Below are 52,412 nucleotides of genomic sequence, written 5' to 3'. Positions count from 1 at the left end.
CATGTACACAATCATTTCGATCTTCAAAGTACCAATTTATAGAGACCAAACATGGTATAGGTGAGGTTACACTGACCATTGGTTCTATCATAAAATACATGAAGAGTTCAGATGCAAAAGCCTCTAAGTGCCATCTGAAATTATCATCTAGAATGATCATTTTTATCAAGCTCGTACATTTAAGTTCAGTAATTTCACTTAAATGGCAATGAAACTTATCTATTAATTGTCATTTAAGTGAAATTACTGAACTTAAATATACGAGCTTGATAAAAATGATCATTCAAGAAGAAAATTTCAGATGGCACTTAGAGGCTTTTGCATCTGAACTCTTTACATATACTCAAAAAATGTATAGAATTAAAAGACACTACACAAGACAGTAAATCATTCACACAATGTTCTGGGATGCATGTTCATTCATAGATCAGTATGTCTATAAATTAATACAGGAAAATCTGTTCTGTGACCACATTTTTCAGAGCAATAAAATAATCGTATCTGATGGTCGCCCTGGCGACTGAGGCCTTTTCTGCTCTCTTGCCTCGTTTGGGGGAATATTTCATTCCTAAGAGTGGGCTTTAAAGCTTATTTGTTAAATGTAACAAATAGTTATGTGTCTGATTGTCTCAGTTGTTACAATATACTGGACCTGAACCATGACATATACTTACTGCTTGCTCCATTTCAGACCTGCCAACCTGTACGCATTTTGCGTAGCGGATACACATTTTGACCTCAAAGTACGCTGGTACGATTTTTCACTCTAAACTACGCAAAAACCTGGTGACGCCTCTGTGCACGCGCAGTCCTCAAATCAAGCAACAGCAAAATAAGCAGAGTTCGACCAATCATAGCGCTGAGTTCATTTCCCAAATAGCAAGCGGGGATGATTGACAGATGCGTAAGGCCTATCATTAAAAAGAGACTGAAAATCGACAGCAATAAAGAATCCCGCTCGATCCCCCTTCCACTCCCACGGCCCGCCGTCTGACTGATTTTAGAGGACCGTACACTAGTCACGGTACTTCAAAAGGTAAACGGCCTGAGGTGGATGTGGAAAGTTGAAATATTGAATTGAGTTATCTTAATCTGTATTTGATTATCACACAGGAGTGATCGCATGGATTATCTTAAAATACTCCGTCATTCATTAATGGTTACTCAGATAAGAGGAAGACATCATTCAGCCATGCAAATTGTAAAATACTCAAGTAATTCTGAACAATAAATCTAAATAAAATTGAAATCGCTATGGCTTAGTGATTATGAAAGTGCTGTGATTTGTGGATGACTGATAAGCGCAAGTCTGGAGAAACAGGCGTTTATTTATTCATTCTCAGTGTTGAAAAACGTAGCCTGCATGTGTTACATTATTGTGTTAATAATAACTAAAGTACCTATTTATGTTATATATTTATTTTGTATGAAAACTAGCGCGTTAGTTACTTATGGATTACAAAATAGGCTACCATTGTCTCAGTGCTGCGCGAGCTCTCTCTCACAAACACGGACGCGTGCACACAGAGAGAGAAGATAATTGTAAAATGAAAATTGATGGGCTAAGTTTAAATTTTGCTCTTGCTTGTGTTTTTTCTGTCAAAATGTCAGAACGCATTTTTTATTATACATTCGTGTTTTAAAAATTCGTTAAATTTCTTCAAGGTTGGCAGGTCTGCCATTTCTGTAAATCCGTTTTAATGAATGAATGACTCTTTACACAAGTTGCTCTGGTCTCCGTCAACAGCTGCTTGCACCACCTGCTGGTGAGGTCGACAAACAGCAGATGGAGATTATGAATCGGTAATCTACTGCTATTCCTATAGTTCCCGGATGTGAAATGTTACATTTTCTGTCAAATTTGAACCACTGAATTTGTGGAAGCGAATTTGTAAAACAAAATAAGATGGACCAAAAATTGTCTGTCGAACATTATTGTTTTTTTGTTTGTTTTTTAAACAGAATGAATATTTAGGTGAATATTTATTTGAAGCGTCTAGTTACTTTCAAAAGGATTTAGGCCTACTCTATTTTGATCGCTACCCTAGACATCAGTGTTTATTTGAACTATAATCTTGTATCCAAGTATATTATTCTAGATTATATCCAATAATTATTAATTGTTTAAGACAGAAATAGTGTTGAAATGAATAGTGTTTATATTTTGTATAGGCCTAAACAAGACACATTTATACTAAATATAAATAATAAATAATAATAGTAATAATAATAACCTTTATTTTCTATAGCGCCTTTAAATGTACATCTCAAAGCGCTGTACAGAAACAATTAAAACAACAAAGATACAGCACACAAAGAGACATAATACACTGTAAAATAAAAATAAAAGACAATAAATCAATTAAAAGCTAACATAAAAAAAATGAGTTTTAAGCTGTGATTTAAAAATACCAAAAGATTTAGCTTGGCTAATCTCAATCGGTAGAGAATTCCAAAGTTTTGGAGCTAATGAAGAAAAAGCCCTGTCTCCCATTAATCTTAAACGAGTTGAGGGAACAGTTAAAAGACCAGTTTCCGAAGAACGAAGATCACGTTTTGGAGTACATGGAGTTAAAAGCTCGGTCAAGTATTGAGGTGCCAAACCATGCAGTGCCTTGTAAGTAAGCATCAAAAATTTGAAGTCCACCCTAAACCTAATGGGAAGCCAGTGCAAAGACTCCAAAACGGGAGTAATATGGTCTCGTATATTAGTTCTAGTAAGGATTCTGGCAGCCGAATTTTGCAAAACCTGCATTCTGTTTAAGGTAGCTTTTGACACGCCAGCTAACAAGGCATTACAGTAATCGATACAGGAAAACACACAAGTGTTTATCAATCTCTCAGCAATGATAAACGACAGCATTGGACGCAATCTGGCAATATTTCTAAGATGGAAGAATGAAATTTTAACAGTATTCGTAACGTAGCTCAAACGTTAGATTGGCATCAAAATTACTCCTAGATTCCTCAATTTTGTTTAAAACTCCACATTTGAGCCATCAAGAGTTAGAGTGACCGGCTCTGCTTTGCGTAGTTGGTGGGGTGAACCAACAAGCATAATCTCAGTCTTTTCACTGTTAAGACAAATAAAATTATCTGTCATCCATTCCTTCATCTTAGAAATACACCCAGAAAGAAAATTAACAGGCACAATTTCATTAGGTCTAAAATGAATGTAGCTCTGGGTATCATCTGCATAGAAGTGAAATTTTAGACCAAGTGATCTCAAAAGCTGGCCAAGAGGATAAACATAAATATTAAAAAGAAGAGGGCCCAAAAAATTTACCCCTGGGGGATGCCAGACTGCACAACATTAACCTCAGATCTAAATCCACCCATGGCAACGAACTGCTTCCGATCAAAAAGGTAGGACTGTATTTGAAACCCCAAAAACAGTTTCAAGACGAGTAATTAAAATTGAGTGATCAACAGTGTCAAATAAATAAACTAGAATACTGTTAGAATATTTCATTGGAATATTTAATTAGACATGATGAACTAAATAGTCCACTAATATATATATATATATATATATATATATATATATATATATATATATATCTGAAATGCCATATAGGACTTGAATTGGTTAATCTGTTCATTAAGAAACTACAAAATGAAGTGATTCACTAGAATGAATCAGATTACACTACACATTTAAAGGGGTCATCGGATGCAAAATTCACTTTTATATGGTGTTTGCATATAAATGTGTCTTTGCAGTGTGTGGACACAACCACCATAGAATGAAAAAAATCCATTCACTCCATTTTTTTATTATTCTCAAAAAGCCTAAACACTCTCAATAATCGAGCCATTTGGATTTTCTGAGCAATATGATGTCATATTTACGCCCTCAGCCAGTTGTATACTGTCCACCAAGGCAGGTTGCCAAGGCAGCACTTTACGTGTCTTGTGTCGACACGCCCCACGGAAGAGAGGGGTGGGGTGAGCAGTTGCCCATTATCATTTAAAGAGACATGCACCGAAACGGGTCGCTGTGAATAGAGCTGTTTTTGAGGATGTAAAAAGGGTGTTGTTTTACACAACCATTGAGGAATTTTAACCAAAGTATGTTACAAACTTTACATGAAAACCCTAAAGAATTATACCAACTTGTGGAAAATGGGCATCCGATGACCCCTTTAAAGAGGGCCGTTTAAGACGAACCGATTCAATAGAACAAATCGGACTTACGTAAATGTAAAATTTATGTAAAAACATATATGTGTCCAACTGTAAGGTTCCATGGTGTAATGGTTAGCACTCAAAAATCAGAGGTGATGCGCAAATGCTGATGTGGCGGTGAAATTGGCACTCTCAAACCGAGTCGGAATCGGGGAAACATGGGCTTAAAAAGCAAAGGCTTCACTTGCTCCTTGCTATCGCGCTTAACTCTCTGCTGCTCGGTGGGGAAAGGTGAGCCACGCCGAGGTTCCATGGTGTAATGGTTAGCACTCTGGACTCTGAATCCAGCGAGCCAAGTTCAAATCTCGGTGGGACCTGCTTTGGCCAGGAATGTGCGAAGGGCCTCGTCCGAAAAAACTTTTCGGCAGCAGTGAGCCTCAAAAGCTTGAAGGGAGCTACACCACTTGGAGAATGCAGGCATCGATCCCGCTACCTCTCACTTGCGCCTACTGCTTCCTACCGATTGAGCCAAAGTAAGCCCACATGAGCCAATCGCGTTTCTCTGCTGTGGCTTACTTTTGACCAATCGCGTTTCTCTCCTGTGGCTTACTTTTGACCAATCGCGTTTCTCTCCTGTGGCTTACTTTTGACCAATCGCGTTGCTCTCATGTAGCTTAATTTTGACCAATTGCGTTGCTCTCCCGTGGCTTACTACTTTTGACCAATCGGCGGCCGCTATTATTGTCATCTTTGCAACAGGTAAGGCTATGTTGAATCGTTAATTATTTATTCGTATACAGTGTGTATTTTGGGAAAATAAAACATGCCAATATAGCTAGCTAGCATGTATAGCACACTTTTTCTTAAGTACCTGTGAACCTGTAACTTTTCCCATGATAAATACAGTAAAAAACATATCACTACTGTCAAGTTAATTAGCCGGGCGCTAATTAAGCTATATCCTCCTGAGACCAATTTTTCTTTTTTGTGTGTTAATTTAGTATTTTTTGTGTCATTACATTATTTTGAGCATAAGAACATTTTTTACAAAAACCTTTTTTTTTTTTAAATAATGTTTTATTCATATATATATGTTATACTATGTTCTCTGTAGAGGACACCAGGACTCATTTATTATTATGATTATTATTTTATTTAAAAAGACATGAATTTAATATGAATCAATGCTACTACAATTACTTAGCGACTCCAGGGCAGCAGTGAATGATTTGTAAATTAATTAAGCCCATTGTAAGTTAATTGAATGCTGAAAGGTTTTATAAATCCAGTGTTTAAATTATTAAATGATTTACAGTCATATAGGCAAAGCTAGTCAAGACAAGTTTATTTGTAGAGCACAATTTGTACACAAGGCAATTCAAAGTGATTCACAGTTGTATAAAATAACAATAATGCTGGTAAAATCAATTCATAAAACATATGATCATTAATTAATTACATTAAAACCAAATGGTGTAGTAAAATACTTTCAGTTGGAATATGACAGCTATGTAACGTTCTGTTTATGCCTGTGTCCTTTCAGATTATGTATGCATACCCGGTTTTCCGAAAAACCTCTGAGGGTCGACTCCTCATGGAGCCAACTGAGGAGGCCAATAGGAGTGAGATCGTGGTGGCAAGGAGGGCCAGGTGTAAGGAGGAGGTCCTGGCTGAGGCCACTGCCTTTGTGAGGCAGAATGGAGGGAATCCTGGAGACCAGTTCCTGGTTCTGGCTCACTGCAAGATCCAGTTTGGGAAACACCAGGGCAAGAGGTTCCTGTGGCTGCTGGAGAACTCAGAACCACCTGCTGCCACTCAGAACAGGCCACTGCTGGCTACCAATGTGAAGGCCCTGTTGGCGCGGGGGAAGCATTTATCTGCTTCACAGCTGGCACAAAAGATTTTGTCTCCAGCCAAACCCTGTAAGCAGTGGTGGACAGTAACGAAGTAAATGTAATTCGTTACTGTACTTAAGTAGCTTTTTTGCGTATCTGTACTTTACTGAAGTATTTAAATTTGGGAAGACTTTTACTTTAACTCCACTACATTTCAAAGTCAAATATCTTACTTTTTACTCTACTACATTTTCAAAATCAGTCGTTCCTTTTTATTTATGAGTGGATAAAAACTTAACTGGTCAAACGAGCCACCTATCACAGTAGCCTACAACGTGTGCGCTTTGTTTTGAACTTGCCTTGGTGGTATCTACTAACCGCGAACCAGAGCCGTTAAATATGAGAGTTGCGACCATAGACAGTATATAAGAGGTTGCGACACACACAAGGTTGTTCGACTTGAACCGGCGCTGCACAGACCGATCAGTTTATGACATCAAAGTATAGAGCGAAATCGCGAGAGCGATTGAAAAGCATACAGAGCCGTCTACTCTCTAATCTCTCTTGCGGTATTTTAATGTCATTCACCGATTGGTCTGTGCAGTGTGCCATTTCAAGTCGAACAAGCCTACTCTGATCTCGCCGCCGCGCGGTCACGTGATTCGTGTAGCTCTCAATAGTTCCAAACAATTTGTGTTGCCAATGATTTTAAGCGGGGCAGAGAGCAGCAGCTATTATTGCAGCAATTATCGGTAAATACTGACGCATAATGAACATTGCTTATTACCTTGACACTAAAATTACTTGCATATAATAGCTTTTTTTTTTCTGAGGAGTAGCAGAAACACTGAATTAATACGTTTTGGTGTTTAATTTTGTAGGGAAATTGGCTGCTCCCATAATGTAGTGTGTATATATATATTCAATGGCATTGTGCAGGTTTATGTGAATGTATCATAACATTAGGATGTTTATAATTATGACCATAGACGCTTGTGAAAAATATGTACAGTAAATACTGTAAATGTATTATACCTTATGGGATCAGTCCCCTTCCGTCCAAAATTAAACACACAAAAAATGTATTCAATTCAAATATATATATATATATATATATATATATATATAGACTAGTTAATGTCATTTTATTAATAGATTGATGTGCCAAGAGTGACGTAGTCTTCACGTAGACTGAGTTAAGCAAGAGTCTTGTGACAAAAATTATAATAGGACATTATAGCAATACAAAAATCATAGTACTTGGATACTTAAGTACATTTGAAGGCAAATACTTTTGTACTTTTACTCAAGTGAATGTTTAAAGGCAGCACTTCTACTTTTACTTGAGTAATATTTTACCTTGAGTATCTTTACTTTAACTCAAGTACATGGTATGTGTACTTCGTCCACCACTGCCTGTAAGTGATTTGCAAGCTTTAAAATCATTACAGTATATATTATGCAGTATATATGTCTAACGAAAATACGTGTTTTGTAAACAACAGCTGCAGGACCACGTTTCCCTCCTGCGTCCGAGTCCGCAGCCCGGAGACGGCTCTTTACATGTGGGGAGTATCACTTAACGCATACAAGTGTGTTGGTGACATGTGCTTAGTGTTTTATGTTATTTTACAGACTCTGCTGCTAGGGATTTTTTTTGAGGAGGAAGATGACGAGGAGATGGCAACTGTAGCCTCACAAGCTGAGGAGCAACTTCCTCAAGGTATGTAAATCTTGAACAATATTTTACAAACAATTCTGTGACAACAGTATTTTTTAAATGACATATCATATTCTTATATTTTACAACACAGGGGAATGGCACTTCTCAGGTGTCAATCTACATTCACTCTTTGAGTGAACATCTTCAAAGCAAAAAGAGAATTTAAAGGTGTATGTAAAAGGTTTTTATTTCATTTTTTATCATAATCACTGACTAAAGCTCATTCTTGTCATCTCACACGTCCCCCACTCCCCTTGGAATAAGTGGCTGTTGTAGTTGGAGGCGCGTTGTAGTTTGGGCTGATTTGCTTCACACTTGGCTGATCCTATCTCATTTTTCTTCTTGTATTTGTCCTAATGGTGCTTGGGTGAAAAACAGGATGATTTTCACTGCTTCCTTCCATCGTTTCATCATCATGTCGCCTGTCTACTAATCATACATGCTTTGCACTAAACCTTGTAATCGCAGTAGCTGTCCACCAGAGCTGAGAAAGTCATGCAGTGAAAGTCTAAAACAATAAGATAATTATGTTGTGTCTTTTTACGCTCCAGCCACTGCGGCCTCGAGAGGCCCTGCTCCTGCCCCGGCTCGTGCTCCTGCCCCGGCTCATGCTCCTGCCCCTGCTCCTCCAGCATTGTGGACCCCTGGCCAGGTGTCCCATCCGCCTGCAGAGCTTCCTGTCCACTGGAACGAGCAACTCCCATCTTTCCAGCAGGACTGGATCAGGAAGACTCTGTTCAGGGCCAACACAAAAACAGGGAAGCCTGAGCTGACGCCACATCCCAACTTCTGGTGGTACCCTCCCCAGCCCCCGACCGTCTTCACCCAGCCCCCTGCTCTGGGGCGCTGTAAAGGGGGGGTAAACGATGACGATTCTCGGGGCCCATGACTAAGAGGGGGCCCAGAGAAGCCCCCAATAAAATTGTGGTGCTAAAAAAAAATATTTGATAGTAAAAATTATTAACTTTAAATTATTCTATTTGCTGTTTCCTGGTGTCAAAAAAATGTATTTGTTTAGGAAGCACAAACGTCCGTGGGCCCCTCTCCCCCTCTCGATTATCATAAAATGGTTCAGTCCGCCCAAATTGTATCCAGGCAACACAAACAGCTTGACTTCACTTATAGCGCCGGCAGAATATCAACTTGACGGAAGAGGAAGTGAAAATGCCTCAAAAATCTTGAAGTCAAGAACGGAAAGAGAAAAAAATAAGAGAAGTGAAAGAGGCTCCGTCGACAGTATGTTACCCAATATTTTACAAGAAAAGGTGGGTTTGTAAGTAGGCCTAAATTGTTAGTGGACCGCCCGTGACAATGATCGTAGCCTACGGCACTTTTCTGTGCGTACGCACGCGTTGTACATGAGGCCCCAGGTCTCTACGGTAGCATTTTTCGACAAGTTAGCACGTTTCGATAGAGCAGGGTGCAGCGGGTGCACGGCTTTGCCTCACATGCAGCCGGTGTCGGCATCTTTGTACGAGGCTCCGCCCACTTTCAGCACCCTGCTGTGGTCCACGCTGTTGCACCTGTCTTGCAAGCAGTCTAACTTCATGAACTCTGATAAAAATCCTGAAAAAAGGTTTCAGTGCATCTCTTGAAGATGATGTGGAGTTGTATTACTACAATGTCCCCTATATTGTCAAATACAACATGATTCATCTCTGCCAACCATCTTCACATAATACTTTCACATTATCTGATCCAGACCGACTCGGCAAAACTCAATTTAAACAGCGCAAAATGACTGCCTGTGGACGTTATAGATAGAAATGATTATATTTCTGTTTTTATTCACACAATAAATATTTAAACTAGTTTTAATGAAAATTCATGTAGTTTTAGGAAAAGTCAGGGAGCAGCAAGGCTTTGTGATTTATTTAGACAAAGTTATTGACTATGCAAATTTCAAAACGGTCAAAATGACGCCTTGTTCGTTCTAGTGTTAAAGATAATTACCATAAGTTTAAATGTGGCGGTTAAAATGACTGCTGGTGGCCGTTCTAGTGTTAAAAGTGCATGATAAGGGAACTCAATTTTCTCCCCATGTTAGGTCAAGAAAACACTGGAAAAAATAACAATACACAGTTTAGAAATGTTGAGCAAGGACAAGAGATTAGAAATGATGTGGAAAGAGTAACTCAGACTCATCTATGTTATACCTTGGCCATTCTTTGATATAGTATATTATGCAAGTTCTGCTTAAATTATTAGAAATTTTATATGGCCATTTTGTTTTATGGTGGTGTTTTCTTGTTGAGATTTTTTTTTCACCACAGATTGTAATTCCTGTTTTTTAAATTGAAGAGTTTTATTTTGAAATTTCAGTATCAGTGTTGAAGCAAATAAATATAAATACATTTCATTGTATTAAGAGTGCTCAGTGTTTCCGTTACATTTCAACTGTCATGTTAAAAATATTAGGTTAGATTAGATTAACTTTATTGTCATTGCCAGTGTACAGTACAAATATACAAATATAAATATATGTGAATACACTACATGACACATGTACAGCTATGCACAGTGTAATAGCAATTTTTATCTCACTTGGAAAAACAGCATCACAGGTGTAAGACAACACTCAAAAAGGCAAAATTGTAATAAAGAAGAAAAGGCTTTATTCTTTGAGGAATCTTTTTCGCAACCGCAGCCACCCAGATGTGAAACAGAAAAGCCTCCTGGACTCAATGAAACATAGACATTTTATACAGGTTTCTGACATTCTTGACTCCTCCTTCCCCCCCTTGACTCCCCCCCCCTCCCCCCCCCCCTCCCCCTCCCCCTCCCCCAGAACACATGCTGTTCTTTGTCCCTGAGAAGTCAAAAGGCCTTCATCTACAATCTAAATGACCTCCTGCTTCCCTCAGGAGGGGGCCTGAGACCCTATTATTATACGACACCCTGTATTCCTTAACTAAAACTCTTTCTCGTGCCCCAGGTGGTTGTTCTCTTTCCTGGCCCATCTGGCATTATTGTGTTTGTTCTCTCATGTCCCCTTCAGCTGTAAGAGATCCTCACAGAAACATATGACTAAATGGTATTAACAGTTAGGAAAACGATGAAATTAAGTAATACTGAATTTTCCATAACAGTCTCCTCCTCTTTATCATTCTCTGATAAAATATACATATAAAAATTCAGCCTTGTTTTCTAATTTTAATTAGACCCATTATGCTATTAAATCTTCAGAATAGAATCAATTCAAGTTTTTTTTACATCACAGTTATACCCCTCATGTTTGACTTTCGTATACCTGGTCATTTTACTTGAATTCAGCAATATTCGACAATCTTGAAAAGATACAAAGAAATAAAAGTGCATAAAAATCTCTTATTTCAAATTCTGTCTTTTAACCCTTTTTACATATCATCATTCTTGAAATAAAAAAATTAAGAACAATAACGAAACCAGTAATCAATAAAAATAAAATAAAATAAAAATAGATAATAAAAGTTTTAGAAAATCTCTTTCATGTACCCAGAAAGGTAAAAAAATTATCACATCTCTGTGTAAATGTCATCGCTGTCATAATCATACTGCTCTCCACCAGTGGCCGGATACATAGTCAGTTTTATTGCTTGAACTGACGTCATCGTGCTACCTGTCCCTGCCCTGATCAGTCTCTGTACTGAACTGGAAATGCACGTCATGATACATGGTAAACAGAATAAAATTAACAGTCCCATTCCAACAATTGGCAAGACAACTTGAATTATTCGGTAGAACCACCCTGACCACAAAGACATCAGCCATCCCGCCCACTGATTATCAGTAGCCGGAGAGGGCTCCCTTACGGCTTCCCTCATGTGATCAATGATATTGGTTATGTTGTCACTGTAATCAGGAATGTTAAAACAACATGATACCCCCAACATTTTACAAACTCCACCCCTCTCTGCCGTGAGAATGTCAAGAACTAAACGGTTTTGAATAACTGATTCTCTCAATTGACGCATTTCCTCGCTTATTAATGTCAAAGCATTTCCTGTGCTATTGGCTATTGCTAATACTGTCCATGCTAACCCATTAATCTTGTTAATCGTTACCGCTGTACCCACCCCTAAGAAAATTGACCAACCTATATTTGCTCCCGGTGTTGTCCACGGATCAGTTAAAACATATCCTGCATAATTGTTTGGCAGAGCCCCAGGCAGGATCTTAACATCTCGTTTCTCCCTTTTACCTACTTTGTTTGGCAAATACACAGAAGTTCCAACATTCATTAAAGCTGGATAACAGCAACCTGACCAGTCTTTCTTAGGCAAACGGTGATAAGCTCTGTCGCCACAAACCCACACCGCCGCTGGTGAACTTTGGTGCGGTTTGTTGAAGGGGCATGTGAAGTTGACTTCTTTGTTGTTGATGACCGCTGTACAATTGTCCATTGTTCTGTCATGTACGTTGATTTTGATCCTGCAGTCAGACCATCCAGTTCTTAACAGTCTTGGTCTGTTGAAGCAGACGCAAACGTCACCCTGAGCATACGTTACCCTCAACGGTGGAATTGCTATGTTAGTGTTGTTGTATTGTTGTATATGATCACAGTCGTCCGCAGGCTGTTTCGTTGGTGTTCTTCCTTCTTCCAGGTCCACAACAGCTTTTAGCACATCAGTCATCTGTTGAGGAATAAGACACTTAGTTTCGTTGACTGTTGCTGTCGTCAGAGGGACAGCTTTCCAGGCATGAGACATTTGCAGACACACCCAGCAGCTTGTTTTTATCTCCAGTTCCTCTTTCTGCAGTATTGCTAGTGCGCAGGCTTTGTTCCCCTGGCATTTCATCATGGCTTTTTGCACTTCAGGATTTATCTGACCTCTGCTTGTGTCTTCGTCCCCCATCCAGGCCAGTTCTTCTTCAGAAGCCTGTTCGACCGTGGGTGACACAGGTGACAAGAAAGGTGTCGCCGTCGTTGCTGTTTGTGGTCTGGTTGCCTCGATTACCATAATGTCTATTGTCTCATACCAGTCAGTTTCAGTCAAGTCCAGGGCACAGTAATACCTGCCTTGGTCCGCACGTGTCGCATGTTTCAATTTTACTCTCATTCCATATCTGTTGTTACTCGTTTCGTCTTCAGTGTGTACCTGAAATCTTTCATCGTATTCCGTCCTGTAGTGATGAGCGTATGCTTTTACGTCGGTCCACCTACATGGGCTTTCGCAGAAGTAGAAATGTGCGTGCTCTTCTGCATGTCCATCGCACCCGAGACAGTTCTTTTGGAATGGGTTGCACTTGAAAGTCACACTTGATCCCTCCTCTATCGTGACGATGCTTCCGTGCAGTCCTCTCACCGGCTCCACTTCCGTGTATGTGTCTCTTTTATCACGTTGTCTGATGATGCTGTTCAGTACAGATGTTTCCGTCCAGTTGATGTGTTTTTCTGCGGGCCACGCTTTCAAGCCCTCAGTGGAACACAAATTTATTAAACAGATAGTCACTGATAAAATTAAAATGGATGTAGTCTTACAAGGTTCACACATTCCTGGCAGTCTGGATGGGTGCCATGGCTTTGAACGAATCATCTTGTACAATACTGCAACTGTGTTGTGTCAGAGAATACCTTTTGAAACGCTCAGAGTCTTATCAGTCTTTGTTGATATACAGTGTACCGCCTGACGCTGATCGTGCAATCGGAACTGTCTTCTTCTCCCAGCTCCCTCTCTGCAGCTTGTATTTCACTCCGCTCGTCGCTGTCTGCACATTGGTCTCACCACTTCTCCTGAGTGACTTTGCACCTGCGCTTAGCGTTCTGGTCTGTTTTTAACTTATTGTGGAGCTTGTCGTTGTCCTTGGGGCTCCTCCTCCTGTTGCTCTTCCGATATGGGTGGAACTCTCCTGCAGTGATTGGCATGCACCCACGTGGCTCGTTCTCCGACCTTCACCGCCGTATGCGTGATCAGCAAAACTTGGAATGGTCCTAGCCACCGTTTTGCCCTCCAGTTCTTTCTCCTGAGGTCGCGGATCACCACGTAATCACCTGGTCTGATTTTGTGCAGGAACGTCTCTGCTACTTGGCTCTTAGAGAGAGCTTCCTTTACCTGCACAGAAATGTTAGATAACAAACACGACATCTCTTTGCAGTAATTCAACATTTCATTCTCACACACATCTGTCGATGGAAGCCTCCTTTTTTCCCCTGTTATACCCATGAATGGTGGTCTACCAAAGAGGATTTCAAATGGGCTCAAATTTGTTTTGACTCTCTTTCTCATTCTCATGTACATTAACACAGTGGGAAGTGCATTCACCCATGAAAGTCCTGTTTCTTCACAGCATTTTGCCAATTTGTTCTTTACCGTCTGGTTTTCACGCTCAACAGCGCCCCCGCTGGCAGCGTGATAGGCACAGTGTGTTCTCATATCAATTCCTAAGAACTTGCCCACCTGTTTGATTGTCTCATTGACAAAATGTCTTCCGTTATCGGAGCTGATCTTTCTTGGGACGCCCCAACGGGGTACAATCTCGGTCAGCAGTGCCTTTGCAACTGCTGCTGCATCTTGTCTTGAGGTGGGAAAAACCTCAACCCATTTCGAAAACATATCCACCATTACCAAACAATATTTCTTTTTTCCGCACGGGGTTAGTTCAATGAAATCAATCATTAAATATTCAAATGGCCCCTCTGGGGCTGGCTGACTTGCCAGTGGTGTTTTAATGCCCCGTGCAACGTTATATGTGGTGCAAATCACACATCTTTTGCAAAAATTTTCAGCATATATTGTGAAACCTTTGGTAAACCACAATTCTTTCATTTGCATAATCATCCCCATTTTTGATACATGGTCCAACCCATGTAACAATTTAGCGTAATGTCGGAAAAAATGGCTGGGCAGACATGGCTTTCCATTGACAGATGTCCATACACCATCAATAATGCTGCAGCCTGACGCCTTCCATTTGTTTTTCTCAGCTCCTGTGGAAAAAGACTGCATGCTCTGGAAACAAGGAGAAATGTCATTGTTAGGGTTAATGTCAACTTGTGCGCAAGTAGCGCCACTGTTGTCAGCTTTCATCTGCTTTGCTGCCGCTGCTTTCGCAGCCATATCAGCTCTGGCGTTGCCTGTTGATATGGAAGTTTTATCATTAGTATGCGCTGCGCATTTACAGATTGCAATCTTGCCTGGTAGTAAAATAGCCTCTAAAAGGTCAGATACCAACGAAGCGTTCAGTATTGGTCGTCCGTCTGACTTCAAACATTTTCTGTGCTTCCACAAAGCACCAAAGTCATGTGTGACCCCAAAAGCATAACGCGAGTCTGTGTAAATCGTTACACACTTATCAGTCATCAATTTACATGCTTCAGTCAAAGCGACTAATTCAGCTGCCTGTGCAGAGTAATGACGTGGTAATTTGCCAGATTTTACCGTTTCAAATTCAGTCGTTACAGCATAGCCAACGTTATTTTGTCCCGTTTGTGGATCTTTCGACGCAGATCCATCCACAAACAGGACATTGTCACAGTTATCAAGTGGAACGTCCATCAAATCTGGACGCGGTGTGCACACCTGTTCAAGCGCTGATAGACAACAGTGATGTTCATCGCCATCCTGCTCTGTGGGCAGAAGGGTGGCGGCGTTCAAAGTTGTGCATCTTTTAACAGTGATATTCGGCATATCCAACAAAATTGTGTGATACCTCAGCCATCGAGCTGTAGATAAATGTGACGTTCTCTGCTCCTGCAAAATCAAAGACACCGAATGTGGGACTTCTAAAGTCAGATCAGCATAGCCTACAAACTCTTTTGAGGCCATAACAGCCAATTCAGCCGCTGCCACTGCCCTCAGACAGTGTGGCAATCCTGCGGCTACAGGGTCGAGTTTTGTTGAAAAATAGCCTACGGGTCTCAATCGGTCACCATGTGTTTGCAGGAGGACAGAAGTCATATAACCATTCTTTTCATCGACCATCTGTGTGAACCTACGGTCCACCACCGGGAGGCCCAGCGATGGGGCCGTACACAACTGTACTTTCATGTTATCAAATGCTGCTTCAGCCTCACTTGTCCAAACAAGTTTGTCACATGACTTCAGCCCTTTCCCTGTTGTGAGGGCTCGTAAAGGCTGTTCTAAAATGGCATAGTTGGGAATGAATGTACGACAGTAAGCACACATCCCCAAAAATGACAACAACTGCTTTTTTGTTACTGGCTTTGGCGCTTCTTTTATGCCCTGCACCCTCTTTTGTGACAGTGTTTTGCTGTTTTGTTTGATAACATGGCCCAGAAAAGTCACTTCCTGTTTCACAAACTGAAGCTTTGAAAGGCTGACCCTGTGCCCCCCCCTCTCAAGATGCTTGAGGAGAGTCACAGTGTCAGCCCTGCAAATAGACTCACTTTCTGAACAGATCAAAAGGTCATCAACATAAGAAAGTAATGCTGTTCCTTTTGTCACAGTCAGATTCTCAATACTTCTCCTCAGTGCCTCATTGAATAAAGTCGGACTTTCACAAAAACCCTGGCATAATCTCGTAAAAGTATAACCCCTTCCATTGAAATCAAACGCAAACCAAAACTGGCTTTTTTTATCGACCGGAACGCTAAAAAAAGCATTAGCCAAATCCACCACAGAAAAATACTTTGCATTTTCTGGAATTTGAGTTAGGATCGTATATGGATTGGGGACTCGGGGTGCGCGCGCAACGACAGATGAATTTACCGCTTGGAGGTCCTGGACAAAACGCCATTCAACAGGCTGATTACGATCTCGTATCTTTTTTACAGGAAAAATTGGAGTTCTGACCGGTGAATCATCACAAGGCCTAATTACGCCCTCTTTCAATAAGGCATCAAACACCGGTTTTATACCCTCTATTGCTTCACGTTTCAGGGGATATTGTGCCTTACATGGTCTGAAATCAGATTTTGGTGTGATTACAACTGGCTCACACCCTTTTATCAGCCCCACATCATATTTGTTTTTTGCCCATAAGTTTGGTGATATTTGTGCCAAAGAAATATCAATTTCTGAAGCAGAAATATTCCCCTTTTCCTGTGCGGTCACATTTTTCCCAATAGCAGTCACATTTCTCAGGACCTCAACCTCAAAGTCACAGTTTGATTTAAATGCCCCCACACTTTCACTCTCTGCTGTCTGTGAATCAACCTTTACCCAGTCTGTGGCTGATAAACATTCTTTCACAAAAAGCCCCACATCTCTCCACTGCTGGCTTATGGCCTTCGACACAGATAAGTGGCATGCAGTGTTCTCTGTCATAAGATAACACTCTTTCTGACTCTTATTTAATACTGCAGACAGTGCACAGATATTTTCTTTCCAGAAAATGTTGTCAAATTTCACACTTTCATTCTTCACAGAATTAAACCACATCTTTTCAAAGTCTAAATCTCGCTCTGTCACAACATGTGATGTACAATGCATTTTATCATTTGTCATAAACTCTGTGTTGACTGGGTTTGTTCGATTTTTAGCCAATTTCAAAATTTTCTCTGCCCAATCAGCATTTATTATCTGCCACTCATATGCCCATTTCGGCTCAAATTTAGAACATGTAATTTGTGGTGTTTCTTCAATGTTGATTCCATGTGAATTAGCACAGAGGGACAAATTTAATTTACACATTAAATCACGAGCCATTAGAGGTGCGGGACAGTGAGGAGACCACACGAACTCGTGGTTGAAAAAGCGACCGCTTTCTGTCTCGCACTCTAACGGCTCTGTTAACCGGTCAGAGATCAAATGGCCTGAAGCCGAGGTGCTTTCATACACTTTCCCGGTTAGCTTCGGAACACATGGTAAATCACGTGGTCGTAAAGTTGACTGGCAGGCTCCTGAATCGACCAAAAATTCAATAATTACCCCTTTGACTAGTAACGGATAAATTGGCATTTCAGAAAACCCCGTACTTTTGTACAATCTCATACGCTCGTCATTCACAACACTGCTCAAATCATCAGTCATAGCTTTGCTCAAAGTTTCATCAGGCACACAAAAGGATTTGCAAGCAGTTTCTTCATTGCAGATAGCAGAAAGTAAATCAGTGTATGTGTTTGTGTTTGCGTCGTGTGTGCATGTGTTAGTAAGAATATTTTCACTTCCCTTTGCTGTAGCCAGAGATCGGCCCAAAAAAACAGAACCCTTTCCGTCCCGCTCTCCAGTCCCCTCGTTTCAATCAGACTTCATGGCCGGACACTCGGAGCTCCAATGTCCTTTCTCCTTGCAAAATCTACATTTTGTACAGTCTCTGGTCACGTGGTCATTCGTTGCACAAATGTAACAGCTCCATCTTACCCCAGCAGCTCTTTCCTTCTGTCCTCTTCTATTAGCAGGGTTTGATCTGGAATATTCAGGCTTGTTGGGTTGTTGTGATTGTTGTTGTTGCATAACAACCATTGTGACGGGCTTTTTCTTCCCGCTCCTCTCTTCGACGTCTTTTTCGGCATGAATGGCATGTTGCAGCATTCTATTCAGACGACCGTCTTCCCAGCCTACATAGCTGGTTTTCGCTCCCCTCCTGATCTCGGGTTTTAGCCCTTGCAGGAAATAGCCCATCAGATGTTTCTCCCACGTGCTTGCCTTTGTTCCCCTGTCTTCTGGCTCAGTTAAACCACTGTACTTTGCAAATGTCTCAAAAAGTCTGAAATAATAGCTTCTCACCGTTTCGTCCTTTTCCTGGACACAGTACGTGATTTTCTCGGTGTCCACACGCGCAGGGAAAGCTTCTATGATGTGCTTTGAGAATTTTTCCACTTCGTTCTTGTACGGTTCGTTGCTGACATGGTCCCAGTTGGTGTGCACTCTCCTAACGTCTGCCTTTGTCAACTTGCCAGACACTTTGCCCCAGTTTGCAGCGCCCATTTTTACAGTTAGCAATCGTTTCAGTTCTTGTGTGGTGGGGCTGAATTCTTTACACACTGCGAGCAGTTCGCTGGCAAAGTTCTCGCCCGCGTCTCGCGGATCTGGCAAATGTGCCATTGCATCCTGCATGTCTGACATAGTCCATGCTCTGAAAACTAGCATTGGGCCGTCCGTGCCTGCAACTTCAACCATCGGAGCAGTCACATTCGACACTTTAACCTTTGCCGCTGTGAAACTGACCTTTTCTGGCTTGGCTTGTGATCTTGTCAACATTTGCTGTCCGTTTGGTCCCGGTCTTTCCTCATTCGGGGTGTACGGAACTATTTCTCCGGAAACTTCCCCCTCGTCTTCTTTGCTGCTTGTCGCGGCCCGTGCTGAGGAGTCTGTCTCCCCCTGCTGTACTGGCGGTGTTGGTAGTTGTGCTTGAAACTGTTCTGTTAGTCTTTTTGCCACTCGTTCTGCGGCTTCTGCCCCCGCTCGCGCTGCTCTTGCTTCTGCTTCTGCCTGCGCTGCTCTTTGGGCTGCTAATGTCAATTCAATTTGTGCTCTTGCTTCAGCGAGTTGTCTTTCTTGGTCTGCCATTCGTTGTTCCATTTGTTGTCTGTCCCGTTCCAGTTCTTGTGCGGTTCTCATGGGTGGTGGAGAGCGGTCCAGATCGAGGTCCAGTTTGAGAGCCGAGATCTCTGCCACGGGGTAGTGATTTGTGTTGTAGGCGGGCGGCGGAGCCGTCGCCCCCTCAGTCACATGTGGGGAAACACATACATTCGGTTCATTAGTAGTATTCTGTTCCAGTGGAACTGCTTTCACATATACAACATTCTCACCATTATATGCTAATTCTTTTTGTATTTGCTTTCGTTCTCGTCTGTCAGCTTCTTCCAACCAACACTTTATAGTCTGTTTACAGTCCTTGCACACATGTTTAACACACACACAGCAACCCTTCTGTTTTTTCTCGTTCTTTTCTATTGATTCTTTTACGACATTAAGTCTTATATTACTCAAGGTTCCCGCCTCGGGGAAATCGTGATATTTGATAAGTTTTTGTATGTCAATCATACATTTTCCACCATAATTATTTCTCATTTGACAGAAAATAGGTGTGTAAAAATGGTCTGATTTACTGTTAGATGACCCCATTTTTGGCTGAGTTCCTCTTTTCTGGATTTCACAATTCGACACGTGTCTTACAGAATCTGTCAAACGTCTTCGACAGACCCGATCTTTTACTCCGAGATCGGACGGACCTCTGCTTGTTTACGTTCCACTCAAAGTTTTCTCACGTGCGCTTATTCGCTTGACTCAATTCAATGTGGTAAAACTTCGAGTAGAGCACAATCACCCAGAAACTTCTTAATCCTGTTTTAAACTTTCTCTAAGGTTTACATAAATTTCGAATAGAACGTAATCATCTCAGCAGCTGTGATTTCTTTGAATCACCAGTGGATCCCCTGTCCACTAACGAGCTAAGTGAGGCAGAAACTGGTCTGCTTTGTCAGATCAATTTCTCCCCATAAAATGTGTGATTAACTGACCTCTCGCTCGTACCAAAAGGCAAAACTCAGCCAATATGGTTCACGTTCACTCACAATTATCAGATTACACTCAACTTCAATAAAACAATTTGCCGTGTCTTACCCAGATGCTTTTTTTTGTTTCTCCCGCAATCCGCGGATTCTTGTCCTGGTGGGAGCTTCCTTCACTGGCCCTGAATGCGGAATTGCTCTCTCTCTCGTAATCTGTTGAGTTTCTATCCCAAACTGTCGAGGTATGAGACGGCCGCCTGTTGCTGCCGAGGTTGTGCACTTTCCCGTCAAATCCGTTCTCAGGACCAGGAGACGAAGCGTCCGCACAGGATCCTAACTTCTGACACCAGCTGTAATAGCAATTTTTATCTCACTTGGAAAAACAGCATCACAGGTGTAAGACAACACTCAAAAAGGCAAAATTGTAATAAAGAAGAAAAGGCTTTATTCTTTGAGGAATCTTTTTCGCAACCGCAGCCACCCAGATGTGAAACAGAAAAGCCTCCTGGACTCAATGAAACATAGACATTTTATACAGGTTTCTGACATTCTTGACTCCTCCTTTCCCAGTTTCTGTAAATTTCCTTAAAGACATCTTATATCTCAAGCTGGTATGGACTGGTTCCCCCCCCCCTCCCCCCCTCCCCCCCCCCCCCCCCCCCAGAACACATGCTGTTCTTTGTCCCTGAGAAGTCAAAAGGCCTTCATCTACAATCTAAATGACCTCCTGCTTCCCTCAGGAGGGGGCCTGGGACCCTATTATTATACGACACCCTGTATTCCTTAACTAAAACTCTTTCTCGTGCCCCAGGTGGTTGTTCTCTTTCCTGGCCCATCTGGCATTATTGTGTTTGTTCTCTCATGTCCCCTTCAGCTGTAAGAGATCCTCACAGAAACATATGACTAAATGGTATTAACAGTTAGGAAAACGATGAAATTAAGTAATACTGAATTTTCCATAACACACAGTATATACATTATACAGTACTGAAGTAGTGCAGTATTACAGAGGACAAATTACGGGTGTGGACATGGGATGGAGTTCAATTGTCTGATTGACTTAAATATATGAGAATGATAGTCAAAATACCATAAAAGCGCATGATTTTATGTAAATTAATATGAAAAAAGTCTCAGCTGTGTTGGGGGCCCTGTCAAGATTCTTTTCATGGGGCCCAAAATCCTTAGCAGCGCCCCTGCCCCTGCTTCTCCTGATATCTTCTTCTGCCGCCCTCTGTTCCTCTGGATGCCGCTGAAGATGTGGTCCATTCCACTTGTCTGTGTCCAGCCAGCCTGCAATAACCACAAGCTGACAGCTTTATCGTCCTGGACATAGACGGGTGGTATGACATGGCCACAGAGTATCTGGAGTTCAAAGGGTGCAAGAAGAAGTATCCAGCCTGGTCTGAAGACATCCTGGGACAGCTCGACATGGGACACCGCAGAAAATTCCCCGCCATTCTGACATACAGGTAGAACACATTCATATTTAGAGCAATGCACTGTAATTTGTTTTACTGTATAAAATCAAATACATTGCTTTACTGACATTAACATTGAAATAACAAGATGTGGCACTGAACAGAATTATTTGACTGTCTGTAGGTACTCGTGTGACTACCGTGTAGTCATAATGATGCGGGAGAGGACCCAGGGCAACAGTGTCACGCAGCTTCACAAAAAGCTGCAGGAGCAGCACACCTCAGCGTGGTCACAGCGGACGCTGGAGTACCTCACTGTCTGTGAGCCCTTCACAGACTCCTCCATCATTGAGCCTCCAGTCTTTTCTGCGCCCCCGCCCCTCCCACCCATCCCCAAACCCAAGTGGCTGTTGTCTGTGTATGCCAGGGATGTCCTCTCGCGGCTACTTGAGGTGAAGGCCAAAATAACCTCGGTCTATGGCTCTGTCCTCAAGATAGACTCCACCAAAAAGGTATAAAAAGTCAAGGTTGAATAATAATAATTGTTATTATCTTAAATTTTTCTTACATTTGTTTATTCTACAGTTTTTTTTTACATAGGTCACCAAAAAACTGGCCGGCGCTGCTGCCAACACTGCTGGTTGGTGCACTAATGTAGGCAATGAGCACGGCCAGGTGTTGGTGTCAGTGCTCACAGCGGCAGAGGGGCATGGACTGTGGCCCATGGCGGCGGGTCTCATGAAGAGGTACAGGGAGGCGGGAGTGGCACCGCACGCCGTCGTGTATGTGGACAGAGACTGCTGCAGCCCACACGCACACGGATAGTCGCAGGTCAGAGCCATGTTCACAGAGTGGGATGAGCTCCAAGTGCGCCCTAGACATTTGCCACTTCATGCGGCGCTTTGCAGCAGGTGTCATCACGGAGGCTCATCAGCTCTACGGCACCTTCATGACTCGGCTTTTCAGGTGCATCTTTGAGGTGGATCCAGATGATGTCGCTGCTCTTCGGTTGGCCAAACAGGGGGAGCTACAGGCCAGAGGAGCTGGTCCAGTCTCAGAGAAGGCCCTGGATAAGCTGATCACCAGGAAGGAGTTGGCGCTGCACAGAGGAGTGGAGGAGACCACCAGGAGGATCAAGGCGCTCATTGAAGAGATGGACAGTGAGAAGGGGAGGGACACTCTGGGTGTACCACTGCTGGACCACGAGCACATCCAACATGTCTGGATAGACCAGCAGAGGCACATCGCCTGTATTCAGGACCCAGAGGGCTTCCCTCTGTACCAGAAGACAGACACAGTGAAGAAGGGTGGTGTGGAGCTCAGCTGCTATCGCTGTGCTCGTGGCTCCACCTCCTTGGAGTCTTTCCACCTCCATTTAAATCGCTTCATCCCAGGTAGGTTATAACTTTTATAGCCTGCTAAAGCTTAAAACTTTTATAACCTGTTCTGCCGTTCTGAATACATAGATTACATATATTTGACTTCATTTAACCTCTAGGGACCAGTGCCAGTGATGCGCATTTCCAGGCCTATCTCCTGGAAGGCCTGATGCGCTGGAACCAGGACCGGAAGGATGAAGCAGTGAGGGGAAAGACTGACCTGAGGACCTACAGCAGCGCTGAGAGGGAGGCAATGGACCGGCTCAGCCGCAAAGTGCTGAAGATGTCCCTGGATGAGCGCTACCAGCCTCCAGGGGCTTACACAGGTGAGAATTATTCATGTTAACTCAAACAAAAGATTATACATTATACAGGTGTATGAGTGTTTGAGTGTACATTTTTATATTTTATTTCAAATACTTATACTAGTTATTTGTACTTTGTTTAATTTAGGCTTAATTTGAGCCTTTATAGCCTAATTTCTTTGCTTTCTTTTGCTAAAGTGAATTTGCTTTATTTTGCATTTATGCTTATTATTTTCTTGTTTATTATTTTCATTTTTTGATCTGTTAAACTGCGTCAAGCCTACAAACGATCAAACTTTGAAAAGTTTGATTGTTTGTTTGTTTCAGTTTGTTATGGACAAATAGCCACTACAGCTATAATAATGTGAATGTGCTTTGTATGTGTGTTCTTTTGCAGGGGAGCTGCTGGGTATGGAGTATCTGTACAGTCAGTCTGGGAAATCCCTGACTGTTATGGATAACCCAGAAGAGAAGGATCGGCTGGTGGAGCAGATGGATGATGAGGTGGTGCAGGACGAAGGCTTCGTTGAGGAGGAACCTGAGGACCTCACAGTGCCAGTCCTCTATGACCCCATTGAGACTGTCCCAGTCCACAGCAGCAGCCCCCAGGCCTTCAACCCCTGTCCCTCTGCACCAGGACCATCCTCACTACAACCACCCACATCCAGCCAAGGACTGCAGCGCCCTGCTCAGCCTCCTCTGCAGTCTCCTCCTCTGTGCCCTGCCCAGCCTTCTCTGCAATCTCCTTCTCTGCGCCCTGCTCAGCCTCCTCTGCACTCTGCCCAGCTTCCTCTGCAGCGCCCTGCTCTGTCTCTTCTACACCCTCCTCAGCAGCGCCCTGCTCTGCCTCTTCTACACCCTCCTCTGCAGTCTCCTCCACAGCCTTCTGTCCAGCCAAGTGCTGCCTCTGCTCCTGCAACATCAACTGGGTCCAGTGTTGCAGACCAGGCTCCTGTAAGTAAGCTGCTCATTATTAGTTTCTATTTGCTTTTACACTCTCACATTTAACATGCTGTGTATTGTTATTGTAATACTTCCCTGCAGGCTCCTGTTCTTGGACCCGATGGCGTTGCGGGCTGGGATAAGGTGCAGGATCTGGCTGAGTACCTGGTGTCCCTCCGCCAGGCACTCTACCTGGACGAGCAGCAGGTCACAGAGGTCATCCGTCTGTGGACTGCTCTTCCTGATGGGGACAAGAGGAGGATCCACTATCAGCCCAGACACCAGCCCAAACTGACCCACGGACGCTTCAAGGCTCCGAAAAACACAGGAGTGACACCGGGTGTGGACAGTGTGAAGAGGTGCCTGATCGGTCATCCCGGGGGGCCGGCTCAGTGGCCCAGCACCAGTCGCTTAGTCGAGGCCATGTGCATCAAACTGTGTGCACTGCACAGGTCCCCAACTAAGAAAGATGGAGTCCGTCTTCCTCGTTGGACTAAGGTGCTCAACGATTACCACCACATCCGAGACCTGGTGCTGAACTGCCACACTCTGATGGAGGCCACGTCACTTTAGCTGTTTGTGCTGAATCAGAGGACTCTCACTCAGTGGTAAGCATGGTTTTACATTGACATTTGAAAGAAAGGGATAGCAGTTATTTATAATGAATACATTTTTTGATTGCAGGTTTAATCGAAGGGAGAACACCCAGGAAGTGACTGTCCTTACCCAGGGCCTTGCTGCAGAAGACCGCATCGCTGTGGCCAGCTCACAGCTTCCTGCTCCTCGGGAAAGGCTGGATGAGGCTCCCTCCACATCAGGGGCCCGGCACGAGTTTGTCCTTCCTCCTAACAGAGCGGGACAGGCTCCTAAGCTAAGGCCGGGCAAACGACCTGCCAGTGCTACAATTGTGCGGCCCATTACCCCAGCAGCTCCTACTCCTCCCCCAGTTCCTGTGCCACTGCCCCATTTCATTTTATTGAACCCTGTGCCCACGCTGATGGCAGCAGGTGCAGGTGGCCCTTCAGCTGCTCCTCTCCTGGCTCCAACTCCAGTGTTTCCTGACGCGCCAGAGGCTCCTGCTCCCACTGCCCCGGTGTCTGTGTCCCGCTTCACTCAGAGGAACAGGCGACGCAGGGCAGAAGAGGAGGCCAGTGGAGCCCACAAAAGGAAATATGTCCGTGAAGTGGTATATAACAAATGCTCTAAGTGTGGCAAGCCCAAATCTAAGGAGTTCGGCCACAGCCGCTTCGGCAGTGCCACGTTTTGCCCCAGTGTCTCTGGTGGCTGGTAGAACAGCGCCAGCAGAAAAAACCTGGACAGCCACCTCCATAATAATAATAATCTTGTAAATACTAGACCGTAAATATGTAAACATGTAAATAAATCTTGATACTTACCTCAGCTGCAACTAATTGATGTCAAAATGTAAATACTCGTACCTTTTTACCTACCTGGTCCTGTACAGCCATTAGTGTAAATAAATATGTGTAAGTAAACCTTTATACTTACCTCAGAAGCTACTGTAACCAATCTGTAAAAAGTCAAAATACTCTTACTTGTTTACTCTTCATCATCTATGCCAGTAAAGATCGTTTGTAAATACCTGTAAATACATATCTATGTGTAAATACAGTTAATGTTCTTATTTTTCCATCTTTCTGTTATGTCTTGTTTGTTTCATTTATATTACAGAATGTTCTATTATATTTCTACATTGTTAGTTGTTTATTGTTGTTTATTAATGTCTTGTACTTAGTTTTAGTAAATAAATACTGTTCACACTCTTATTCATTGGGGGCGCAAAGATTGGGAGCACTCTACCATTTGAGCTAATTCCGACTTAAATATTGGCATTTAAAGACATTCTGAACTCTATTGGAGTTAGACAACACGTAGAGCAGCCTTTCTCAAAGTGGGTGCCGCGGCACACTGGGGTGCCCCCTGACTGTGTCAGGGGTGCCGCCAAAAAATTACGTAGGTTAAAAAATAAATTTAAAAGATCGGACATTTCATATATAAATATATTTGAATTTACATAAATACATTCTTCTTTTTAACCCTTTCGCATGTACGCTCACACCGGTGTGATCAGTCTAGGCTGGTCCCTGGAGCACCGGTGTGATTAGAACGGTCAGTGCATGACGTGATCAACTGCTAAATTAAAATGTGCTTTCGCGCGTTGGCTGGAGCTGAGCCAGAGACAGGCGCGCTCAGCTGTCATATATCACAACTTTTCAGCGTTTTCATCCACATAATGTTTGTTTTAGGTTTAAGACATAAGTACTAAAAAAAACAATACATTTAGAGTTTGTAAAATACACACTGATGTCAAAGGAAGAGGCAATAATAATCCTTTCCATTATAATTAGTTGTATTCATATCAGATACACATTGTGTAAGTAACTTTAAAGTTTACTCTATTCTTCTCCCAGTTCACCTGCCACTTACTTTTATGTATTTCGGGAGAAGTGGATGAATTCACTTGTTGTAAATCCAACAGATCCGATTATCTGAACTGCGTCTGCGGCACAAACTAACATGGCGGCGCCCATCGCTCATACAGCTCAACTAACGCGATCGTTATAATTGTGTTCAAAAAACAAAACACTTCCACTTGCATATATTTGACAATCGGAATATCAGATATTTCATGCCATATCTAACAAATTTGTGAATATTTTGAATAAAAAAGGAAAAATGACATAAAAGCAGATCATCATTCATTCAGCTCTGTTGTTGCTGCGGTGTGTCACGTGACAAGCAATGACGCGTCACCATGGAAACCATAAAGTGACACAGTGACTTGAAAAACTCACGCTGGCGGGTCAGCCAGAATATTTTTAATTTACGTGTGAAAGGGTTAAACATATGATCGGATTAATACAATTGTAAATTCATTTTAGATAAAAATATATATAAAATTTACATTTGGGTTATGCAGTGTTTTTAAATTATATTTTACACTAGGGTGCCTTGATATTTTATGCACTTTTGAAAGGTGCCCTGACTGAAAAAAGTTTGAGAAAGGCTGACGTAGAGTTAGACAACACGTGTCAGGACCTACTCATTGTCGTAATCATACTCTAGATCTAATATTATCACACGGAATAAATTCTGCAGCAGAGCGATGACATCTCAGATCATTATTTAGTCTCGTGTAAATTACATTTAGCCAAGGCTGCAAAGCAGACTCTGTGTTACAAATATGTGAGACCTATCACTTCTGCCACTAAAGATAGCTTTATTAATAATCTTCCTAATCAGTTTCATCATCTCAGCATCCCGGATAGCTTAGAAGAACTCGATATTGCAACAGAAACTTATCTCTCTCTTTTTCAGCACTTTAGACACAGTTGCTCCGTTGCGCTTAAAGAAGATTAAAGAAAATAGTCCAACGCCGTGGTACAACGAGCACACTCAGGCCCTTAAGAGAGCAGCCAGAAAAATGGAGCGCAACTGGAAGAAAACAAAACTAGAGGTATTTTGCATTTCATGGTAAGAGAGTTTGATTGCATACAGAGAGGCCTTAAAAGCTGCTAGATCTGCTTATTTTTCAACCCTATTAGAAGAAAATAAACAAAACCCTAGGTGTTTATTTGAAACAGTGGCTAAACTAACGAAAAAGAAAGCTTCAAGCCCAGAAATTTCCAAGCAACACAGCAGTTATGACTTTATGAACTTCTTCACTTACAAGATTGATAATATCAGGGACAAAATTATAACTATGCAACCGTCTACTACAGTATCGCATCAGGGAGTGCATTGTAGTCTTCCTAAGTAAAAATTAAATTCATTTATTGTTATAGGAGAGGAAGAATTCGCTAAACTCATTAAGGTGAGACACTACAGGTGAATTTAACTAGCAGATATCACCATGAAACTTTCCCAGTTGATTACAGAATTTCAAGGACCAGTGGGAACCCTGTATACATAAAGATTAATCAGTATTTTGTCAAATGATGTGGGTATGTTCGAATGTACTTTTACAACAATTGTTTAGAACACGTAAAACTCCGTTATCACAACAATGAATTCAACAAATACAGTAACATCTATGATAACCAATTTAGTATTAAACCTTACTTTTCTTGCGGTTAATTCATTTGAATGAAATAAAAGCATGTCATTAAACGCAACATTTATAAAAATAGAACTTTACCTCATCCATGAACATGATTTTTCGATTCCCGTCTGACTGATTTACATCCACGGTGGAGTTGAAAACGACAGTTCCCATCATTCCACGCTCCTTCACATCGTCATCAAGCTACGCCGTTGTTGTTGTTTGGAATGTAGCGCCCTCTAACAGCAGAAAATATTGCATATTGTACCTTTAATAACTTTATAAACTATAATCACTTGCTTCCCGGTCGTACAGTATGTGAATCTAGTTCCGGCGGAAGAATGACCTCTGACCTAACCTATGATAGGATATAGGAGTAGCCTAAGGCTGCGTTCGAAACCGCATACTTCCCTACTATATAGTATGGTAAAAAGAGTAGGCGAGCGAAAAAGTATGTACGAGTCCTCTGTGTTCATAAAAGAGTAGGCGAGAATTACCTGGGTGACGTACTAATTATCGCGAGATTCGGACGTACGTATACTTATAGTGCTTTCGAATATGCCTACTTTCCTACTATATAGTAGGCAAAAACAGTATGTGAAGGAAGCAGTACGTTCGAAACGTCAGTATTCATAAAAGAGTAGGCGAGAAGTTCCCGGATGGCTTACTACTTCCGCCCGGATTTTTGAGTGCTCCACCATGGATACTTTTCTATCCCAGGAGGCCACGCGAGAGGATACGTCATAAAAGAAGAAGAAGAAGAAGAAGAAAAAGATACGTCATACTCAAACATGGCTGAACAAATGGAGAGTGTTTTCAAATGTGAGTATTAGCCTACAAACCAAATCGCATGTGTTGAATACTGTACAGTAAACTGTTGAATTGTTGAAGGTGTAAAGACGCTATATAATATGGTTCATTTGTGATTTTGCTGTAAATTACATTTTATTATCTATAGCTAACAGAGGAGCTCTAGTAAGGACACATACGTCTCCAAAGTGGATTTGCATACATTTTAAACTATACATCTTAAATAAATTACTAAATGTCTATTAAATATCTGGCAAGAAAATATTCTATAAGAATTGCAGATAACTACTACGTCTAATAAATATGAAATAGACGTCTGAGTGATGTATGTGTACTATTGTTTAGGAGAATATTTTTTTTTCATTAGACGAATGTTTAATACATTTAGATTAAGTAACTAAACATAAGTAATCTATTTCATTTGTCCATTAGTAGCCTACTGTTGAACAATTGTGGAACGTTTATGATGGATAAAAAGCTAGGTTACTTATCAGCAACAACCTCAACATGTAAATGTAGTATTGAGCTCATAAATCACAGAGGTAACGTGAATCTTGTCTGGATGTTACAGGGACAGATGAACACACACGCAAACTTATCCGGTGGAGAGTGGCTCATGAAGCACTCTTCACCGGAAAGCGTAATGCTGCCATCAAAGGCTTTGAGTGAGTATACAGAAATGATTAAAAATCTATTTAATTGTTCATTTGTAGTATATTTCAGTTATTGTATTTTCAAACAGAGATATTGCAGCACTATTTTAATTCTTGATTTCTCTGCATTTGCTGCAGATCCTTTGTGGTGGAGCAGGACCTACATGGTAAGGCGACAGCGGCATTTGTAAAAAAAAAATGGGAAAACCTTAAACAGAAATACAAAGTAAGATCATTTTGTCACTTCTAATACAGAATTTAAATATTGTGATGTTAAAATTAATGCTTTTGTATCATGCTTGTGCATTTTTGCAGGATCTGAAATGTCCGCAGACAGGAAGGGGCACTGAGGATGGAGAGACCACAGCAGCATCCTGGAAGTGGTACACTGCCATGGATGAGGCAATTGGGGGCAGACCCTCCATCACTCCTCCTGCCCTCGTTGCCTCATGTGGGCAGGATGTTGCTGTGGCATCTTCGTCCTCAGTGAGCCCAGAGCCCTCAAGAGCCCGGAAAAGGCCTAATGACGTGATGGCATTATTTCGGGAGATGGAGGAGAGAGAAGAGGAGAGAGAGCGGAAAGCTGCTGAGAGGGAGGAGAGGCTTTGGAGGGAAATGGAGGAGAAGGAGGAACGACGAGAACAAGAGAGAAGAGAGAGAGAAGAAAGACAAGAAAGAGAAGTAAGAGAAAGAGAGGAGAGATGGCACCGGGAGGCAATTGAGAAGGAGGAAAGGAGAGCACGAGAAGTTGCAGAAAGGGATGAACGATTTTTATTTGTCCTTGAAATCCTTGCTAAAAAATAAATTCTGTGGAAAAAAAAAACTTCTTATGGTCATTTACACATTTGGGTTAATGTGAATACAATTTATATATATATGTATATACACACAGTACTGTGCAACAACAACAAATGGTGGCCTAAGACTTTTGTACAATGTTATGTAAAACAAACTATTTCTAGGCAGTCACAGTACATTATAGACTTCTATAAATTTAGTCATACTTTTAGTTTGATAAAATTCATAAATTAAATATTTATGAAGTGATGAATCATTAGTGAATGTGTGGTGTAATGTAAAAAAAAAAAAAACACACTTTAAAACAACAGTTTTATTGGAATTTATTAAATGACTTCTAAATGCATTCAGAGCTCATGCAGGGATTTTCAAGGCAGGTCATGGAGGGTTCAGTTCCAACACACCTGTCTGTAATTTGTTATTAATTGGTTTAAATTGATTCAGGTGTGTATAATTAGGGTTGAAAGCTCTGAACTTGAGACGGTTTACACAAACTACCTTAAGTTTTGCATTAACTACCCACTGTAAAATAGTGACTAAAGGGGTTTGTGAACCCAAGCAAATAATTGAGTCATTATTTGCTCACCTTCATGTTGTTTGATCCCTTTGTTTTTTGTTTTGTTTTCCTGAACACAAAAGGTGATTTTGGTCAGGTTTGTACTGTTGGTTTAATACAACATCAGTCAATGGACTTTCAGAAGATTCAAAAACATTATCAAATAATGCCAAGAAGCTTCTGATAGTTGGCCTCCAGTGACTGATATTGTGTTAAACCAGCAGAACAAACATGACAAAAATCCCCTCTTGTGTTTAAACAATAAAAAAGAAAACAGAGTAATGTAACGGCATGAAAGCAAGCAAATAATGGCTGTATTTATATGTTGAGGTGAACTAACCCTTTTTCCCACTAAGTAGAAATTGTAGTAAATGTATGTATTTTGTAGTAATACCTTGAAGAAAATAAGCAGCTTTGAGCGTTTATGCCCGAGACTGTTTCTTTACAAAGATCCATCAAATTTATGCATTTGGCAGATGTTTTTATCCAAAGTGACTAAATGCATTTATTACAGGGACAATGACCCTCGACAAACCTGGAGTAAAGAGCCTTGCTGATCGACCAGCAATCTTCTGCTAACCAGTTCAGTGGTTTAGCCCACTCCACCACAAAGGTAGTAAAGCTCTAACAAATATTTGCATGTAATTGTTAACCTATAAAATGACATTTGACAAGAAACGGAATGCTGACAACATGAATTGAAAAAAAAAAATTACATTTTAATCTTCCTAAATATTTTAAAGGTAGTCATGCTCATGGAGAGCAGGCACAGGGATGTTTGGAGCAGACACCGCAGCAGCCAGATTGTTCCGCACATCATCTCCCACTCTTGCTGCAAGGTTGCGGGGCTCAGGGGGGCCGTCATCATGGTCATCCTCATCCTCTGGCTCAACAATATCTCCATTGACCAGAGCGAGATTGTGAAGCACAGCGCAGCACGCAACAACCTCAGGCACGAAGGCAGGGCTCACCTCCAAGGCCTTGAAGAAGATACAGCGCCAGCGTGTCTTCAGCATCCCAAAAGCTCTCTCCACGATGTTACGGGCACGGGAGTGCTTGCTGTTGAAGCGAGCCTGCACAGGGTTCTGTACAGGCTCTCTGTATGGCGTGATGAGGCAGATGGGTGCACTCAGGCAAGGATAGCCTCCATCTCCGAGGATGCATTTGCCTGCAGGTGGATAAAGGCCTTCAGCATACACAGGGCTGTTCCTCAGCACCCTGGCATCGTGCACAGACCCAGGATATCCCACAAAGACATCTAGGAATTTCCCCCGGTGATCAGTGATGGCCTGGAGTTGGATGGAGTGAAACAGCTTCCGGTTGAAATAACAGTGGGAGTTATTTGCTGGCGGTTTAATACGGATATGACAGCCGTCTATCGCACCAACTGCTGTGCTGAAAGCTGGTGATCCAGACAGCTGTGCAAATCCTGCTCCCACTGCCTCCAGGTCATCACCGGTTGGAAAGCAAATCACCCTCCTCAAAATTCCTATGATGGCCTTGCTTACTCTGTGCACAATGTCATGCACAGAGGTCTTGGGGATATCAAAGGCCTGCGACACCACCCTGTAAGATGCTGCATGGGCCAGCCAGTGCAGGAACACAAGCACCTCGATGTCCCTTTCCCATCCATGGTCAGATTCCTGTCTGACTGCACCAATCAGGGACCTGATGGATGGAAGAGACAGGCGAAGGTGGGCACGGTGGTCAGCTGCTTCATCAAAATAAAACTGCAGAATTGGAACAGCTCCATTGAGATGGCAGTATGATGTGGGGTTCACTGCCTGTAAAAACATGATAGTTTGTTAGAACAAAAAGCTTGAATAAAGCGATGTTTCATGTAGTATTGTTTCATGTAGTATTGAATCGTATATGTATTTATTTATTGTGATTATTTATTTTAGTCATTTACTTATTTTTATTCATGTTTCATATTGTTTTCAGTAAATAAAACAATTAATTTCATGCATTAATCATTGCTTGAATAAAAATGTATTATTCACATCAGCTGCATTTGTCTAGTGTGTATTCATGCATAGCTATGTCATATGACAATACAACAGTTTGCTTGTTTTACCAAAATAGATCATTTTTTATTAAGAAAATGGGTAACACTTTACAATAAGGTACATTAGTTAACATTAACTAATAGTGAACTGCACTCATACAGCATTCATTCATCTTTGTTAATGTTAATTTCAACATTTACTAATAATTTATTAAAATCTTGTTAACATGAGTTAATGCACTGTGAACTAAGATGAACAAACAATGAACAGCTTTATTTCTATTAACTAACATTAACAAATATTCATAAATACTGTAACAAATGTATTGCTATTTGTTCGTTCATGTTAGTTAATACATTAACTAGCCTAATGTTTAATAAATTAACCTTATTGTAAAGTGTTACCAGAAAATGTTATATAAATAAGTGTTGGTCAGCATTTGTCATTAGTATTGTGCATAAGTGTTGGGGTGGGCTAGTAATGCAATTCATTCTGGGGTAGTCTTCATTTTTTAAGTAGTAATACTTGCCTTGTTTGAATATAAAATCATCAACCTTCTCCAAAGGCGAGATCTTCGAGCAGCTGCCCGATGTCTCCTTTGTGCACAAATTATTCTTCTAACTATTGATGACATGCCAACCATTTCAGACCCTGAACCGTTCTGGACTGGTTAGGTGGTACTGATGCAATCAGATGTCGGTGGTGCACACCTGTCGCTCATAACTTTTAAATTGTTGCGCTTGTGATAACGTCATTGGTCACATGATAACGTCAACACGGCGGATGACGTCCGAACCGCATTCATACTCAACGAGATTTGGCTATTAAGTACCTACTCTTTTAGCGCTCGTTAAGTAAGTACTTATTGAAATTAAGTACCTACTCATTGAGTATGCGGTTTCGAACGCAGCCTAAGCTTAGGTGAGAATAGACACATATCTGGGTTCAAACAAATAGGGCTGGGCAACAACCTCAAGCTCCTTAAGGGTTTTGTTATCAATTACTTTATTTTTGTTTATTAACAAATTAAAACAAGACTATTTATTTGCACTTTTATTTTTTAATTACAATATCATATTTTTTTGCTCTCAAACATTATGTTTGATTGAATAAAAAACAGAGGTGTAAAGTCCAGGTTCAGAAAGTAAAAGTCCTCCTCAGTATTTTTTTCCAATCACCTGGATTTGCTAATTTGCTAACAGTTTTTCAGCCAGGAGATATAACTAATTAGTGAAATCAGCTGGCTGAGTTCATGGGTGGAATAAATACATGGCAGGACTTTTAGTTTCTGCCCCCCTGGACATTATACCTCTGATTAAAAAAAAGACACAAAAGTAATTCCATATGATATCAGGTATAAAAAAATGGGACTTTTATTTTGATCTGGCGATATGACCTCATAAAGCTGCGCTGCGCTCCCTGCATCAGTTGTGATTCTGATTAAGAAGGTTTGTGTTTAAAGCATTTTAGGTGTTTAAATCGATACAAAATGTTCAGTAAATGTATAGTTTTTACAGGAGATGGAAAGCAAATTATTTATCATTGAATATAACATTGTAATGCTTTATCTAACATTAATGAACGGGATTTTTTTTTTTGTCGGTCAAGTGTATCCACACATTAGTAACAGAAGACCCGTGCGTCTAATTTCTCTCCCTATATCGTGAATCAGTTTATCATAAACACGAATTCGGTCACTGGCAAGTTGTGATGGGTTTGCAAGTTGCAAACGGAGGTTTTGAAAATCCAAGTCATGAATTAGGAAAAGCGCTATCAAATATTTGTGAATTGAATTGAATTGAACCGAACTGAACCAAATGATTCAGTGATTCGAATCGCTCGATTCACCACACGTAGTCGCTGACGAGACATGCTGGTCAAAACAGTGTAAATGCAACGTGAACACAAACACTAACATGTGTAATGACAACTTTAACAAACAACTGCAAATGTTTTCATCAAAATGCAGTCTATTAAATATAATGAACGAAAAAAAACAAAAAAAAACAAATGTGAAGTTTTTATGCCTAATGAACCTTACATATAATTTGTGTTAATTTATTGGTTAGTGTAGGCTATCTTTGAATCATCTTTATGGTTAGATGGTTAAACTGGATGAGATTTTATGGATTTCAAATATTAGTAGTGCTAGTTTTGAGTGTTCTTGGCTATTCAGACCATGAACTCTCATTCTGACTGACTGTTACCAGTGCACTGAACTACTGAACTAGAGCTGATTGAGACACACACTAAGATTTAGTTTGGATTTATTTTTCTTTCTGTTAATTTTTTTTATTTTTTATCTCAATCACGACAGTGTGCCAAACCCACAGAAAAACTTTTGGTGAAGTGACTGAGATACGCGTGACACACTTGTAAAGATGGCGTCTATTAAAGAGGAGAGTGAAGACATGAAGATTGAAGAAACATTTAGAGTAAAACAAGAAGATACTGAGGAACAAACAGGTTGGTTTCATTCTCAAAGCTGAACTCAGTCATTTGATGCTTATTAAAATGTCCAGCTCTACAGAAATGAATGATATTTTTAAGGGATGCACCAATATGAAAATATTGGTTCATACCGATAATTATTTATATTTGAAAGCTGTTAACCGATATAGCCTAATGGCCGATAAATCTAAATGTAAATTCAAATTTTTAAAATAAATTTGAGTGCCTGAAAAGTAAAAGTCTAGCCTAACCAATAAAAGCACTTCAACCTATATCAAACATATACAGAACAGTGGCCTATAGTACACCCCTACCAGTGTACATTTTAAAATTTATTTTTCACTCCAAATTTCTTTATCAAAAAATCTGTTGCCTTACAAATAAATTAAATAATGCAAACAAGTCACTGGACGACATTACTTGCGTATAAAGAATCAAAATGCATATGCCATAGATAAATAAAAAAAGAACTGCATATGCATGGACAATAAATATAGTTGATGAAATAAGAGAAAAATAAAAGTGCTAGTTATTGGTAATAGTAATTAGTAATAGTATTACCAGAGAAGTAATGCATCAATGTTTCTGAAAAAAACATCTAAAATGAACATTGCTGTTTCAAGTAACAGCATTGCTGAAGCTGAAGAACTGAATGAACAGCGGTAACTGAAGCGCTTTGTTAGCGGCTTAATTGACTCAAACAAAGCATTATGTCAATAATCAGATATTTATGCCTGATATTATAAACATAACAACTACAAAAAGTTGCAAATGCACAAGTAAATGTGAACTTTAAGTTCCGTGCTAGTCGGAATGTGATGTCGACGCGCTTTTCCCGTAACAACGCGCTGAAACATGGCAACTAAACCCAAAGAATTCACAACGTTTTATTATTGTGTATACAATTATAATGTTATGTAATATAACAGTCCCCATTAAGTGATGGGAAGATCGGATCATTTTACTGACTCTCTTGTTCGATCTCGTTCATCAAAATGAACGAATCTTTTTTCAAGTCAATTCGTTCATTTAAGTGGCTTTAAATGTTATACGTTTAACTGCCGAATTCCCCGAACACATCCACCTACCGAATGGCGTCAGCGCTGTCAATGCTTTAAATCAATATTGATCTCTATGAAGTGAAGCATCAGTTTCAGCGTTACCTATGCGGCGCATTGCTGCTTTGTAAAGTGGCTCTCAAAGTTCAAATAGTTTCAACACCTTGTTTAATTACATCTGTCTTTGAATGAAAGTGCATTAGTTGAATGAACGGTTTAATGACCGTCAAAGACAGTCCCTTGCCGCCACCTCGACTGGTCAGGCATATAAATGGCACTGAAATCTGCGTTCTGATTTGGTCCGGTACATAACAGTCATATAGGTACCGGTGCCACATTGGTTTCGGTAGTCAACCCCAGGGGTTGATAGAGTGCTGCAGGTATGACGTCACTTTGTAGGCCAACCGACAGTTCGCATCACTCTGGTTTCCTCGACGAAAACCTAATAGAGCTTTCATAGGCTTTTAGATTATCGCTTAAAACAAGCTCTGATCAACAAAAGTTCATGATACTTGCACGTTTTGTCCATAATTATCACTGATGAATAGGGCTGTAGTAGCTATCGATTATTTTAGTAATCCAGTATTCTACTGATTATTCAATCGAGTAATTGGATAAAAAATTGTGGTGATAAAAATGTGAACAACAGCCTTTAAAATGACTTAAAATGCAAATATAGGTAACACTCTACAACAAGGTTCATTGGTTAACATTAGTTAACTACCTTAGTTAACGTACTAAGAATGAACAATACTTCTACAGCATTTATTAATCTTAGTTAATATTAATTTCAACACTAACTACTACATTATTAAAATCAAAGGTTGTATTTGTTAACATTAATGTACTGCGAACAAACAATGAACAGCTGGATTTTTATTAACTAAGATTAACAAAGATTAATACAGTTACAAATGTATTGCTCATTGTTAGTTCATGTTGGTTAATACATTAACTAATGTTAACTAATGAACTATTGTAAAGTGTTAACCAAATATATAATAACAAGCAATAATTATTGGTTCAAATAAAGTATTAAAGTAAGTAATCATATGGGTTTTATTGAACAACACTGTTAAAATACACCATGTAAAATAAATGATATAAAATAATATAAACATAACTTGCATTACGCATTACAACAAATACCTACAGAGGGCGCCAACGGCCTGGTTACACTACGGCATGATCAAATCCTTGTTTAATATTGGCCAAACAACATTTAATTCAAATGTCAACTTAATCTTTAATATTTGGTCACTTATGTACGATAGAAATGCAACAGCCGCTGTAATTTCTTGAACAAGAACGTGCACATAAAAATGTTATACTTTTATTTTGAAATCGCGATGAACAACAATTTGCATATTCAGAAATATATTTATGTATTCTCCTGTGTTGGCGTTGATTTACAAATGAGTTACAAGCTGGGTCACACACTTGATCTTGTTTCATCATTAGGGTTTTCCATTACAAATATCTCTGAAAGTGATGCTTGTCTATATGAACAGTGGCTAGTATATAATTATATTAATGCAACATTTAATATTAATTGTCAATTCATATAATAATGATATGAATATATTATATGAATTATTCATAATTATAATCCATACAATATAAATGTAAAAAATAATTAGCAGCATAAAATATAATTTTGTTGGCATTATTCACTACTGTAAAGTGATGTGACTGATAGACGTTTTCCATGCACAGTGCGCTGACCTGGTTAAGTGATAATCAAATTAAGTGATTTTTTTTTTCTCATTACATTTGTTTCAGTTTTATTGATTAGTTGATGCAGCCCTAATATCAACAATGCATTCCACACACTTGTAAGGTTGTGCATTTTTTTTCGGGTTGTGAGTAAATAAAAACTATCATTGGCATTACAGTGAATACTAATGATAAGTTTATTCATGGAGAAAAGCAGAGGACCTAATACTGAGCCCTGTGGCACACCGTACTTGTCTTTGATGAGATGTCTCTTCATTTACACAAACAAAGTGCTTGTGGTAAACCATGCTAGTCCGCAAATGCCAACATAATTCTCAAGCCATCCAAGAGAATATTGTGTTCTATGTTGTCGAAAGATTAAATAGCACTTGATTTTGGCATCTGTTTGCAGCTACATCTCTCTTCAAGTCATTTGTGACTTCAAATTTTGGTTTAATAAGCGCGTTACAATAATAATTATGATTCCAGCTGCTTCAAAATGCCACTGCTAGACTATTGACCAGTACGAGAAAGATGGAAAGAATCACCCCGATTTTAACATTCCTTCAATGTTGTGTTTGTATTGTTTGGTTTTGTTGATTGCTTTGTACAGCACTTTGGGCTGCACTTGAGGCAGTAGAAATGTGCTTCATAAAAAAATGTAATAAACTAATAAGGGGTTTGATAACTGCCAGCTTTTTTGGACTGTAGGCATTTTGGACGTGTCCTAAAGAAAGTGAAGTTAACTATTGAGAAGAGGTTCTGAGATTACAGGAAATGCCTCTGTTCTTTAGTAGGTTTTGATGTTCGTTGCTTTGTGCCATTTTTATTTTATTTTTGCTTTAGACCTGATGGCACTGAAAGAGGAGAGTCCAGAACTGAATGACATGGAGGGGAAAGATCAGTATGAAAATGATCATGATTTCATGGCTGGAGAAAAATCCACAGAGACTGAAAAGACATCATCACGAAAAAGACGTCGGAACAAGTCTAACAAGTATTTCACCTGCCATCACTGTGGAAAGAGTTTCAATCATCTAGGAAACCTTAAAGTTCACATGAGAGTTCACACTGGAGAGAAGCCTTTCACCTGCAAACAGTGTAAAAAGAGTTTCACTCAAAAACAAAACCTTAAAGTCCACATGAGGCTTCACACTGGAGAGAGCTCTTTCACATGCCAACAGTGTGGAAAGTGTTTCACTCAAAAAGGAAACCTTACAGTCCATATGAGAATTCACACCGGAGAGAAGCCATTCACATGCAAACAGTGTGGAAAGAGTTTTACATATAAAAACTACTTTAATTCCCACGTGAGCAGTCACACTGGAGAGAAGCCGTACACATGTGATCAGTGTGGAAAGAGTTTCACACGTAAAGCATCTTTTAATTACCACATGAAGATTCATTCAAGAGAGAACTGTTTTGTATGTCATCACTGTGGAAAGAGTTTCACCTATAAAATAAGCCTTAAGACTCACATGAGAGTTCATACTGGAGAAAAGCCTTATTCATGCACTCAGTGCGGAAGGAGTTTCACATATAAAGCATCTTTTGACTCCCACATGAGAAGTCACTCTGGAGAGAGGCCTTACATGTGCAACATGTGTGGGAAAGGCTTCCCACAGAAAGGAAACCTTCAGACTCACATGAGAATTCACACTGGAGAGAAGCCGTTCATGTGTCTTCAGTGCAAAAAGAGTTTCAGATATCAAAGAGATTTGAAACATCATTTGCAGACTCATTGTGGAAAGAAATTGCAGTGTTCTGAGGGTGGTAAGAAGTTTAAAAAAAGGAGCCATTTTAAAAATCACAGGCCTGGAGGAAGACAATTTAATTGTGATCAGTGTAATAAAAAATTTATTTTGCCATTACATTTAGAGATACACCTGAAAAGTCATGCAGATGTGAGAACTTATTCATGTTCTTTGTGTGGAAAGTGTTTCAAATGGCTTGGCCATTTAAAATGGCACCAGAAAATATGTGTCTGTGTGAAGTCAAGGCTGCATTCAGACCTCAGCTAAATGTGGACCAAATCTGTTTGTCCACCTTCATGACATTTTTTTTCTTTTCTTTTGTCAAGTACATATGATCACTTGTGGCCCCACCTGACTTTCTCCTTTGCTATAGTTTCAAATATTGAATGGTTGCGGGAAAAGCCCTTTCATTTCTATTGCATGGAGACGTTGCTGCATTCCAAATCTTTCTTGCTGTGAAATTCCACAATGAATGAAAGTTTATAAATAAAAGGACAGAAACTAAATTAAATAATTACCTTACTTGATTCTTCTTTAGTGAGAAAACACAAGTGTTGTCAAGTAGGGCTGTCACAATATCAGATTCTTCCACACTACGGTTATCGTGGACAACATAATTCACTGTAACGATATATCGCAATATCTGCAGAAACCAAAAAAAAAAAAAAAAAAACATCACTCAAATTCATCTTTACTTTAATTTTTTTAGCCAATGAATCACATCATTACATACCAAAACGACAAGAATTGAGACTCTGGCTTCTTTGACACTGCCTAATTAATAACCAGGAGAGAGAAAATACTGTCAAGGTCAACAGTATTATAAATAAGCTTTAACAAATATTACCTAGTTCTGGCATGAAGCTCTCTAGATGGTGCAGGGTGATAGGTCTGAAAAATTATTGGTAGCAATCATGTCATTATTTACATAGCACAGCTGATTGGTTGCTGTTGCATCCGTGGCTAATGAGCTTACTGCTTAAACATTCAAATACTTGCCATTGTTTGCTGTTAGCAGTCTGTAGCGTGCTTTCAGAACCCATCAGGAATCAACATCTAAGATAAGGTAATTATCTTTTATTCTACATCTCTGCACATATTATGTGATCCAGTTATTAATTCCTAAATGGAGCAATCTTTACAAGTTTTAATCTAGATTAAATGGTTAGCTGCATAAAAATGACACGTCATTTATTCAAGGGTAATGTTTCATTAGGTTTCATATGCTTAACATGTTGATGCAGTGCTTCAGTCATTTATTATGACTGTTATAATTACGCTCCTAATGACATTTCATTTATCATAAGAGTATAAGGGTAATGTAATGACGTATTGATGATACTTGCTCAGGTGGTTGCTTGGTTCTTATCTCTATCAGCTTGCAACGTAATATCTATTGTTCACGAGAACACAAGCATGCATTTCTAGCGTTAAGCCGGTCAGCAAGGTAGCCAAGGCACACATAGATAGTAAAACATGCGGTCCCATTAAAAACAAAAACAAATAAAAAAAACAGTATACAGTTGTAATCGAAATTATTCTACCCCAATTGCAAATTAGGTTTATTGCCAAAATTTACAGGCTTTCAGTTGTTTGCAATGAACAAATTAAACAAAAGTAATTAAAATAGCTCAACACAACAAATGTTTCAAGTGGTTTCCCCAAATTCAACTGAAAATTTACTTTTAATGACTTTTAATTGACTTTTAATGACTTCTGCAATCTCAAAATTATTCAACCCCCTGAATAGAATCCCTCACAACAGCACAAATCTACAAAACAGGTGTTGTCTCAAGCACACCTGATGCAACTAATCAAGGGCTTCATTAGTTGCACCTGGTGTGTTTGAGCTAGAACACATGAAATATCTGAACTGGTTAGGTTTGTTGAGTGTCACGTTTGACTGCATGTTAGAAATATGGCTAAGTCAAAAGAATGGTCCAAAAAGTTAAGAGAAGATATAAGCGCCCTTCACAAGGAACAGGATACAAAAAGATACCAAAGGCACTAAATGTTCCTAAAGACACCGCTGGAAGCATAGTTCACAAATTCAAAGTTAAAGGAACAGTGGTTTCACTACCAGGATGGGGCAGAAAAACCCTTGAGAGATTGCAAAAGACCTGCAGCAAGACTTTGTAGCAACAACTAAGGTTAAGCTTTCACAGTAAGGCATGTAATAAATGCTGGCCAGAACTCCAAGACATTCACCACTACTGATCAAAAGCACAAGAAAAGTCAGCTCCAATTTGCTCAAAATCATATAAATAAGCCACAGATATTTTGGGATTCTGTTCTGTGGACCGATGAAACAAAACTGTAACTTCTTTGCCCTATGGATCAGTGTTATGTCTGGAGGAAAAAGAATGAAGCATATGCTGAAAAGAACACTTTGCCTACAGTTAAAGTACACATGAAACTCAACATCAGTGAGTGAATCTCAGTGAGATTTTTTTTTTCCTTGAAAAAAATCTATATGTACTGTATATCCAAATTAATCGATATTGAATCAAGATCGAAATCGAATCTCAAGATTATGAATTGAATCGTAATTCTCACTCCAAAAGTTGGCAGTCTTGCACAATCATCTATTTTGGCCTTGTACCTATATCCAGTGGTGGCTGGTGCTAAAACAATTTGGGGGGGCACAACAAACTGAATTATTAATCCAGGACTGAATGTAGGCTAATTGTTAAATAACAATTTAACAGTGATAATAATGTAGCTATCATTAGCCTAAAGTTTAGCTAAAACTTCAGCCGGTAGGGTTGGGAAATAGCCAATTGCCAAATAAATCTGAATTTTTGGGCTAAATGGCGATGTATGGTATAATCTGAGTATTTAATTATAATTTTTCTATTTGAATAAAAACAAATATATATATATTTAAAAAAAAAAAAATTTGAATATCCTGATCAATATTGTCCTACAAACAATGTTCATATTGAAGGTTATAAAAACAAACATAGTGTAACCTTTCTGTCTATCTGCAGTCTATCCAAAAAAGGGGTCAAATCACATTACAATCTAAAAACAAAATAATGCTTTTTAAAGAAGTAGTTAAATTTACTAAACTTATTTTATTTTTTTTTAAATAAAAAAAAAAGCTAATATCATAAAAATACACATGTAGGTTTGAAATTCTCTAGCACATTTATGTTCACCAACAACAACAAATATTCAGCACCAAATATTTTAGTTAAATATATTTATAATTTAGTGCTAATGTATATTTTATTCAGAATAATTGCGCTCCTATTCTATTGCGCTCCGTCTGTTCGGCGCGCATGCACGCGGCGGCGATCGTTCACGGAAGTTTAGCTTGCAGAAAGCTCGCCCACTCATGACAGCAAACTGGAAATATTGACTTTCTAACATTTACAGATCGAGAATATGTCCGTCAAATGTAAGTTATGCACTGAGGAAATTATTGGATGTCACTTCAGCTTATGGCTAAATATTATTAGAGGTATATTTGTTTCCACCAATCGCTGCACAAGTGAAGTTTACGTATGATGACGAAAGCACGTTAGTGCGAGCCCTCCCGGAACCCATAGAGAATGCATTGCAGTGCCTGCAGTTAAAAAAAAAAAAATCTTTGAATATAAGTCTATGGGAACACTCTGGGCGATTTTCAACCATAGTGAAATCGCCCAAAAAGAGGCGGTATTCCACAGAACGTGACTTGGCGCTGATTGGACTATATCCAGAGGCAGTGAGTTCTAGAACAGTGAGTGACTGCTAGCTTAACTCTGTGGTTGAATGAGATTGTGATTGAAAAAGTCCCTTTCACACTTTAGTGGTGCGTCGCCCGATCGCCCTAATGAAGAAACCGCCGCTGCCTATATCATACTGTAATGCAATTCCTGTTATACAGTCCCTAACAAGAGATGTGGCCTGTCAATGACTACGTTTACATGCTGTCAAATATCGGGTTATGGTCGGGTTAAGGTCACTATTTGGGTTTCTGAAACATTCGGAATAACCCGTTTACATGCGTGAGTAGAGAGAGTTACTCCTGTATACATGGAATTTGTAATCAATTGGCAATATCCCGATGTAAACGGCGACGCACGGTTAGCGTCTGGACGTACGGACAATGTTAAGACGCAATGTGCGTCATTTCCGATTCTTCTTCCTGTATCCAAAGGCAACAACAACAGCAGCAGCATGCGGATAATGAATAGTTCGGGGCAGATAGCGATCGCCTTTGTTTGCGCTTTCCTCCTCGCTCCAAAAGTGTGGTGCTGTGCTGCGTCTCGCCATGTTTACCTCTACTTCTTGTTTACTTCTGGTATACTGGGACGAAGAGGACGCTGGCGTTGTCTGTTCGCTGCTTCTCCGTTCTTTGTTGCTATTAACCAGGCTATACAGTATGTTTATCGACCAGCACTACTACGTCCAGTAAATATAACGAGTGCAAACTTCATGGATGTGTTTGTACGGATTTCGCCGATTCCAGCTGTTGTCAACTTACCAGTCTGCCTTCGCCTGGAGCCTTTTCTATGTCTGTGTATCGCTTCTTACCACCGGGAGGTTCCTGATCGGGCTGTTGCTGGGGTCTGCGGGATTCTGCTGGGTCTGGCGGCTCTCCTCTGCTCAGCACGGGCGCTGTGGCCGGACGCCAGGCCGTTTTCCGCGAGTGGCATGATGTTCGGGTATTCCGTCACCCAGCTGAGGAGTTTCAATAACTGTAACGTTCCATCATGCATACCAGTTATTAAACAACTTGGATTGCTTCGCCTGCCGCGCTACACTCACAGGAGCTGCGGCAGAAAGTTTGTTTTCTCCCGGTCTGATCACGGCATTCCATCCCTCTGGTCTGGCGCACGCCCTGTCGCATTTCCAACACGTCATCAGGGCTCTACTCTTCCCAGAATAAGTAACGCTGGAGTCTCCACGGCAACGCTGAGTACGGATCGGGAGGGAAAACGTGGAGTGGATTTCAGTCTACTCCGGCCAATACAGAGACACACTGCTCCATCTACCATCACGATTGAACTGTTTAATGCACAATCCATTACAAATAAATCCTGCCTTATACAGGAACATATTCTGGATAAATGTCTGGATTTGGTGTGCCTTACAGAAACTTGGCACAAACCAGATGTGTTCTCTGTTTTAAATGAGACCTGTCCTCCTGGTTACTGCTACCTACAGAAAGCCCGCAATACAGGGCGCGGCGGCGGTTTGGCTGTCATCCACCGAAGTAATCTGGGCCTGTCCCCCATCACCATGCCAGAGCCATCTTCTTTTGAATTCCTCGCTTTTAAGTGTAAGCCTCCTTTCTCCACAATAATATTTCTCATTTATCGGCCACCCAGACCGAACCCGTCTTTCATCCCAGAAATGTCAAACCTTTTGACAATACTGTGTACTATGTCTGCTAACATCATAGTTCTTGGAGATATGAATATCCATGTCAACTCCCCCACCTGTCGATTTGCAGCAGAATTTCTGCAATTACTGGACTGTTTTAATCTAACTCAACTTGTCGATGTCCCCACTCACACTAGGGGACACACACTCGATCTGGTTATTACAAACTCTGAACATCTCAGCAATCTCCGGGTTTATGATCTGGTCATTTCTATGATGATGTCTTCACCGTCCACCGTCATGAAGCCTAAGCGCCAAATCTGCTTTAGAAATCTAAAAAATATCAACTCAGACTCACCGTCATCCGACCTTCAGCATCTTCTCTCTGTTAACTGCTCACCAGTCATGGACCCTGTGGACTACTACAACAACACCCTCAAGAGCCTCCTAGATATCCATGCACCAGTAAAAACTAGAACAGTCACCTTCTCCCGAACAGCGCCCTGGTACACCAGTGAGCTCCGGAAAATGAAGGCATCTGGGCGGGCCATTGAGCGGAGATATAAAGCCACTGGTCTCACTGTCCACCAACAAGCTTTTCGGAAACACCAAAAGAAATACTCTAAGTCGCTAATAAAGGCACGGTCGTCATTCTACTCTAATATCATCAAAAACAGTCCTGGAAACTCAAAGCAGCTGTTCTCCACCATTAATCATCTTCTAAAACCGCAGACCCCCTCACTAAATGAAACCACAGAAGAACACTGCAATAACTTACTGGACTTTTTCAAAACTAAAATAGATTCGATCCGCTCTTCCATTCATGGATCCTCAACCCAATCTGCCCTATCTGTACACCCACAGCTTGCAATCGCCCACCCCCTGAAATGCTTTCCAGAAATTTCGAATCAGGAGGTCGAGATGATCATCAAAAGGATGAAACCCACCACCTGTGCCCTCGACCCTTTTCCTACTGCTCTTGTCAAAGCAAACTCCGTTATTCTAAGCCCTCTCATTACCACTGCAATAAACCAGTCCATCCTGTCCGGCATTGTTCCATCTGCACTTAAAACCGCCATAATCAGACCACTTCTGAAAAAACCCACTTTTGCTCCTGATATATTATCAAACTATAGGCCAATTTCAAATCTTCCGTTCATTTCAAAAGTCTTGGAAAAAGTTGTTGCAACTCATCTCCAGGACCACCTTAAAAACAACCAACTATTCGAAAAGTTCCAATCTGGTTTTCGCGCAGCTCATAGTACAGAAACAGCGCTCGTCAGAGTCACAAATGACCTACGAATGGCAGCTGATGCTGGCTCACCTTCTCTTCTCATACTGCTTGACCTGTCCTCTGCTTTCGACACTGTGGACCATGGCATTCTACTAGACCGGCTGCATCAAACCACTGGACTTACTGAAATTGCCTTGGACTGGTTCAATTCATATCTGACGGACAGAAAAGAGTACATTTCGCTTGGAAAATCAAGGTCCCGGGAACATACAGTTACCTGCGGAGTACCTCAGGGGTCGGTTCTTGGACCCATTCTCTTTATCACTTATATTCTGCCACTCGGACATGTCATCAGCCGCCATGGAGTGTCTTTTCACTGCTATGCCGACGACACTCAACTGTACATGAAATCTGACCCACAAACAACTGCAGCACCGCCAACATCATCTCCAACATCATCTCCGTTTTCAACTCTCACTGCCTGCCTCGAGGAGATAAAGGTGTGGATGAAACATAATTTCCTCCAACTAAACAGTACCAAAACTGAAGCAATTCTCATTGGCACCTCGCACCAAATTCAGTCATCCTCACTTTCCGGTATAACCATTTCTGGCCAAGATATCCCCCTTTCCACAATAGTTACCAATCTCGGTGTGAGATTTGATCCACAACTCCCCTTCGAAGTTCATATCAAAAACCTTTGTAAGATCTCCTTTCATCATCTCAGAAATATCGCAAAACTCCGTTCTACACTTACCTTAGCTGATGCTGAGAAACTGTTCCACGCCTTCGTCTCCTCTAGATTGGATTACTGCAACGCTCTTCTCATCGGGATCCCCAACAAGAGTCTGCAAAAGCTGCAGTACGTCCAGAACAGCGCTGCTAGGATCCTGATGAGAGTGCGAAAGTATGAACACATCACTCCCATCCTCCACACACTTCACTGGCTTCCCGTGTCTGCTAGGATCGAATACAAGGTTTCACTTCTCACTCACCAATGCATCTATGGAAATGCACCCCCCTACCTGAAAGAACTACTTACCCCTGCTTCGACAGCACGATCTCTCCGATCACAAACCTCAAACCGCCTCTTAATACCCAGAACTAAACTCTGCACAATGGGCGATCGTGCTTTTTGCTCTGCCGCTCCCCGGATTTGGAATGCCCTCCCGGACCATCTGAGGTCACCACAGACCATCGAGACTTTTAAAAAGGGACTAAAGACATTACTTTTTAGCAGATCTTACGAATTTTAAAAATGTCTAGATATTGTTCTTAGAATCAGACCTGTAGCACTTTGAGATTTTTTTCCTTAAAATGTAAAGTGCTTTTATAAATAAAATTTATTATTATTATTATTACTGCACGCGGGTTTTTGTATGCTCCGTCTCTACTCAAAAGACCAAGATTCCTTGCGAATAGAACATGCGCAGAACACAAATCAATGTTCCTTTTGATGGGGATATGCCGATACGCGTTTACATGACCAAATATTCGGGTTAGAAAAGGGGTACCCCAGGGATAATATCCAGGTTTTTAAAAACCGGGATATGAGCATATCCGGGTTTTTGCCGGTGTTTACATGGCCGTGCGCGACCGGGTTATTGCTAATATCCCGGTTTTGAACGGGTTATTGGCTGCATGTAAACGTAGTCAATGTGATGAACCATCTTTGAAGAGTGTGTCAATTCAGACAGAAACCCAAAAGCTGAAAAGACGGAGTAAAGTTATAGGCTGCTAGCTATGTTTATCTTCATTCAATTAGCTGGTAATAGTCTTCGTGCATTGTGTTTCATGGGTTTGATTGTCATATGTGTGTGTTTTTTCAGCAGTTCAAGTGAAGCCATTAGACCACTCTGTTGGTGTGAGTGTTGGCACAGGTATTGAATCTCCATGTCTCACTTCAACATCAATTAAAAGGCCACAAATGAGAGACACTGCATTTGATGATTGCTCAACATGCAACTCAAAACAATGTTCAGATGTCACCTATGAGCCTGATATCACTCAAGAGGGCAGTGAAAAGTAAGTCTATATGTGGTATAGGTTAGTTTTACATAGACGTATACACAGGTTATCACTAAAACTTCAGACATGTTAAAAAATGCCATGGCATCTAGGAAGTTTGAGATGGTAAAGCAAGATGCCTTATTAGAAAGTATAATATGACTTGCTGACTTTTGATTGTCCAGGGTTTGCCAACAACTCTACAAAGCAAGGAAATACATGGTGTATGAAGACAATTTGCTACAGCTATTTCAGAAGTGTCCAGCATGCTGCCATACCTGCAACAGTTGACACATTTGTAAATGGGACATTTGTATCCATCACACACGGGATGTAAATGTAAAACTGACAAATACGCACAAAACAGGCCCTGAAAGAGGCGAATGCCACTTCCAACACATAAGTTGTGATTTATAAAAACAAACTTGACGGGGAAATGTGTTCACGCAAACTCTGACCCATGCGTACGAACATTCTAGAGAGGTGAGCTGGAGTTAAATGTCTTTTTGGTCACTTTTTAGACAGAAAATGTAAAGAAAATTATACAAATCGACAAGATAATACAAATATAATTTCACTCACCAAGCATCACATGAAGCAAACTTCCAATTTAGTGAAACTGACTGCTGTAGCATACGGCAGATGAAGGAAAACCGTAAATATTCATTATGAGTCCTAATCATAAATACAGTGCATGTTCACAATAACAGTTTAAATGAATAAAAGAATGTTTAAACTATGCTTTACATCTGATATAAACATTTAAATTAAATAGCCATTCTTATTAATGGAGTTAAACACTTAAATGAGGCCTACATTAAATAATTACTGAGAAGTAAAAAAAAAAAAAAAAATTCTAATAAATATAAATATTTGTAGTGGATGCAATGCTTTCGAACACTTTTCCCGTGGCATGCTGTATTTTAATGTTTAACTACAGAGAGGATTGCTTATCATGATAATAGCATTGCATATATTATAATATACAATATTTTTGTGCAAATAATGCACAATTAGACCTATCTGTTTCCATTAAAAATATAAATCAATTACAAATTGTATTTGGCCAGTGGAAAAGATTTAGAAAAACTTTATCTGAAATGTATTTTATTTATTCAAAAACATGGCAAGGCTACTAAATGTTTTTTAGCAATGTAATGTGACAGCACATCCATATCATATTTTTCTAATGTCTTGTATCGTTAAACATGGTATCACGTGGATGAATATGCAGATGAGGATATGCATAGTAAAAATAGGCGTTGTTAGCTCCATATATGGTTATTTCGGGGAGGGGACACATGTGGGCACAATCTTCTGATGACTGGGATTTATAAAGGGAATTTTGCGCCATTTTTGTCTTTCGGGCGCTTTTAGTAAGTACACTTTTAGTAAGGATCCTACGCACAGTTTTATAAATGAGACCCCGGGTTTGTTAATTTTGAGTGAAAAATAATGACATTCAGTTTCATCAAGGGCCTCATTTATAAAACTTTGCGTATGATTTGCGTCAGAAGTGGCGTACGGGTGAAACATAGGACGTGCGTACGCACAGAAATATTTGGATTTATAAAACCGTGCGCACGCACATCCTACGCAGTTTTCCCTTAATAAATCACAATCAATTCTAAATGTAGTGCAGCTTTTGCAGCTTTATGTCACGCCCATAGTTGCCCATAAATAGTCTGTGAAACGCCCACAAGTTAATATTCATCGATTGTGAAATCATGGCAAACACCGAGAGGAAAACCAAGAAACGTAACCTCACTCAATGTAAAGTAGAAATTATCGTTGGCGAGGTGGAAAAGAGGAGTAAAATGTTGTTTGGAGGGCACAGTGTGGGCATTATTAATGCCAAAAAGGCACTTGAGTGGCAAAAGGTTGCAGCCGCCGTTAATGCTGCAGCCTCACAACCTCGGACCGTGGGCGAAATAAAAAAGAAATGGTCGGACATCAAAGTCGATGCAAAAAAGCGTCTAACGCTCCATCGCCAGAGTGTGTCTGCCACGGGTGGGGGAAAGGGGACACCGGAGCTGACCCCTCTTGATGAGAGACTGGCGGCAATTATTGGGGAATCCCTATTAAGTGGAGTGGTGACTGAGGCGGAGGGGGACACTGACACGCCAGATGCACCGGATGACACAGGTAAGTGAAATAAGTAAAATGAATGCAGTCAAGTCAGGCTACACGATATGCAGGCTACACGATAACAGTTTATTCATATAGAGCAATCTTTATTTCAGTCACTGGGTGTTCCAGCGGGGCCAGTGGTTACGATGCTGCAGCTGAGCAGCCGTCTGGACCCAGCGTCTCTACGGCACGCGGCTCTCAACCCTCCAGCAGCGGCCGTGTCCTCAGCGATGCAGTCCTCGAAATGCAGAGTCATTAACTCAATCAGAGAGGTGGCCAAGGAGTTGGGCGAAATCAAGACTGTCCTAACTGAAATAAGCTGCACAATGAGGGAATTCTTGAGTAAATAATATAATGGTTCCACACCTTTTGTTGTTCTTCACAAGCAACGCATCACTTCCAAATGCTGGCGCACAGCAGCAGCATTTGGTTTAAATGCCTGGGGATGGGGGTCAGGGTCGGGGCCAAAACAGCCATCAGCGTCAGGGGGTAGAGGCACGTTTTGAAGCTGTGCCACATTGTGTAGCACAGCACATGCCAGCACGATTTGGCACACCTTTTCAGGAGTGTACAATAACCTCCCTCCAGTGCAGTCGAGGCAGCGCCATCTGCCCTTAAACAGGCCGATGGTGCGCTCCACTATAGCGCGAGCTCGGCTGTGGCACATGTTGTAGTGCCTTTCCTCTGCACTATGTGGGTTGAGGAAAAGTTTAAGCAGCCACTGCTTGAGGGGATATCCACTGTCCCCTGCAAGGGTAGTGAAAGGGTTAAGACATCGAAGTACAGTAAAATGTGAAATGTCTATTAATCAAACGTACCTAGAAGAAGCCAGCCATCACGCACAGCACCAGCCTCGAGTCTGCGCCCAACACTGCTGTGTCTTAAAATAAATGAGTCATGGGTTGACCCAGGCCACCGAGCTACTACATTAGTGAGCAACATGTCTGCATCACAAATAATTTGGACCTTGATCGAATGGAAATGCTTTCGATTAATGAAAGCATTTTCATTAACATTCGGTGCCCTTATGGCAACATGAGTGCAGTCAATAGCACCGATTACATTTGGGAAACCGTACATAGCTGCAAATTGAGCTTTCTTGTTTGCCTGTTCACCCGCCGTGTATGGAAACTTTATGCAATCATGGGACAAAGCTATTATGCTTTTTAACACGTCTGGCATTACCCGGCTAAGGGTCGGCTGAGATATACCTGACCTCTCAGCCAATTCCCTCTGAAAAGTGCCAGTCGCCAGGAATCCTAGTGTTGTCAGGAGTTGAAATGGGACTGGCATGGCGTGGTTCCTCCGAGTGCTCCTCTGTAACGCTGGGCCCAAAAGACCGCAGAGGTCCAACAGGACGGCTCGAGGAAGTCGGAACCGGCTCATAAGCCACTCGTCCTCGTTAGCCAGCAAGTCTTCTTGCTGTCTGAAGATGCGTTCACTCCGAATCCTTCCATTTGCCTCATCTTCTAAGAGCGCAAGATCAGCCATTGTGCGTCATTACGCATTGTGATGGCATCATGGCATTTTATTACCATCCATTTGATTGCATCTGACAAGCTACAGATGTGTTATGAGGAAGAATTGCATAACATGCCAATATTATTGCAGAACATATTTCATTTTCTTTTTGCAAATATGTGTTAATTTGCATTTCTGTTGTAATCTTCGTTTGATTTTGTTTTTCTTACACTGCAGATCGATCAAACGGGTGTTCATGTAGGCTGTTAATTGTAAGACTTGCTTTGTGAAGTCTTCATGTTATTTATGAGAGGCAGTATTGCCATTTC

General features: G+C 40.8%; 3 protein-coding genes and 1 long non-coding RNA gene across 5 annotated transcripts; all 4 read left to right on the top strand.

The window, feature by feature from the left end:
- Positions 1-7,499: 7,499 nt before the first annotated feature.
- LOC309497724 lies at positions 7,500-10,144 on the top strand. The gene is made up of 3 exons (XR_014205684.1): positions 7,500-7,686; positions 7,778-7,856; positions 8,238-10,144. It is a non-coding gene; the product is annotated as an uncharacterized lncRNA (long non-coding RNA).
- Positions 10,145-22,041: 11,897 nt separating this feature from the next.
- On the top strand, positions 22,042-24,840 carry LOC309497636 (uncharacterized protein). Of its 2 annotated transcripts, none has more exons than XM_082167924.1 (5): positions 22,042-22,835; positions 22,940-23,146; positions 23,523-24,079; positions 24,170-24,675; positions 24,752-24,840. In XM_082167924.1, the coding sequence occupies exons 1-4, from the start codon at positions 22,226-22,228 to the stop codon at positions 24,638-24,640; spliced, it is 1,845 nt and encodes a 614-aa protein (XP_082024050.1). In that variant the 5' UTR covers positions 22,042-22,225; the 3' UTR covers positions 24,641-24,675; positions 24,752-24,840. The 2 variants fall into 2 exon arrangements, with proteins under 2 accessions (XP_082024050.1, XP_082024051.1); XM_082167925.1 differs by having other exon boundaries at positions 24,764-24,815.
- A 4,071-nt stretch (positions 24,841-28,911) lies between these two features.
- LOC309497688 (uncharacterized protein) lies at positions 28,912-30,435 on the top strand. The gene is made up of 4 exons (XM_082168014.1): positions 28,912-28,952; positions 29,512-29,605; positions 29,732-29,819; positions 29,909-30,435. The coding sequence occupies exons 1-4, from the start codon at positions 28,922-28,924 to the stop codon at positions 30,395-30,397; spliced, it is 702 nt and encodes a 233-aa protein (XP_082024140.1). The 5' UTR covers positions 28,912-28,921; the 3' UTR covers positions 30,398-30,435.
- Positions 30,436-34,366: 3,931 nt separating this feature from the next.
- On the top strand, positions 34,367-41,839 carry LOC309497661 (uncharacterized protein). Its single transcript, XM_082167961.1, has 3 exons — positions 34,367-34,404; positions 35,274-35,422; positions 39,028-41,839. The coding sequence occupies exons 2-3, from the start codon at positions 35,338-35,340 to the stop codon at positions 40,200-40,202; spliced, it is 1,260 nt and encodes a 419-aa protein (XP_082024087.1). The 5' UTR covers positions 34,367-34,404; positions 35,274-35,337; the 3' UTR covers positions 40,203-41,839.
- The last annotated feature ends 10,573 nt before the right edge of the window (positions 41,840-52,412 follow it).

Source organism: Leuciscus leuciscus (genome assembly GCF_965113295.1).
Source record: "Leuciscus leuciscus genome assembly, chromosome: 4".
Lineage (NCBI taxonomy): Eukaryota > Metazoa > Chordata > Actinopteri > Cypriniformes > Leuciscidae > Leuciscus > Leuciscus leuciscus.
This window is presented reverse-complemented; position numbering and strand designations above follow the sequence as displayed.

Bases quoted from the DNA above. Each gene is read 5' to 3' on its own strand.
- LOC309497661 (XM_082167961.1), top strand. From the start codon at position 35,338: ATGGCGTCTATTAAAGAGGAGAGTGAAGACATGAAGATTGAAGAAACA. The intron at 35,423-39,027 runs GTTGGTTTCATT...TTTTTGCTTTAG, and splicing joins AGATACTGAGGAACAAACAG to ACCTGATGGCACTGAAAGAG.
- LOC309497636 (XM_082167924.1), top strand. From the start codon at position 22,226: ATGTGGACAGAGACTGCTGCAGCCCACACGCACACGGATAGTCGCAGG. The intron at 22,836-22,939 runs GTAGGTTATAAC...TTTAACCTCTAG, and splicing joins TTTAAATCGCTTCATCCCAG to GGACCAGTGCCAGTGATGCG. The intron at 24,080-24,169 runs GTAAGTAAGCTG...ACTTCCCTGCAG, and splicing joins GTGTTGCAGACCAGGCTCCT to GCTCCTGTTCTTGGACCCGA.
- LOC309497688 (XM_082168014.1), top strand. From the start codon at position 28,922: ATGGCTGAACAAATGGAGAGTGTTTTCAAAT. The intron at 28,953-29,511 runs GTGAGTATTAGC...TGGATGTTACAG, and splicing joins AATGGAGAGTGTTTTCAAAT to GGACAGATGAACACACACGC. The intron at 29,606-29,731 runs GTGAGTATACAG...CATTTGCTGCAG, and splicing joins GCTGCCATCAAAGGCTTTGA to ATCCTTTGTGGTGGAGCAGG.